The 72,089-nt window shown below is 40.7% G+C and overlaps 2 protein-coding genes across 7 annotated transcripts in view; both read left to right on the top strand.

Annotated features, from left to right (window-relative positions):
• Positions 1-1,969, top strand: part of LOC121869627 (STE20-related kinase adapter protein alpha-like) — a 10,976-nt gene extending 9,007 nt beyond the window's left edge. For all 6 annotated transcript variants that reach the window (XM_042371118.1, XM_042371114.1, XM_042371115.1 and 3 more), the window contains 2 exons: positions 10-258; positions 1,415-1,969. In XM_042371118.1, the coding sequence (XP_042227052.1) occupies positions 10-258; positions 1,415-1,491 (326 nt within the window). In that variant the 3' untranslated portion in view covers positions 1,492-1,969. The remainder of the gene's footprint in view (positions 1-9; positions 259-1,414) is intronic.
• A 23,098-nt stretch (positions 1,970-25,067) lies between these two features.
• LOC121869626 (period circadian protein-like) lies at positions 25,068-58,933 on the top strand. The gene is given in 29 exon segments (XM_042371111.1): positions 25,068-25,323; positions 28,961-29,066; positions 31,089-31,160; positions 31,613-31,785; positions 34,108-34,236; positions 34,459-34,544; positions 34,792-34,993; positions 35,113-35,328; positions 35,494-35,679; positions 36,793-36,947; positions 37,399-37,518; positions 37,950-38,075; positions 40,592-40,720; positions 40,723-40,808; positions 42,266-42,348; positions 43,369-43,510; positions 44,726-44,964; positions 45,279-45,423; positions 45,668-45,870; positions 48,807-48,875; positions 53,424-53,594; positions 53,597-53,649; positions 53,957-54,054; positions 54,056-54,155; positions 55,681-55,826; positions 56,299-56,401; positions 57,159-57,344; positions 57,860-57,991; positions 58,241-58,933. Coding segments are annotated over 29 exon segments (3,819 nt in total). The 5' UTR covers positions 25,068-25,301; the 3' UTR covers positions 58,382-58,933.
• Positions 58,934-72,089: the final 13,156 nt, after the last annotated feature.

The following is a 72,089-nucleotide window of genomic DNA, read 5'->3' as shown; positions in this document are numbered from 1 at the left end:
TGCCTGCAGGTATGGCGACAGACTCGGGCGTCGGTGGCAGCGTGGGGGATAACCTCACCAGTATGGCCATATCTCAGCGCCTCTTCTCGTCGGCGGCCCACACCTTCGTCGCCCAGGCTCTAGAGCGCATCGCAGAACACCGGCCGTCAGCGGATGACCTCCTCCACCACCAGTTCATCAGACAAACACGGAAGTTGAACGGGACCTTACCACAGTTTCTTCATCCTGTTGTTCCACTCTCACAACAGACTGAGATAGGTAAGAGAGAGAGATAGTTGAGAGGTCTTGTGCTGTGCTGTTGTGTACTTACTAGGAAAGGAGAGAGACAAAAGAGAGAGACTAGAATAACTGACCTCACCCTTTTCTGTCTCTAAACACTGTGCAATTCAATGTTGACATTTGCCCGAAAAAATAAAACACAAATTAAATACAGTGTAAACAATGCAAAATCAACGCTTGCATTAATAAGTCACGTAACCAAAGTAAGAGTGCGTCAATCTTACCGGGACCCTTAACCCTCCGAGTTGTTCCTTGAAGCATGACACAGTACCACCTGCTTTGAAGAGCGAGACTGGACCGCCATCTCTCGGATAATTATGAGAACTCAGATTATATATTTGTTGGATCTTCATATTGCTCCTGTGTCTTATAGTTTACTGTGGGACTTTGTACAGTGAAAGCATCTGGTCATATGAAATTATTTCCTCCGGGTATTTTGTACACTACACGTTATGAACCAGTTGTGTAGTCGAGATAGGGATTGGGGTCACGACCGAAACCATTGTAACTTTAGCGTTTGTGAATCAACTGAAGATTAGCCCTCCCTTGATAGTTCGAGGCTGGTTAAACTACTGCTGTTTCCTGCATGTATAGCCATAACTGCTTGCTGTTTCCTATATGTATCGCCAGAAATGTTTGCTGTTTCCTGCATGTATAGTCAGAACTGCTGCTATTTCCTGCATGTATAGCCTACAACAGGGATACAGTGCAGTGAGCTCACAACAATTGGTTGGGTGAGTCAGCCTTGAGGGATGAAGGATGACACCAGGATTGGGTGTTGATATTCTCACTCACCATAACACTTATTTTGTAAGCTTTAATTTACTATAGCAGTCAGCAGTGATCACTTCAAAATGATGTGCTGGAAAGTCTTATATTTTGGTTCACTGGCCATCAGCAGGCACCACTTGAAAGCATTAGGTTGGAAAGTCTTATATTTTGGTTCACTGGCCATCAGCAGGCACCACTTGAAAGCATTAGGTTGGAAAGTCTTATATTTTGGTTCACTGGCCATCAGCAGGCACCACTTGAAAGCATTAGGTTGGAAAGTCTTATATTTTAGTTTAGAAGTTACAGTACTGTGCTGTGTTAGATGGTCAGACGATGTACTAATCTACGTAACTCTTCCTTCCAGGGGACACTATTCCTGACCTGCTGGAGAGAACTTTAGAACAGACGAGTTTAAATGACGATGTAGCCTGGGACTTTTAATATACGCTACATAATATTGATTAATGTATATTTATAATGGTAGTACCGATGTATGATTTGATTTATATGATAGTAGTATTTTCTGAACTGCTCGTTGGCAAGGCTTTTTCACTTAATGAGTTTTCTAAATGAATAAATTGATGTTCCTTGCACATCTCGGGGATGAGTTGATTTTATACAGCTGTAGTGTATAAATTAGCAACAGTTATTAGAAGACAAACTACTAATTAATTATTCTCTAAAAAAAGTAATTTGAATCAGAGTTTGATATAAAGTTTGGTAATATTAAACCTTACTAATCTTAATACTATGATTTATACCACAGTGGCTGCCATATATGATGCCTTAACCCTTAAATGGTGGTCATCATCAGTGGGAGTTAGCTGTAGGGACGGTGGCCACCATCAGTGGGTGTTAGCTGTAGGGACAGTGGCCACCATCAGTGGGTGTTAGCTGTAGGGACGGTGGCCACCATCAGTGGGTGTTAGCTGTAGGGACGGTGGCCACCATCAGTGGGTGTTAGCTGTAGGGACGGTGGCCACCATCAGTGGGTGTTAGCTGTAGGGACGGTGGCCACCATCAGTGGAGGTTAGCTGTAGGGACGGTGGTCACCATCAGTGGGTGTCAGCTGTAGGGACGGTGGCCACCATCAGTGGAGGCTAGCTGTAGGGACGGTGGCCACCATCAGTGGGTGTTAGCTGTAGGGACGGTGGCCACCATCATTGGGTGTTAGGTGTAGGGACAGTGGCCACCATCAGTGGAGGTTAGCTGTAGGGACGGTGGCCACCATCAGTGGGTGTTAGCTGTAGGGACGGTGGCCACCATCAGTGGGTGTTAGCTGTAGGGACGGTGGCCACCATCAGTGGGTGTTAGCTGTAGGGACGGTGGCCACCATCAGTGGAGGTTAGCTGTAGGGACGGTGGTCACCATCAGTGGGTGTCAGCTGTAGGGACGGTGGCCACCATCAGTGGGTGTTAGCTGTAGGGACGGTGGCCACCATCAGTGGGTGTTAGCTGTAGGGACGGTGGCCACCATCAGTGGAGGTTAGCTGTAGGGACGGTGGTCACCATCAGTGGGTGTCAGCTGTAGGGACGGTGGCCACCATCAGTGGAGGCTAGCTGTAGGGACGGTGGCCACCATCAGTGGGTGTTAGTTGTAGGATCTGGCCACCATCATTGGGTGCATCAGTGGAGTTAGCTGTAGGACGGTGGTCACCATCAGGAAGTTTAGCCACCATCAGTGGAGTTAGGGGCAGGTGGTGTGCGCCATCAGTGGTGTTAGGCTGCAGCCATGGGGAAGTTAGCTGTAGGGATGGTGTAGGGATGGTGGCCATCATCAGTAGAGGTTAGCTGTAGGGACGGTGGCCATCATCAGTGGAAGTTAGCTGTAGGGATGGTGGCCACCATCAGTGGAGGTTAGCTGTAGGGACAGTGGCCATCGTCAGTGGAAGTTAGCTGTAGGGACGGTGGCCATCATCAGTGGAAGTTAGCTGTAGGGATGGTGGCCATCATCTGTGGAGGTTAGCTGTAGGGATGGTGGCCATCGTCAGTGGAAGTTAGCTGTAGGGACGGTGGTGGAAGTGTAGCTGTAGGGACGGTGGCCATCATCTGTAGAGGTTAGCTGTAGGGACTGTGGCCATCGTCAGTGGAAGTTAGCTGTAGGGATGGTGGCCATCGTCAGTGGAAGTTAGCTGTAGGGATGGTGGCCATCATCAGTGGAAGTTAGCTGTAGGGATGGTGACCATCATCAGTGGAAGTTAGCTGAGGGGATGGTGGCCATCATCAGTGGAAGTTAGCTGAGGGATGGCAGTTCCTTGCATTCCTTGGTCACCAGTTAAGGGCTAATGTGTCTAGTGGATGAAAGAAAGGCTTAAAGCTTAATATACTAGTCAGCTTTAGTAATATTAAGCTCAATAAACCTCAGTTTGAGTTTTAGTGGCATCATGTTTAGAAACTGTAGAGGGGGGGGGACTACAGAATAATATTATGGGGAAGTTCACATACAATATAATATATATATTTTTCCATATGTGTCATTAGATTCCTGTTTGTTTGTTTATTTATTTAGTTGTTCGGCTAATTTCAGAGATATTAGATGACATCATATTTTTTGTTTAAGATTAAGTTAACATTATACAGGGCTTGAAAAATCTATGAGACGTCAAATGTCCCAAAGGAAGGCATTGTTATGAAAAGGTCCTCATCCTGCAGGGCGATTCCTTGTACAACCACCGGTACAAATCATCCCATACAGTAAAACCCTCTCATTGCCAGACTAATGGGAGCGATTCCTTTTTTTCTCTGTGTATGCATAAAATTACACAATAAAAATTTGCATATATTTCCCGGCCATCATAATGCTATTTAATGGTACAATTGAGGGATATTGGCAGTGTCCCTTATTGAGAAGTTCTTTATTAACAATGTCCCTTATTGAGAGGGTTTATTGTACTGTATAGTTAAGGTTTATTATCTGTGTGAGGTATGGTGATAGTGGTGATAATAATGATGATGATCAGGTATGATTCATATCCTAATGAACTGTGACAAAAAACGCTCAAAGGATGATTCTTATATTCAGTTCATTTTGGTCTTGCAACTTTTTTTAATGTATAGTCAAAGTTGTGGTTGTTTTAGGTGGATGAGTATTGGGAGTATCTTTTTGTCTGCATAGATGAGTCACTTGCCCAGGTGGATGAACCACTTACCCACATGGATGAACCACTTACCCACATGGATGAACCACTTACCCACATGGATGAATCACTCACCCACATGGATGAACCACTTACCCACATGGATGAACCACTTACCCACATGGATGAACCACTTACCCACATGGATGAATCACTTACCCTGGTGGATGAAGACATGAGGAATAGTCACTCATCCATACAAACACCTCATCCACAAACAAACAGATGTGAAGTGGATTTTTTGAGTCCTGTCCAATAGACTCATATACAATACCATTAAGAAATAAAAAAAAATTTCATTCTTTCCAAACACTAAGTTAACGGAGAGTTTTGTCTTGGATGATGGTGTCTGATGCTGTGTTACCAGACCATGAAAGACTTTGGTACGAGTGGAAATATTTTCAATAAATGAATTTGTACCTGATTGATGAGAATGGGTTATTTTTTTGCCATTATTTACCTACTGCGATGTTGAGGCGGTGACGATGGTGGAGCGCCCTGATGTGATTGTGGTTATTGCCCTTTTGTGATTGGAGTACAGTACAGTAGTAGTCGTTGAGTTTAAGAAAATGAACGAGACAATTTGCAACATTAGCATCTATAGATAACCTGATAACTGTCCTCATGTGTTGATGTGTGAGGATAATGTTGCTGTTGTACTCCAAACATTCACACGCTCTCCACCACCATCTTTTAAGCCAGTGTGTATAAACATTTTTCTCAGATGACCGAGTTTTGTGTTGTCTATGATATGATAAATTAATTGATATAATAACAAATGAGCATCTCGGGCTTATGAAATACTAAGAGGAATATATATTACTTTATAATGGATATTCTGTATTATATAAAGGGCAAATGATTCTCTATATTGGGTGATGAGCTTGATACAGGTCTGACAGCCAATCTCCTCTCTCTGTAACATAGCCCATATTACAGTGTTTGTGTCCTGTAACATAAGGCCATATAATACAGTATGTGTATCCAGGACAATATATAGCAACAGTTGTTTACACACTTACTACAGTACACATTCGGCTCTGCGTACATGCAACACTTGGGCATACTCAGTGGTACACACACAGTTCTATATACATGTACAGGTGACATTTAACGAGGGACGTTTTCCTCTCATTAACCAACATGTGGACCAGATGAAATACTAAACAGGTAAGATAACACCAGGTAATGAACTGTGAAAGAAATGACTTTTTAGCTCATCGAGATAACGAGGATGTGGAAAGAAAAAATGAAGAGTTAAACATCTGTTATCTTCAGGTATTTGAGTTAATTTTTATGCCTTTATGATCAGAAGGGGGCATTATATGTTTGCCATGACTGTCTGTCCTTCCAGTTATTTTTCACCATCTGGTGTGGCTAATTAGGTGAAATAAGCTGATGGGGGGGTCATCTCGACTTTTTCCCCCGAGGTCGCCCGAGAATAATATGCTGGGAGATAACTTACACGTCACCACATTGGCCGAGTGAATATTGCCGGGCAATTTGTCAGAAAAAGTTGTAATTATACAATGGCTGGTGAAGTAGAACTACAGATGTTGACTGTGGTGAAGAAATTAACCTAATCTCACATAACCTAACTTAACCTAATCTAACCTCACCTAACCTAATTTAATCTAACCTTCCCAAATAGCATTAGGTCCTTGCAAATAATTAAACTGAGGTCACGAGGAAAAGTTTTAATTGAACACTTCACTTATGTATTATGCAAGTTGTGTTAAGTAAAGTTCTGTAATGTTTAGTGTTTTAGTAGTAATTGTAGTGGTAGTAGTTGTGGTAGTGATTGTAATAGAATGTATGGTAGCAGTAATATTGGTACTTGATGTGTTTGCTAGTAGTAATGATATTAGTACTATAAAAAGTAGTAGTAGTAGTAATGGTAGTAGAGTAATAGTAGTAGTAATAGTAGTGGTAGAAGTAGTAGTAGTCCGCTATCAGGTTACAGCCGCTCACATCCGCTCGCTAGCCCTGCGTGACCAAACTTTCAGCGGAACAGAAAAGTTAACAACATTGCGACCGGCAAGAGAGAACTTATCAAAGTAGGGCACATGTAGGTGTACCGATTAACTGCTAAGAACTGAGACACAAGACTACAGTAAATGATTGGTTCTTGTCCTGTGTCTATAGAAAAATGAGTCAGAAAAATTTTATTTGGGGGGAGATGAAACATGGGGAGGAGAGGGGTGTAGAAAGTGACAGTAAAGTGTTAAGACAGGTGTAGAAAGTGACAGTAAAGTGTTAAGACAGGTGTAGAAAGTGACAGTAAAGTGTTAAGTGTAGAAAGTGACAGTAAAGTGTTAAGTGTAGAAAGTGAGTAAAGTGCGAAGGCAAGTGTAGAAAGTGACGGTAAAGTGTTAAGACAATACACGATATTTTATTGTAATTTTTGCGGAACTTTGTCACGATCATTAAAACGTACAAAAAATATGTAAATTGTGTCTGTAAGTGATGCGAACAGTGAGCGAGGCTGAGTTGATGTGTTTAGCATATCATTGGTTGATGACGCACATCTCGCCCACACCACTAGCCAATCAAGGGCTCGCTGCTTATCTCTCTTACCCACTTATCGTTCTGTTTTATTATACAGTATATTTTCTTGTGGCCAGCGGGCACAAGCCTCTACCCACCATACACACTCTCCCCAGCTGCTGCTCGTCCCTCGTAATGATCTTCAAGAGGGAGGTGCTTCCTAGTTTGGTCCCCGAGATATGCCAAGAGACAATCAGGTGATTGAAAATGTGCAAAGGAGAGTCATCAGACTGGTGCCTGCACTACTGCACCTTAGTTATCCAGAGATTGGAATGCCTGCACTGCCTATCTTGTACAGTACTATAGACGGACAAGAGGTGACTTAATAGTAGTCTATAACATCTCAGAGGACATTATCTGGAGCTAGCGGGTGACCGCTCCTTAAGAGATCACAGCTTAAGGTTAAAGAAGCCACAAGTTAGTTTTCAGGAACAATCTGCCAGAGAGTTTTGTGACGGCTCCGAGTGTGAGCTTTCAAGACCAGACTTGACCAACATTGGAGCAGGTTCAGTTACATTTTGGAGTCAGTGCATGTCCAGTACTTGCCAACAGAGACGTGACCGACCACCTAATCAACTCTCAGTGGTGAAGAGGATAATGCAAAGTAACAAATGTGTACTACTATGGTGTCCTCCTTCAACAACAACACTGACCCTGTGTCTGTACTGCTGTATCAGACATGTTGTACCACCAATTACGAGTAAAATCATCATAGGAACACTTGAGAAAGGAAGCACAGTGTTAGGAAGTATTGGCACTGCTCAACTACTGTCTTAGACTGACCAATCGAATTACATATCCAAGGTGAGAGTTGATGTAATTGGAACATGCTGACGTCAGTACCGCTGTGGGGTGGAGCTTACCTGTTGACGTCAGCACTTTACAGATTCTAATTGGTGATTAATTTTTAGGTGAAGGAAGAGACAGGTGGACCATCTTAACTATCCTGCCTAACCTAACCCTAACCTAATAATGGGTTATATAGTAGGGGGGGAGGTATTTAACAAGTTTATCAGGGAAGAGCTATTTAGAGTTCCTAATCTACTGACCAATCACCAAGCCTTTTAACTGGTGACGTATTACACTGACCAATCACCAAGCTTTTTAACTGGTGACGTATTCCACTGGTCAATCACCAAGCCTCTTAATTGGTGGCGTATTCCATTGACCAATCACCAAGCTTCTTAACTGGTGACGTATTCCATTGACCAATCACCAAGCCTCTTAACTGGTGACGTATTCCACTGGTCAATCACCAAACCTCTTAACCGGTGACGTATTCCACTGGTCAATCACCAAGCCTCTTAACTGGTGACGTATTCCATTGACCAATCACCAAGCCTAGTACAACCTGGCTGCTCCAGTTCTTGTACGTGATTGATTTACACAGTGAGGGCGGTTAATCAACTTGATGGATGACGTCTGTTGGTTTCACTGCTGGGACGTGTGATAATTGGGTTATCCGTGGAGATGTGGGCGGGTTATGGGCGTGAGGGCGGGTGAGCGGCCTTGTTGTTACAGTGGTGGTGGGATGCATGATCTATGTGGTGATAGTAGTGGTAGCAGTGAAGGTGGTGGTGGCGGGAGTTGTGTATCGTTTTGACAGCTCCAACCTTCCACAACACTAACGTATGTATAGCTCGGCCTTAATACACGGAGGCGAAGATGGTGCGAGAAGGGGAGGAGAGGTGAGTGAAGGAGGGGGTTGGGGAGAGGAGAAGTAAAGGAAGGAGGTAAGAGGTGAGGGAAAAAGGGGAGAGATGAATCTGAAAAATATATAAAAAGAAATGTTAAAAAATACAAGAGCGAGAAAGAAATAGAGAAACAATGAGAATGAGAGGGAAGCAGAAAGAGGGTGTGAGAAAGACAATGAAAAAAGAGAGAGACGAAATGAAAAAGAGAAAAACGATAAAAGAAAGAGATAGACAGGTCAGCTTGTAACGGATTCTAACTCAGTATTGTCGTTATTTTCTTCAGAGTATATCAGTCCCCTCCAGAAGGCTAATTTGCATATCATTAAGGTGTGGAGGAGATCCCATAAACACTTGATTTATTTATGCTGTTTGTACAGTTTATTGTGGAAGGTTGGATAGTGGATGGATGGGTGGTGGGTGGATAGAGGTGGGTGAATATATAGATGATTGATGGTTGCATTAGTTAGGTGGGTAGATAGATAGATGGATAGATAGATACAGTAGATTAATGTTTGGTAGATGGATAGATACATAGACAGTACAGGTATACAAACAATATACATAGACAGTACAGGTATACAAACAATAGAAATAATGAAGGCTAAATATCACGGAACGCGTTAAAGGGAATGATCTATTTATAGGCTAAGAATTCGTCACGTTGGCTGCACGGTGCCAGCCAGACACTGCACTTGACAGCCCTCATATCAACAACTGTAGCTTAAGTGCTCAGTAAGAAATTAATTAAGAGTGAAATTAATTGAGATTTAGTTGTTTATATGCATAGATGTACACTTGTGGGCCAAATTACCTGGACACTCGACAATATATAAAGTTACTCTCATAGGATCTTTACTGGTAGAGATGTAGATGCTGGGGGGGGGGGGTCACACGTTCAGTAGATATGTAGATGTTGAGAGGGGGGGGGGGAGTCTGGCCTCCACTATACACGTGAGGCTCCTCGTGTTGTCAACTGAGTCTAAACTCGACAGTAAACACCTTTGTATGACGTCACGGGTCCCAGGTGTGATAAGCCCTCACCTGCCTCATGTACCCCAGTGGTGTTCGATATACACACAGGTGCTCATTTCCTATGTGTTGTACAAGATACCTAGGTGTATATGTGTCTTGTATAACGACCAGTGTGTATATTTATCTTTAAAGCAACTTTGTATGTGTATGAATGTTTGTGTTTAGTGCAGTGCCGGATTTAGACCTGTGGAGGCCCCCCTCATTATAACTACCCAAGAGGGTGGGGTGGCGAGTGAAGCGAGCCTAAACATCCGGGAGTTCCGGGGGGCGCTGTAAGCCCCCCGGGAAAATTTTGAAATTTGAACACTTCTTTGGAGAATTTTGAAGCCATATGCAGTTATATTAAAAATATGCGGTTCATAGGAAAACCAGGTATTCATGAATTTGAAGGAGTAGCTAGCCTAATTTCTATCACGCTTCTTGCTGAACATAGTTTTACGTGATGGAATAGATAAACATGAATTTTAAAGAATAAAATAAAAATAATCCAAATGAATAAACAAATAAATTAAATAATGTAATATGTGGAGGCCCCAGATTGTGGAGGCCCCTGGGCAGCTGGCCACTTTGCCCACTCCTGAACCCGGCCCTGGTTTAGTTATACAGATGGAATATAATGTGTATGAATCAAGTGAGGTGTTTGGGTACTGTGTGGGAGGGAGAGGCGTGAGTGAATGTGTGGGAGGGAAGGAAAGGGAGTAAGGGTGAGAGAACGATAGAACCAAGTCGATAGAGAGGGAGAGAGAGACGAATCAAGAGAGAGAGAAGTTGGGAGATCGATAGAGAGAGAGAAAGATATATAGAAGCAGAGAGAGAGAGAGAGAGAGAGACAGTTGCCAGAAGTCGTCACGTTTTGAACACAGGTCAAAACGTGCTTGGGAGTGTACATATGCGCACGTACACAAGTATTTACGCACACATGCATGCACAGTTAAGTATGCGAGCTGGTACACACACACACACATGTACTTGGAGGGTGTGCACATCTCTCGCCCTCACTCCTGCAGGCCGTTGGTTCGAGGCCGGGGACGTCCCTATACGACCCAAGTGTGAAGGGGTACCTATTCTTACGACCTGGTGAGCATTTGTTAATATTAGTTAGAGTGGTTAGCTTAGGGTTATGTTAGATTAGGTCAAGTTAGGGTTAGGTTAGGTTTTAGATAAGTTACGTAGATAAGTTGCGTTAGGTTAGGGTTATGTTAGGTTTAGGTTACATTACAAAGACGAGGAAACGCAGGAGGAGGAAAAAGAGAATTTGTCGAAGGAAATTTAGCAGAGGAGGAAAAAGTTAGGAGTGAGTGACGTAGTGAGCGAGTGGGTGGATGAGGTGGTGAGTGAGTGAGTGACTTAGTGAGCGAGTGGGTGGATGAGGTGGTGAGTGAGTGAGTGACTTAGTGAGTGGGTGGGTGGATGAGGTGGTGAGTGAGTGAGTGACGTAGTGAGTGGGTGGGTGGATGAGGTGGTGAGTGAGTGAGTGACGTGGTGAGTGGGTGGGTGGATGAGGTGGTGGTGAGTGGGTGAGTGAGTGGTAGTGAGTGGGTGGGTGGATGAGGTGGTGAGTGAGTGAGTGACGTAGTGAGTGGGTGGGTGGAGTGAGAGAGACAGGTATACTCGTTGGCACACCTCCCCTTCGACACAACAATAGCTGTCTGAAGTGATGCTGGTCGTCTCAGCTGACTCATATCAACACACACACACACACACACACTACATCTCCTTGTCTCCTAACTGGTGTATTAAGTGAAGGTATCTAGTTAAGGTCGAGTCTCCGTAGCTAGTTAAGGTAGAGTCTCCGTAGCTAGTTAAGGTAGAGTCTCAAGTGTTAATTTTCTCTCCTATAACTGGTATCACAAGACTTTGTAAACATTAAGTTATATAGGCTGAAAGAACACTTGATGGTCAAGTGTTGGTAACCTGTGTGTTACCCGACGGTGCTAGTGACGTACAGCCCCGCCCCTTCTCTTCCTTCCTGCCTCCTACCTCCTCCCTCTTCCCTCCTCCTGCCTCCTCTTCCCTCCTCTCATCCTTTTACAGTTAGAGAATGTTATGTCAGCTTTGGTTAGGTTAGGTTAAGCTTGAGTCGAGTGGGCTAGGTGAGATTAGATTAGATTAGGTTAGAATCAGATTAGGTTAGATTGGGTCAGGTTAAGAATAGGATGGAATAAGCTAGGTTGGGTTAAGTTAGGTCAGATTAGGTTAGGTTAAGCTAGATAAGGTTGCATCAGTTTAGGATAAAGAAGCCATCTCTCACCTGGTCCACAGCTGGAGAGACAAATAAACCGAACTAAGCGTCATAATCGTACGTCACAATCACGCTGATATACTCTCACCCCTAGACCAACCCCTCACCCCCTCCTACCCCTCCTCCATCCCTAGACCTCCCATCACCCCCACCCTCCCCTTTTTGTGTAGAGAAAGGAGGGATGAAAGAAGATTAGAGGTGAAGGAAGGAAGTTATAATTCGGAAATTGAAGAAGTTTAGGAGGAGGTAAGAGAGGGCGCTAACCGCCTTGCTGTAAGTTAGCTACAGGTAAGCTAATAGTGTGCTTGGGTTGTGTCGTGGGTTAGTTATTGTCTGCCGGTACATGCACTAGACATCCTACCCTGTCCCATATATGGGTGTTTAGAGGACCTTATATCATATTCCGCCGACCCTACTGGCGGATACCAGCCCCAGTCTTCCCCTCACCCCCTTCCAATCCGGCCTCACCCACCATCCTCCCCACCTCACACCCCCATACCTCTCCCCATCTCTCCCATTCATTCCCTTTATCATCTTCTTTCACCCAACATTGAGAAGCCTCACGACGGCATAAATTTTCGTAAAGCATTTTAAATCCCTTACGACATAATGATCTCGTTCCTGTGCTGCCTTAGCGTAATACTGTCACTATTTGTGTGTTTCACCAAGCATCGTCCAGTTCCTTATGTTTGAACACCCTGAATGGAAGGTTAATTGAGGAGGTCGTTATCTGAGGTGTTGGCTGCTAAAAGGCTTATGTGTGTGCCTGTGTGTGTGTGTACGCTGATCTGACAGTGGTACCAGGCTGTTTGACTCGTCAGTGTTGGCTTGGTATCGTGTAGGAGCAGGGAGTGAGGGTACCACCACTAAGTCTGTTGCCTCAAGGTGTACAGTATGTCTCTCAAGGACCCTCGATACATTACTCATGTTGTCTAACTTCCCAGAAAAGGTGCAACACAGAGCGACTAAGGTGATTTTCAGGACTATTTTATCTCGATTATCCAAGTCGACTGAGGGCCTTATGACTAACAACCCTTCAGACGAGGCACAGTAGGGCAGATCTCACTGAAACATTCAAAATCCTGAAAGTGATGGAAAACATGAACCTGTGACACTTCTTTGTGATGTCACGCACCACCAACACGAGGTGGCGGAGGCTGGTCCACCTGCCCTAGTCGGGAAATCAAGGACAGTACTGGGCCTTGAAATAGCTCTTACCAATATGATCAAGAACAATGTGGAGATCCTAAACAGAACACTGACCTACCCTACCCTAGTATCACCACTCCTTACTCTACCCTAGCACTACCACTCCCTACCCTACCGAGCAGATTAGATCCTATAGCCATTGCACACACATCCTCAGAGGAAACACACACACACAGCCATACATGCGGGGAGGGCGGTCACGGCTTTGTCTTGGTTGGCGATTTCGTTTTTGTAATCAGATAAACTGGGGTAGGTATTGTTTGACAGTTTCCCGCCTGTGTTAAGAAAGGGCTGCTGACGTAGAGAATACTGTTTTTTTTTCTTTTCTTCCCGGCTCACATCCAGGTGATATGAGAGGACGGATATCTACACACACAATACTAATACTACGACTAATAATAATAATGATGATAACAATAATAACTACAACTAAAATTCACAAGTATAACAACACAAATAATAACCACATAGCTCACAGGTGTTAATGAACCAGCACACTTCAATAACATCTTTCCTACTTGAGGTCTCGAGCGATCTGAAGTTATATACTGTATAGCACAGGTGTAAAGGAGAGGTTATTATATAGTATACTCTTTATGTATAGAGACAGACACGGAAACAGACACACAGACTAGACACAGACGAGACAGACGAGACATAGACACACAGACTAGACACAGACAGAGAGAGACCGACAGAAACAGAGACTAGACACAGACACAGAGACAGACGAGACATAGACACACAGACAGACAGACTAGACACAGACAGAGACACACAGACTAGACACAGAGACAGACAGACTAGACACAGACACAGAGACAGACAGACAGACTAGTCACAGACAGAGAGACACAGAGACAAGAGTAGAGACAGTTAGACAGAGGCTGAGACAAAGAGAAAGATAGACATAGAGACAGAGAATGACAGACAATCACCCACTTCTCCCCCACCAATCATACACAGTTAACTAATACTCTTCTGTATAGTGTGTTAAGGACCTTCTCTATTTCTTTACCTTGCCCTCACAATACCAGCCAGCCAAGGTCACCAGCTGCTATCCCCCAGCCACCTGTAGACCTGGAGAACACCTGTATGCTTGAAGAACGCTCCTGCACCGTTAGCACACCTGTATGTACACACCTGTGGCACACCTGTAGACTTGGAGAACATCTGTGTGCTTGAAGAACACTCCTGCACCTTTGGCACACCTGTATATACACACCTGTGGGACATCTCAGGGTCACATGTGAGGTTAGCGTCTTGTGTGGGACCCTCCATTGTGTCTTGGTAGAGTCTTGTTTGGAAGCTTCAGTGTTCTTCCACAGCTTGAACTGATGGACTGTTCTATAGATCTACCACCACCACCACAGCTTGAACTGGTGGACTGTTCTATAGATCTACCACCACCACCACAGCTTGAACTGATGAACTGTTCTATAGGTCTACCACCACCACCACAGCTTGAACTGATGAACTGTTCTATAGGTCTACCACCACCACCACCACAGCTTGAACTGATGGACTGTTCTGTAGATCTCTACCACCACCACCACAGCTTGAACTGATGAACTGTTCTATAGATTTACCACCATCACCACAGCTTGAACTGATGAACTGTTCTATAGTTACCACCACCAGCTTGAACTGATGAACTGTTCTAGATTTACCACCACCACCACCACAGCTGAACTGATGAACTGTTTCTATAGATGCCACCACCACCATAGCTTGAACTGATGAACTGTTCTGTAGGTCCTACCACCACCACGCTTGAACTGATGAACTGGTCTATAGGTCTACCACCACCACCACAGCTGACTGATGAACTGTTCTATAGGTCTACCACCACCACAGCTTGAACTGAGGAACTGTTCTATAGGTCTACCACCACCACCACAGCTTGAACTGATGAACTGTTCTATGGGTCTACCACCACCCAGCAGACTGATGACTGTTCTATGGTCTACACCACCACACAGCTTGAACTGATGAACTGTTCTATAGGACTACCACCACCGCGAACTGATGACTGTTCTAGATCTACCACCACCACCATAGCTGACTGATGAACTGTTCTATAGATTCCACCATCCACAGCTTGAACTGATGAACTGGTCTATAGATCTACCACCACCACCAGCCAGACGATGAAGACTGTTCTGTATAGATCCACCACCGCCAGTTGAACTGATGAACTGTTCTATGGGACTCACCACCACCACCACAGCAGACTACAGTGAACTGGTCTATAGATCTACCACCACCACCACAGCTTGAACTGATGAACTGTTCTGGGACCACCACCACCATAAGCCTAGACTGATGAACTGTTCTATAGATCTACCACCACCACCACAGCTTGAATTGATGGGAAATGGTCTATAGATCTACCACCACCACCACAGCTTAGACTGTGAACTGGTCTATAGATCTTACCACCACCACCACAGCTTGAACTGATGAACTGTTCTATAGATTTACCACCACCACCACAGCTTAGACTGATGAACTGTTCTAGATTTACCACCACCACCACCACAGCTTGAACTGATGAACTGTTCTATAGATCTACCACCACCACCATAGCTGAACGATGAACTGTTCTTGGGTCTACCACCACCACCACAGCCAGCTGTGAACTGGTCTATGGGTCTACCACCACCACCACAGCTTGAACTGATGAACTGTTCTATAGGTCTACCACCACCACACCAGCTTGAACTGATGAACTGTTCTTGGGTCTACCACCACCACCACAGCTTAGACAGTGAACTGTTCTATGGGTCTACCACCACCACCACCACAGCTTGGACTGATGAACTGTTCTATAGATCTACCACCACCACCATAGCTTGAACAGTGAACTGTTCTATAGATTTACCACCATCGACAGCTGAACTGATGAACAGTTCATAGATCTACCACCACCACACCCAGACTGATGAACTGGTCTATGGGTCTACACCACCACCACAGCTTGAACTGATGAACTGGGCTTCTATGGGTCCACCACCACCACCACAGCTTGAACTGATGAACTGTTCTATAGGTCTACCACCACCACAGCTTGGACTGATGAACTGTTCTATAGGTCTCACCACCACCACCACGGCAGACTGTGAACTGTTCTAGATCTACCACCACCACCATAGCAGAACTGATGAACTGTTCTATAAATTTACCACCATCACCACAGCTTGAACTGATGAGCGGTCTATGATTCTACCACCACCACCACACCTTGAACTGATGAACTGTTCTATAGATCTACCACCACCGCCACAGCTTGGACTGATGAACTGTTCTATGGGACTACCACCACCACCACAGCTTGAACTGATGAACTGGTCTATAGATCACCACCCACCACCACACTTGGCAGTGAACTGTTCTATGGGACTGCCACCACCACCATAAGCTTGAACTGATGAACTGTTCTATAGGACTACCACCACCACAAGCGAACTGATGAACTGGTCTATAGATCTACCACCACCACAGCTGAACTGATGAACTGGTCTATAGATCTACCACCACCACCTGGCTTAGACTGTGAACTGTTCTATAGATTTACCACCACCACCACAGCAGACTGATGAACTGTTCTATGGGACTACTACCACCACAGCTTGAACTGATAGACTGGTCTATAGATCTACCACCACCACAAAGCTTGAACTGATGAACTGTTCTATGGGACTACCACCACCACCACAGCTGACTGATGAACTGGTCTATAGATCTACCACCACCACCACAGCTTGACTGATGAACTGTTCTATAGGACTACCACCACCACCACAGCTTGAACTGATGGACTGGTCTATAGATCTACCACCACCACTACAGCTGAACTGATGAACTGGTCTATAGATCTGCGACCACCACCACAGCTGAACTGGCTGCCCCCTACTATCCTATCGTACAGAGCCTAGGTACCAGGTTGGGAAAGAAATCACCCGGTTGTCAGTGCGTCACCATGAGCCATACCCAACAACGACAGTGGCGCACTTGAGGGCAGTAAACAACACGGATGATTGGTTGGGTTGGGTGATGGATGACTAACAAGTATATTAGGTGATTTAAAGAAAATTAACTAACCTAACCTATCTGATTCTAACTTATCTAGTCAGTCCTTCTTAATTCAACCCTTAACCAAACTCATCGTAACCTAACTCAACCAAACCCAATTTAACCGCCTTAACCTAACCTACCCCATCTAACCTAATCTAATCTAACTCTCCCAACCAAGACCTAACGGCATTTCACCTGATGGCTACACCGGCATCGTTAGTGGAATGACAAGATAACCTGGAGGTTATGTTGTTATCTGAGCCCTGACAACAGTGGTCAGGTGATAACGAAAGTACAGGTAACAGAGCAACATTTGTCTCTGTTGACTCGTGTATCGTGTTTTGGGAGAACCATGTGTGTGTGTTATTGTGTGTGTGTGTGTGTGTGTATATACTTTCAACATTTTAAAATACATACTCTCCCCACCCCACCCCCTCTTGCTAAGTGAGTGTTGGTGGGAGTGTGTGAGTGGTGAGGTACTGCCACTAATTGGGGAGGCACTCTGGACCAACCCAACCAGGTGAGAAGTTTACCTGTATTTTGAGAGCATTACTTCCTTATATATTCATAGTAGAGACGAATTATTTTGATAGGTATCGTGCTGTTGGGTTTAATGGATCAGTATGTAAACTATTCAAGTCGCCTCCGCACTCTACCTTAACTAGATATCTCCACTGAACACACCAGTTAGGAGACAACATTAACACTGAGACTCTACCTTAACTGAATACCTTCACTTAACACACCAGTTAGGAGACAACATTAACACTGAGACTCTAACAACTAGATACCTTCACTTAACACACCAGTTAGGAGACAACATTAACACTGAGACTCTACCTTAACTAGATACCTTCACTTAACACACCAGTTAGGAGACAAATTAACACTGAGACTCTACATCAACTAGATACCTTCATTAACACCAGTTGAGAACAACATTAACACTGAGACTCTACAACTAGATGCCTTCACTTAACACACCAGTTAGGAGACAACATTAACACTGAGACTCTACCTTAACTAGATACCTTCATACTTACCAGTTAGGAGACAACATTAACACTGAGACTCTACATAACTAGATACCTTAAGCTAACACACCAGTTTGGAGACAACATTAACACTGAGACTCTGTAACTAGATACCTTCACACACACCAGTTAGGAACAACATTAACACTGAGACTCTACCTTAACTAGATACCTTCACTTAACACACCAGTTAGGGGAACCAAATTAACACTGGAGACTCTACCTTAACTAGATACCTTCACTTAACACACCAGTTGAGAACAACATTAACACTGAGACTCTGCCTTAACTAGATGCACTTCACGCAACACACCAGTTGGGAACAACATTAACACTGAGACTCTACCTAACTAGATGCCTTCACTTAACACACCCAGTTGGGAGACAACATTAACACTGAGACTCTACCTTAACTAGATTCAGCTAGCAACACCAGTTGGGAGACAACATTGCTGAGACTCTGCAGCCAACTAGATACCTTCACTTAACACACCAGTTGGGAACAACATTAACATTGAGACTCTACATTAACTAGATTCCTTCATAACACCAGTTAGGGAGACATTAACATTGAGACTCTACCTTAACCTGAGTTCCTTCGCTTAACACACCAGTTGAGGAACAACATTAACACTGAGACTCTACCTTAACTAGATGCCTTCAGCAACACACCAGTTAGGAACAACATTAACACTGAGACTCTACCTTAACTAGGTTCCTTTACTTAACACACAGTTAGGAACCAACATTAACACTGAGACTCTACCTTAACTAGATACCTTCGCTAACACACCAGTTAGAATAGCAATGCACTGAGACTCTACCTTAACTAGATACCTTCACTTAACACACCAGTTGGGAGACAACATTAACACTGAGACTCTACATTAACTAGATTCCTTCACTTAACACACCAGTTAGGAGACAACAGTAACATTGAGACTCTGCACGCAACTAGATTCCTTTCTTAACATCACCAGTTGGAGACAACATTAACACTGAGACTCTACCTTAACTGGATTCGCTTCTTAACTTACACCAGTTAGGAGACAACATTAACACTGAGACTCTACCTTAACTAGATACCTTCACTTAACACACCAGTTAGGAGACAACATTAACATTGAGACTCTACCTTAACTAGATTCCTTCACTTAACACACCAGTTAGGAGACAACATTAACACTGAGACTCTACCTTAACTAGATTCCTTTACTTAACCAGTTTGGGTGCATTATTAAGGTACATTAGCGAGACGGACCCTGCAGGAGTGTCCCGCTGGTACTCTTGTGGGTCAAGGATCTCCCCAAGGCCTGACGAGACACTACTGGCTTCACTCTTGTACATACCATCGCATTCTCACCAAACTCGTACGGCTTCTCTCGTCACCCTGGACCACAATATAAAAAAACATTGATTATGTGGTGGGTTAGGTAGGTTAGGTTAGATTGGGTAGGCTTGGATTTAGTTTGGTTAGGTTATGTACTGAAGTTTTCATATTTCCGGGGTTGATGATGACGTTCTTCACCTTAGGTGGACGATTGTGTCTGAGGAGCCGCTGGTTGTGTTAAGGAAGTTACACGTGGTGGGGAGAAGAATGTGCAGTATATAGGGAGGATTATTTTGTACGGTTCATCGGTTTACGGTGAGTCTGTGTTAGTGAAGATGCCAGGACTGTCACCAGGAGAGATACTTGGTCGGGCAGGTGTGTGACGTGGGAGGATGTGCAGGTGAGGCTGGCGCGTTAATGAGGGACATACTTTTAATGCCTAAGTGTGAGGAGTGTCCATGGGGGTTCCTGGGGGCAGAGTGTTGCGTGGCGTCTCTGGGTCCATGAGAAGAGACTCTTTGGGGATTAGATCCCAGGCTGGAGCAGGTGTGGTCGGTGGCGATGAATGGACAAATCGGGCACGTGGCGAGTGTGAAGGCAGGGCCCGCCAGGAGGGGGTCTGCATCATCATTGTTGGAATGCGTCACGCCATGGCAGCGGGGAGGGTGGGGAGGCATGACTCACACGGGAGGTGAACAACGAGAGTGGCGGCAAAGGTCGCCATAGTTTGTTGATGGCGGGAAGGAGGATGCTTAGTTAACATAAGAATGGAGGAAACTGCAGCGGGCCTGTGGCCCATACTGGGCAGTCCCGTTTACACCAACCCTATTGCTCAAATAAGCATCCAACCTATGTTTGAAGCTATTCAGCGTATTCGAGTTAATGATGATTTTGGTAACTTGTTCCATTCATCCACTAATCTGTTTCAAACCAATTTTACCTATTTCCCGCCTAAATCTAAATTTGTCTAATTTAAAACCATTGTTACGAGTTCGCTCCTGGTTGGATAGTTTGAGTACCTTTGTAATGTCCCTTTGTTTAGCCCCTGCCTTCCACTTATACACTCTATCAGGTCGCCCCTCGCTCTCATGTCTCTCGAGGAGTGCAAATTAAGATGCTTTAACCTGTCTCTATACTCAAGGTTTCTAATGCCTGATTAGTCTTGTCTTCTCCTCTGAATTCTTTCCAAGGATTCTTATATCCATTCTGTAATACGGGCTGTGAACTGAACTGCGTAATCCAGGTGTGGTCTCACAAGAGCAAGATACAGTTTTAGGATGACCTCGCTAGTCTTGTAACTAACACTCCTTTGTATGAACCCAAGTACGACGGGCTACTACTTTCCTCCATGAGTCCCTCGAGTTTATGGAGGAGGAACAGGACATCTCGTTGAGGCACGTGTACGGTACTGCCATCTTAGCTTGTCCGACTGAGGGCAGGTGTTCTTAGTGTGGCCCCAGTGGGCGGGGCGGGGTGGACGTCAACTTGAGGTGGACAGTCCCTCTTCCCCTGACTACCACGCTGGCTCGTGCGGTGTGTTGCCTCCCTCGGTGTAGGGTGATGGTGTTGGCGTTATGGTTACGTCTGCCACGACAGATGTGTGAGGGAGCACCAGGATCACCCTGACGAAACCCTCTGAGCGAAGGTGGCAGCCACCTGCTGTGTAGTGTAGGAGTTTAATGAACATTCTTGGTGTACAGTCGTGTGTTGACCCCAGCTTAAGGGATGGGAAACGAGGCGGCGCGGCCCGCAGTGTTTAGGGTAGCGTCTGGGGCTGGACCTGGGGAGGGGTGGGGTGTAGGTCTGGCAATGTAGACACTTCTGAGCCAAGGGTTGGTCCCTGACAACACTGTTACTAGGGTCATGGTGAAACAAGAGGTGGACCCTGACAACAATGTTGTCGCGGGGGGCCTGGCCTGGTGAGAGACACCACCTGCCTGTATAACAATAATAATAATAATAATAATAATAATAATAATAATAATAATAATAAACGGTTTATTAATAGAGTTGCAGCCGGTGGCTGAAAATATACAGACTTACATTTGATTTAGACATAATGATATAATATGCATTGAATACATTTACAGGGCTGTACAGTACATAAATCAGGAGTTGTTTATTATTTTAACATTAGATGGGATGGTGCTGTTCTTATATCTATCGGTGCGGGCTCTTATGGGCTGAATTTGTTGTAGTGGCGGACTGCGCGAGTTGGGTGGGGGCTGCAGGTGAGGAGGTGGCGATGGCGGTGCAATAGTCCACGGCAAACCTTTCCAGTGCTTGGTGGAGGTCACTGAGGATGGCATTTCAGGGTGGAGAGAGCATTGATGTAGCCGGAGTATTCTGCGCCGAGCATGATTCTGCAGGCCCTTTTCTGTACCTTCTCTAGCTGACGTTGTTGGGTGAGAGAAGACGACCAGGCTGGTGACGCATACGTTAGTTTGGGGAGAATAAAGGCGTTGTAGATGGTCCTCAGCTCTGGCGTGGGTGTCCCAAGTGACCTAAGTCTTCGTAGCATGTAGAGACGGTACAGCATCACTGACTGACTGTCATCCACATTTCTTTACCTGTGTATAGAGTCATGTTGGTGTTTGCTTATTTTTCGTTCTTCATAACACAAGGCAGCCCACACACCAGGGGGTGGCGATGGTCTGGATTATGGGCGTGTATGGACCCACACCGAGGACGCGTGTGGGTACAGTATGCTAGGCCCATCAACACTCACTATATACTACAGTATCCTTGAGCCTTAACACAGTTAACGCCACACCCATACAATACACAAGTTCTACCAACTATTGACTTGGTCGCAGGATTAATAAACGTTTTTAAAGGTCGAGATGATAAATATGAATTAAATTAACAGTGAAACATAAGACGTTTAATATAGCGACCAGAGACGTGACTACTATCCTCGTACAGTATACTGTATCTCAACACAACGAAAATAACCAAAGCATTTTAGACTGGCAGCACAGTAGGTGGCAGCACAGTAGGTGGTGGCACAGTAGGTGGTGGCACTGTAGGTGGTGGCACAGTAGTCTGTGCAGGTATACATTCAGCATGTATACATGTATATAGACAAGTAAAAGTGACTGACCTCCCAAGCAGCGAACAAACCAATAAGTGGCAAAGTGAATAAAAGTAAACAAGTTTCCTCTAATATATAGACAATACAGGTATACAGTTCAGCAGGTACAGGTATACAGTTCAGCAGGTACAGGTATACAGACAACATAACTAATTGAACCCTTGGCTCATCATGATCATATCTGATTACAATGGCCACAGGTAAATTGCAGGTAAATAGGTTTCACAAGCCTCCCCCCCCAAGCGCCCATAAACACACCGTCGGGGACACATGCTCTTCAATCGCCCAACCCTACGTCACGCATACACACACACCATAATCTTTAACATACTCAAATAACAACACTCCTACGCTTCCATTACTACTCTTAATTATACTCCAAGATTTATTGTGATTTATTTCTGAGGTAGATTATTAGTACTATAAAAGTTACACATGAGAAATAATGATAAAATTAAGAGGTCCTTATGTTATGGGGAGATTGAGCAGTCCCTAGAAGAGCACTCCTCACCTCACGTGTGCAAAAGCGTGAGTTCCCTAATACCTTATAATAAAGTTATAACCTATTTTACTCATGCGCAATATAATATAAATCACTATCCAGGCCACATTTTGTTCCCAAAGTACATATTAGGAGTCTGTGAGGGTGATATAATGAGTGTTATACCGTGATCACGTTGACTAGTGCGTGAGGCATTGCGCATATAAACAATGTTGGCGCTAGTGTACGATAACTGATTCCACGTACGGGGTCTGCCCTCTGGTGACACCTGTACTGGGCTCCTGATAGACACAGGTAGGTATATAGATTGATAGAGATAGAGATATATTGGTCTGTACTCACCCCTGAAGATGTGAATTACACGAAAGCGCTTGGGAACTTCGTGTTTTCTTCTTTCCTTGTGGTTATCAGCATATACCTAGATCACGCTCACTTACAGTGATTTTATTGCATATATATATATATATATATATATATATATATATATATATATATATATATATATATATATATATATATTTTTTTTTTTTTGTTTTATATATATAGGGTATACGTCCGTATTTTCCCGGACATGTCCTCCATTTAGGTCTCGAAATTTTAAAATTCTTTAAAGTCCGGAATTTCAGCTTCCATCATTTTCTCCACGGAAAAAAAACATGAAACTGTAATGACGAGAGAGAGGGGTGGAAACCGTAGAGATGTCGTCCAGTTTTCGTCAGCTGATAAGTCACGTGTACGCTTGTACGGTGTTGTCAACTTAGCTGCTAGCAATTTTGGGTAGCATGTAGTGCCATGTGCTGCTTTTCTTGTTCTTAGCGCGCATTATTAAATTTGTTTTTGTATTTAGCGCTATATGGCCATAAATGAAATGTTGAAAGTATATATATTTTTCTTATGGCTTTTACACTGTAGCCTTTTTTTTTCTTGTCCTGCATTTAAGGCATTTTAGCAATTTAACTATAATCTTGATGTTCGTAGGCACATCAAGTCACACACAGTGGAGGAAGAAGACTGCAGCTAAGGGAATGAAGATATTCAGCTAAGCAAGGTAATTTTTTAGTATAAGATTTCTTTTACCATGAATGTTGTATATTAGTTTACATTAAAAACACAATGCAATACAGTACACCGATACTGTATATATATATATATATATATATATATATATATATATATATATATATATATATATATATATATATATATATATATATATATATATATATATATATATATATATATATGTGATAACCACAAGGAAAGAAGAAAACATTAAGTTCTTCAAGCGCTGTGTAATTTACATCTTCAGGGTGAGTACAGACTAGAGAGAGTAATACAAATCAGGGTGTATATATACAGAGGAGGGTGAGACCAGGTCCACAATGGTCAGGTATTAGGTAATGACCTTACTAATCTTTAAATAGCACACAACGGTTGGTGGTCAGGTCAGATGGTCAAGTGACCCGGCCTTCTCACCTGATCACAAATCTTCTTAATTACAAAATTGTCCAGCTTGTACATGCCGTTACTCAAATTCATGTTGGATGCTTCGGTATGTTTAATAAGACTAGATTCTATGATGTTCCTACTATCAATTGAATTACATGGTAATATTGAGGAGGCATTATCCCAGTCATTAAATGTTTGTTATCCCCAAATGAACAAACAGAGTTGATTTGGTTCATCTCTAATACTAGAAGAAATGACCCTAGCTGCAAGGCAAAGATCTTGGTAAACTTAAATTAAACAACACAATACAGTGTTAGGACATACTAGAATGTTCAGATATGTATATCTCTATTTATATATATATATATATATATATATATATATATATATATATATATATATATATATATATATATATATATATATATATATATATATATATATAATATATATATATATAATATATATATATATAATATATATATATATTACCCAGACTTTCTGTATGTATCTCTATATATCTATTTCTATCTATATTATACATTGTCTATCTATCACGAGGTTTATATACAACACGTGCCGTCTGGTGTACGACAAGAGGCTGCGGTATAACAATAGCCGATGTGAGATATGAAGGCGCTGGCCAGCTGGTGGGAGAGGAGGACGACCACCATCAGAGATGAGAATGAGGATTCAGGAGACTGGCATCAGTAATAACCAAGAGTCAGTGGAGGGAAGGTGTACTGCTGCATTGTGCCAAGGATTACTATCAATGTCAAATAACGTGGATTTATTACTACATAAACTATTGAAGTGTTAAGAAGATAATCTCAAAGACAATGAAGAGTGATACGGAGAAAGGTTAAAGTGTTTCTTGTGATTTAAAGACGGGATAAAGTTAAAACATGGCGGAGACAGACAACCAGGGTAAGTCCGGGGGAAGGGGGTACCATAATAATAATATAAGTCACTAACACCGCTAATATTCCATGATCTTCGTTAAAGTGGCGAGAAGGTTAATATTCTCTGGATACCAACAGCCTTGAGTGGTAACATAGGCCTAACACGATGGTATGCCCGAAGATTTTGATACTATAGCGACTACGTGTGGGTGAGATTTAATTAAAATGTAATTTTAATAGTAAATTTTGTCATAAAGAGAAGCAGTAAGTAGTAGAAATAATAATAATAATAATAGTAGCACATAGCCTATTAACGTGTAGGTCTATAGATGACTAGTTCATTCCGCCCTGATGATGGCTGGTGTAGGCCGAAATTGTTTCACGTGGCACATAGGCCTATAAATGGGCTACATATCTTAGATTCTTATGTAATGTTCATTCATAGGCCGAAGGGCTCTATATACGGTTATTTTTTAGGAGTTAGAACTTTGCCTGAGTGAGGATTTAAAGATATTTCTGGGAATTCGTAATTGAGAACCCATACTTGACCTGACTTGACCTAACCTACACTAAACCCTAACGTAACTAATATATATATATATATATATATATATATATATATATATATATATATATATATATATATATATATATATATATATATGGTATATCATGTAGGTGGGCGTGGTCTAGGTATTTAAAGGAAAGAAAGAGATTCCTCTTTTTTGGTTTGTGTAGTGTCCTTTCTAGGTTGAGAAATAATTAGGAATTACAAATGACAATTTTTGTATTTAAGAGATTTGAGACCGGGTGAGAGTGTTGTGATTACCCTGCTATGATCTTGAAAGTTGGCATGCTTTAAAGGTTGTGGGGTCGTGGGTAATTGGTGGACATGTATCTCTGTTATACACTCTTGTTTTACTTCTTTAGTCTGTACACCCTGAAGATTGAATATTACAAAAAGGCTTTTGTAACTTCTTTGTTTTCTTTCCTTGTGATTAATAAATATATATATATATATATATATATATATTGCATGGTCATTGGGTTGGGATTTGTTCAGTTTGTGTTATCACCACGCAGTTACTCAAACCTAGCAAACACCTTTTATGGCAACCCTCACTCAAAGAGAGCTCAGGTTCTCAACTGGCTCAGCAATATGTTAGTATTGTTATTATTATCCACTCTGTATCTGTATTTTTCTGGCTAAATAAACTGTTACAATTCAATGTTACAATTCACTGCGGTAACCTTGTCATCTGTTTGGTGAATTTATGTCCTATTGATCAGGATAGGGAAGTCAGATAAGGTTAGATTAGGTTGTATTAGGGTGGTTAATCTTCAGGTAAAATAAGCTTGGGTGTCTGATCTTGATGTGATCTTAATAACGCGCAGTTACGGAGAGACGAATAGCTGCCTACCTACAGTACAGTGCAGTATATTGTTAGTAGGTCAGTGTTTGTCCTGAATGGCTCCGTTTTCTTTGTTGCTACACTGTTCCTTCCCACTCACGATATGAATGGCCATTTTCCTTTTTGGTGCTGAGGGGAACTATATTGTAGTTTTCATTAGGTCGATAGATATTCAGAAAAATCGTCAAACAAGCTTGCAGTTAGCCTAACATGTAGATAGAGAACACAAGTTGACAATTGTCGATTTTTTTTATACTCTCGCCCCCTGATGTTAAGTTAGTACAGTACCCCCTCCCTAAATAGTGCCAATCAGATTTAACCTAACCAAGTCTCATCAGATTTAACCTAACCAATTCTTATCAGTGTAGCCAATCAGATTTAACCTAACCCTTATATACAGTACAGTGTAGCCAATTACAACCAAATCAAATCATATTCATACTGTACTGTACCAAAGTTATGTAACCACTCAAACCTAACCTAACCTTACCCTGACCAGACAGAGAGACATTGGATCACCTGAAGATCCCCCCCCCAGCTTATTTCATCTAAAGATTAACCACCCTAACATAATTTAGGGAGATGAGGTTAAGATATATTAGGGTATTGTTATTGTTAGGTTGGTCAGTCTTCAGGTGCAATAAGCTTAGGGGGGGGGGGATGCTATCTTTAGGTGATCTGAGACATTTCTTTAAAGTTTTTCACTAACCTAACCATTATTACCATGTCCCTGTACTGTATTACGAAAGGAATCATATTATTTTGAAATGCTGTTACGTATACCTGTATAGAAATTCTGTTGAGTAGTGAAATGTTTATCCATATTAATATTCCTTTTATTTTCTAATTAATTTTAAAAGTCATTCGTCTTATCAATGTTTGACTTGTAGCTATGACGACTTTGTAACCTGTATTGATTAGGCCTATATGTATATGCTGAATCAATGTAAACTTTTATAATGATTTTGCTAAATATCTACTGTACCTGTATATAATCTGTGTATGTCTCTCTCTGCCCTTTAATATCTACAGTACTTGAAAGAGTGGATTCTAATCTATCTATCTACTGTATTTCTATATTATCTGTCTGTGGCTTTGATCAAGTTCTCCTGAGGTCCTATGAAGGCTTCTGGAAATATACTTTGCATAATATGTTTAATTGAGGCAAAATGACTAAAATATTGTATTGTACATTACTACCAGTATATTTGCCAGTAGTACAGCAAAGGGTCTGAGATACAGTACCCCTATAATACAGGATACAACAAAGGCTCTGAAATAGCATACACTTCTACATTAGCTAATACATCAATATACTGTATACAGTACCGTACGTGTGCTCCTCGGCAGCATGTTTACCCTCCAGTTTTTGTACTTTAAAAGAAACTCACATAGTATTTAAGTCCTCACCTGATGCATCCTCAGCTGGAGTGAATATTAATTGGTGTACCCTGTTGGCCACCAACTAGGATGCCAGCAACAATTAGATATGTACTGATATTGCTAGGATGGCAGGTGGTAGGTATTGTACTGTACTCTGTGCTGAATAAAGTTATGACTGTCACAACTACTGTAATGGCTTAGGCATCTATACACCTGTACAATACTGGACACTTTAGTTAGAATTTTATTTACAATTTAATTTTCAGAAACTAAGAGTTATAAAGGACGGTAAAATATGCAAAAGAAGGTTATTTGTTTGTGAAGATGTTGGAGAGAGTATCCAAGTAATGCCATCAGCTCCTGCAGGGTTCTGACATCTAAAACCTCCATCCACTCTGAGACACATTTCAGTGCGGTCACCGTTATAAATAGATTTTATCAGCTCATGGCCTCATGCACTCACTTGTTCCAGGGATGAACACAGTGCTTTGTACATGTAGTTTATTGTGGTGATTGTGGAGCAGTTTAGGAGCTGGACCATAGCCTTTTCAGTTCAAGTATTGATAGTGATGATGCCGCCTCTTTCATGTGAGATTTTGAAACAAATTAGGGAAAGTTTTTTCATTTAATATCTGATTAGTCTGTCTGTGTGTCGTGTTGGTCATAATACTACCAGCATTTCCTCTTGCAGTAACCAACCATGGGATATCTTACACCTTCAAGATTATTATTCCTTCTTATTCTCTTTCCATCCGAGTCCCTGCAGTATGATATAGAGAGCAGTGTGGGAGTGTCTGTCTTAATGTTTATGTGAAATATAACTTGTTTCTCAACTGTGGTGTTGATGTAAGTGTTGTGTGTTCTCAGGGGTGACCATGGAGGAGCAATCCATCGACGATGCTAAGAATCCTGGCCAACAGGAGTCAGCATATGGGTCGTTGGAGTCCAGTTCCCAGGGACCATCACAAAAAAGGTAAGAGAGATGAGAATGAAAGAGAGAGAGAGATGAGAATGAAAGAGAGAGAGAGATGAGAATGAAAGAATGAGAGAGATGAGAATGAAAGAGCGAGATATGAGAGAGTTTTATTGGATTAACACCCCTAACTTATTTAACCTTAAGGTTAACCATCCTGACCTGACTTAACCTAGTGCTAACTTAACCTAACTTAACCCTTTCCTCTCCCTTGGATTGTATTAGGGTGGGGCTAAACCTCAGGTGATGACAATGTTCCTCGGGTAGATATGTAATGTATTAATTCTATCATCATCTCTATGGTGCTGAGATAACAAGTGCTGGAGGTTGTTAAGGATTTACTGGTGTACTTGTGTCAGCGTGAAATACATGAATTGGTTATCACCCTGTTCTGTTATTATGATATACGTACTGTATTGTAAATTCATCCACTCTTGTTTTGTAGTTGTTTCACGTCTTTATTCTCCCTATTCTGTGTACCTCATTTATCAATATCTCATTTTCTCACAATTTCTCATTCATATACGTCTCGGGGACGGTTGATTGTGATGTTAAAATTTAAAGGTTGGCGGGTGATGGAAGGAATAGCTTCATCTCGCCACCCGCCTCACCACCTGTCCATGTGTGTGTGTGTCTTTTTACCTGGAAAGATGCAACAGCCTCACCTACTCTACTATCACCCTTCTCATAACCTCTCTTATCCTTACCCAGTACTGTATTAAGGTGTTGTGACTTGCATTATGAAAACTACAGAAATGACCCTCCCTCTCCTGGCGTTTTTCCAGGTTGCAACAGAAAAATCGCACGCACCTGCGTGGTCAGAACAATGGTAAATTTGTTAGCGGTACAAAAAAAGAAAAGCGACCGACTTACAGCATTTGTAAACACAAGTAGATGGAAACAATGGTGTGAGGTTGACAAAATCTTTTTGGCCATTATAGTACAATATGAGAGCTGCTGTTGTTGTTTACCTGGAGTTAGTGCAGTGTAAGAGTAAACAAGATGGCATTTTTAAGTACTTACTGTATGCGAACTTTGCCTTCCATCTCATCTCTTGTGTGAGTCGTTACGCTTTATGGCTTTAGCTGAATGACAAATGCAGGAGATCTGAAGCTACAGTATCCAGGGAGATAATATCACAAGGGCAGAGGTACTGGGGTGGCAATGGGCGGCCCATATTGCAAAAGCAAACCAACGGCAGACAAGAGAAACCGTTCACCTGAGACCTAGAGCCCGGCCCAGCACAGTACTCCAGGTGTGTTGGTGAGGACAAGTGTTGAGGTACACAATGGAGGTCGTCACCCACCTGCTGTGATTGATCCAGGTGATGATGGTAATGATGTGTCGGCCATAATCTTAAAAAGGCAGCCATCACTGGTAGAAGTTAGCTGTAGGGGCGGCAGCTATTGTCAGCATATACCTAGATCACGCGCAGTATATCACAGAAAGAAGCAACAGGTGCAGTGAGAGAAAGAGGTGGATGGAGGGGGAGAGAAAACTGTAATAAAGGAAGCAAATATAGGAATAAATAAGGAAACAGAAGAAACAGGAATTTGGTAACAACAAAAATAAAAGAGAACAACAAACAAAGAATAAGGAACAGACATATGGAGATGAACAAGGAGGAAGAGAAGAGAGAATCAGATAGAAAGGTGACCATGACTGCCTTAGGTCCTCTGACTACCGTTCTGAGAGAGAAGTGAAAGTTGGGTGAAGAGAAAAGGAAGAAAAATACATAAGTCAGAAATATTGTTAGAAAGTGAAAGGGCGACACAGAGAAATGGATAAAGGAGGTTATTGAGGGGAAATAAAAATAAATTCCTTTTTATTAGGTATTGTCTTATAAGTGTGATATTTGGGATGATTGAGAAGTCTTATAAAAATACTGGTAATACTTGAGATGATTGAGGCACAAGTAAATGATTTAAACAACCGTATTAACTTGTATTTGATGATTTATTATTAAGATAATTAAGAAAGACTTTAATGATGGTACTGTATATAACTTGTTCTCTCCTCCAGTTACAGTGGCAGCAAGAGCCTTAACAGCGGGTCCAGTCACAGCAGTGGTTTTGGCGACAATGCTGATTTTAGGTGAGTGTTGAGGGTGTGTTTTGTGCTCATTGAGTCAGGTTCATGGGTTTCTTCAGCAGTAGTGCTAGTATAGGTACAGTGATGCTTCCCCCCCCCTTGGGTAGCTGTGTCGTGATGTCCCAAGTGTGTGTGTGTGTGTTTACATTGTGTGTTTTGACATAGGTTTATATTAGAGTAGATACGTCCATCATGTCACGTTGTCTCTGTTTGGAATGAGTGTTAAAGCTGTCTTGGCTATGGGGATTAAAGTGTGTTAGTTGTTTATATATTTTGGATGTGCGGGATAATGGGAGGTGTGTTATGTTACCTCACTATTAGGGAATTCCTCTCTGGGTGTGTCAGGGAGGTGGGAAGAGACATGACAAAGCTCATTTATGTTCTCTATTCACTTGTCTCTGTGTTTACTGTTGTGTCTTCTATTAAAAGATGTCCTGTTGTTGACCCCATACCAGTGAAAACAGGTTAAAGGAGGTTAAACACAAAGACCACAAACGGAAGAAGTTGAAGGAGAAGACTGATAAACTACTGCTCAAGGAGAAGGCTGAGAAGTTTATCAAGGAGGAGAAGAAGGAGAAGGAGAGAACAGGAGAACATGACCCCAGACTGACCAGCGAAACAGCCAGCAGTAAGTACAGGGTGTGTGTGTGTGTGTGTGTGTGCGTGAGTGTGTGTGCGTGCGTGCGTGCGTTACTGTAGTTTAGTTGGGGAGATTCATACCAGTTGTACTGGATGCTTTAATCAGGGTCAGATGGTCATATCAGGCACATTTGATTTAAAACTCGAGTGAAATTGTTGCTAAATATACTGTACAGTAGGGGGCAGTGAAATTTTGCTCAAAGCTGCACTCTTCAGGCATTGTTCCTTATACATATCTAAGACTCCATGCCAAATTTGAAGCTGATATGTTGAGGTTTAGTCTGCCGCATTTTCTACTGAAATTTTTAAATTTACCTACAGTACTAGCCAAACAGCCGCTGTGGCGGTGCAATGTTCTGTTCAGTGTTTATCAACTTGATTAGTGATTATGCTGGAGCTGCCATTGCTACTGCCACCTTAACTGACTATGGCATTATCACAAAGGATGACAAGAGTCAGGTTATTGGACCACATAAGCTGCGGGATGCGAGACAAAAATACCGATTTAAGAGGCAAGAAATTGAGATGGCTAGTTTAGATAATTTGACGTCACTCTATTTTGATGGTAAGAAGACCGCCACTCGTGTGATGATAAAGAATGAGAAGACCGAGAAATGGAGTTCGAGGATGATGGTGAAAGATCATTATGTCATCATGGTTGAGCCTGGCAATGAATATCTCACACATGTGACTCCCAAGACTGGACACGGAAAGCAGATTGCCAAAACTATTCACGAGTTTCTGGTGGAGAAAAATCTAACCCAGCAGCCCATTGTGTGTGTTGGTTGTGATGGAACCAATGTAAATGTAGGATCAGAAAATGGAGTCATTCATCATCTTGAAATGTTACTTGGTCACCCGCTCCATTATTTCATATGTCAGCTTCACGGAAATGAGCTGCCTTTCCGCGCAGTTTTTTATCACTATGATGGTAAACCAAGTGGTCCTGAGCATTGGCGTGGTCCCATTGGAAAGCAGATCAAGGAGTCTTTGTCTGAGCTTCCAGTTGTCGCCTTCCAGCCAGTCAGTTTCCCTGATTTCCCTGTGTTTAATGATGAAGTGGAGAAAGATCTGTCCTGGGATCAGAAATACCTGTATAGGATTTGTAAAGGAGTTATCACAGGTGTTGTTGAAGATGACTTGGCTGCTATTGAGCCAGGTCCTCCCTGTGTGTCAAGGTGGAACACCTTATGGAGTAGAATCCTCAGGCTGTATGTAGCAACATCAAGACCCAGCCATGAGTTGAAAAGAATTGTCATTACAATAATAAAGTTCAGTGCTCCAATGTGGTTTTACATCAAGATACACCCTTACGTAACACACGGCTCAAGGAACGTATTCCAGTCCCTGCTATATATGAAACACCTGAATAGTGAGGAGGAGACGATAGTGAAGAAGGCTGTCCAGAGAAATGCATACTTCGCCCACACAGATCAACTTCTTCTTGGTATGTGTGCAGATGAGGACATGACTGTTAGAGAAAAAGCTGTCTCAATGATAAGAAAAATTAGAGAGGAGAATCAGCAAAAGGAAGAATGCACTGGCAGATCTGAAGAGGAGGAGGAAGATTCTGATGCTGCTGTTGACGAGAATTTGTTAAACTATACTGATGAGGAGGGTAAAGATGGAGATGGGAATGAGGATGTGCCTCCTGTAGTCAACATGAGAAAGGTGGTGACTCCGAAACTAAAGTGGCAAGCAAAAAACTATCATTCCATGATTAACTGGAGGAATGAACTCAAGACTGAGCCTCCTTACATTGCTTCTCTGTCAAATCTACAGGTTAATGACATTCTTGAGACACCATTAGTGGTGCCCAAGTGGCCAAACAGCACTCAGGCGGTCGAGAGAGGCATAAAAGTGATGACTGAAGCTTGCACTGAAGTGACGGGATACGAATCGAGAGATGGATATATTAGGCAAAGATTATTGTCTAGGAAAATGATGCCAAGGTTCCGCACAAAAAAGAATTTCAATATGAACTTGTAATGATTTTCTATACGGTGTACCTGTAAAATAACATGTGAATTAAATCGATGTCACCCATGTAAAATTTATCATTATCCTGGAAAACATTAAATGACACCTAATTTTTGGTATACACTAAAAGTTGACAAAAAGTCGTTCGCGATGCGGCAGGGTAAGTATGCATGAAATGGCATGAAATTTTGCACAGGTGTTTGTTACAGCCATACAAACGATGCCTGAAAAGTGCAGCCTGCAACTCAAATAAAAGTGTTTTTTCCCTGCCCCCTACTGTACAGGAACCAAACTGTGATCATAAAAGTTTAACAAGACTTAACTCCTCCAGGTATTGCAACGGGTGTTGAGGAGAGCGCGTCAACGTTCAATGGCGACGACCGCAATGACCAGCCCACCCTTGTGTATACTCAAGCTCTTAACTACATCAGGAAGATCAAGGAACGATCCGCTGAACAAGGTAACCTGGGATTATTGTAATGAGTTTTGGAATTACGTTGTTGGAACAGTTTTTAATTTTACTTTTGGTATTTTTGGTTTACAGTGTGTTAAATTTTAAGAATTTTTTTATATTGTTTTATGTTAGTTAAGTGCTGTATAAGTTGTTCTTTGATGATGATAAAATTGTATGATTGATGGATATTTTGCCTCAACATTTTTCTTTATCCATTTTTTACCCCAGGTGTCCCATTCGCCAGTCGAGAGCTGATACAGTTACCGCGGGACACTCACGATGCGGCCGCCTTTCTCAAGAGTTTCAAGAGCGCTGTAAGTACATGAGTCCCTTATATAAATACAGGTAACGCCCCCCCACCCTCGGCCCCCATTTAACACGAGTATGCACTACAAGTGATCCTTTTGACGAAATTTGGGCTGATACTGATATGGTTATTGAAGAGCTTGAGTGTAATTGGAAGGTAAAACATGCCATGAGTTTGAGTGTTGTATATATGGAAGGTAGGGAATGTAGTGTTTGGTTTGGTCGGGTGATCAGCCGTTACCTTGGTTGTTACAGCGCGGCTTCACGGTTGCCATCAGCGTTCAGGACGGTACAGTGCTCCAGGTCTCCCCAGCCATCACTGACGTCCTAGGCTTCCCTAAGGACATGCTCATCGGACAGTCCTTCATCGACTTTGTCTACCCGAAGGATTCTATCAACTTGTCGTCCAAAATCATCCACGGATTGAATATGCCGTTCAGAACGGAGTCGCTCAATGGTAAGACAAATGTGTGTGTTTTGTTGTCGGTTTGTGAAATAATTATGAGAAGTAAGTGAACAATTCTCATGTTTTTTATTTTTGTGTAGAAATTATTGGAAGCCAATGCCCTCCCGCAGATAACTACGGGACGTCGTTCTTCTGCCGTATGAGGGTGTACCATGGCCTCAACACTTCCGGCTTTGGAGTACGCAACAAACGCACCCATTATAAGCCCTGCAAGATGGTCTTAAAATTCCACGACGCTTCGTGTTCGGACGAGACGGCATCCACCTACGGACCCAACTCCTCTCTTCTGCTGGCAGAAGTCATCCCTATAGAAAGCATTTACGCAGGTTAGTGGCAGCTCGGGAGTGTTTTGTGTCATGTCATAATCTCACTGTATATACTGTACCATGTACTGTATCTGTTTGGCTTTTATATACTGTACTCTACTCTACTCTGTTATGAAACTTATAGGGATTAAAATTAATGTGGATATTATTTTTCCTCTTGTGTAGTACCTGAAGAGACACCAGCCATGGGCAGCTTTAGCATAAGACACTCTGCATCGTGCAACTTCTCCGAGTACGACCCAGAAGCCATCCCCTACCTGGGTCATCTGCCACAGGACCTCACTGGCAACTCTGTCTTTGACTGTTATCATCCTGAGGACCTGCCACTGCTCAAGGCTGTTTATGAAGGAAGTGAGTATCGTGTGTGTGTGTGTGTGTGTGTGTGTTTTAATATACCTGTACTGTAGTTTACTTCCTTCCGTGTATCTTTGTTTTAGATACAGTGGTCCCTCGGTTAACGAACACAATTGTTCCAGAAGGTCGTTCGTTAACTGAAACCATTGTTTCAATGGGATTTTGGGTAATTGGTTCCAGCTCACCGAAAATTACATACAAAGTAAAAATAAATGCAGTAAAGTACACTTACTTTGAGGTGTGTATGTAGAAGGCTCCTGGTTGATGGTGATGATGGGAATTAGAAGTGGGGGTGGAGGAGAAGGGAGAAGAGAAGGAAGTGGGGGTGGAAGAGAAATCACCCCATGCTTCATGCCGTCATTTCACCCATAAAATTTTAAGTTCATTAGGCGTAATTCAAGATTACTTTCTTTAAATCAACACTGCACTGCACTATATATTGTCAATATGTAAAATAAATTTCAGAATGACCAATAATTGTACTGTAAAAACGTAAAAATAGTTTATGTTCAAGAGAGCCACAAGCAAGATGTTACCCCCACTGACCAGAGATACAAACTGACGCCTTGCTGGGTGAGTCAAGTGGCTGTTGGGCGCACCAAAACTAGTTTCCTGTACTGCAATTATGTTAAATAAGTGTTAAAATTACTAAAAAAATTAATATAAAACTTGGAAAATTATTGAATAGTACAACCTTCTTGATATTTACTCAAATGGGAACGAATTTAAGCCCTAGAACCGATTACTGTATTGGCGGACTAATATGCCAGCTGGTGAGCAAGCGAAAACATGTTGACATGATTTCGTAAAAAATTCGTTAACCGAATTGAAGATACTTATGGAAGGTAATTCGTTAGCCGAAATTTCGTTAACCGAGGCGTTCGCTAACCGAGGGATCACTGTATAAGAAATACTTTAATTAGACGAGATCAGTTTTCTATCAGGGAACACATAAATTGACCACTTACACCTAGTGAGACCATATACCATAATACAAGATGTGAATTAATGATAAAATGGGTTAGAATGTTAGTTGTTGAGGTGAAGGACGAAAGAGAATGTTTAATGTTATATTGTGTTACTTTTCAAACATTTATCTCCTTGCTTTAGTGGTGAGAGAACAAGGGAAGCCCCACAGAAGTAAACCCTACAGGTTCCGCACCTTCAACGGCAGTTACGTCACTTTACAGACCGAATGGCTTTGTTTTGTTAACCCCTGGACCAAGAGAATAGACTCCATCATCGGCCAACACAGAGTACTCAAGGTAAGTACCGTACCGTATGAGTGGGAGTCTTAAAACATCTCTCTCATGGTTGCTGTTACCTCCTTAAGCAGTGAGTGGAAGTTAGCTGTAGGGACGGTCGACCAAAGACCCACTACTGTACACATTTTAGTCTCACACATACACACCTTTTTTCACAAACATACTACATGCAGATCCTTTACACACACACACACACACACACACACACTTGCACACATGTACACACACACACATACACACTCACACACACTGGCTCCAAGAACAAGTACCATACACCTTCTGAACTCCTGGAGTGATCTTTTAACATATAAACTAGAAGGAAAATACAAGTTTGTCACTAATATAACAAACCTGCTGTGAGTAGAAAGTTAATAAGATAAAAATCAGGTCAATGTTAAATAAAAACTTATCATAAACATCAATTTAATAAAAATACATGTTTTCTCCACAGGGTCCCAGTGACATCGCAATATTCTTAGACCCTGGAGATAAGATACAGTCTCCTCTACCCGAAGAAGTCATGAAGGAGGCAAAGAAAGCACAAAATGACATACTGGAGTTGTTGGCAAAGGTGAGTCTCAGGAATTGAAATTAATTTAAACCTTAACTACAAAAAATGCATCGATTTAACCATGTCTTTATCATCAATCACAAAGAAACTACAATTATTTCACCTTTTTATCACAAGCCTGAATTATTATGGTAAAAGGACAGTGTTTGATTTAATGGTCATGCTATGCAGGTTTTGGTTCCTGGCTTAGATCAGTAAGAGACCGTTCATCTTGGGGTAGGGAATGGCTTGGTAGTTAATATCTCAGTTTCCATAGGTTATGTTTTATTATTTAGTTAGAATTTTGTGTCGTTGACTTTATCTGTGAATGAGGGAGTGTATGTTGGTCTTCTTGAAATTATTAGCCATTGTGTCAAAGTTGTAGAAGACTTGATAGAGTGAAAATCTACTGTAGTATATCCATCATGATGTTGTTGTCTTCCTCCTCACAGCCAGTTGCTACGTACAAAGACCCAAGCAAAGAGCCGCAGGAGATGAGGAGGAGGACGCTGGCTCACATGATGAGTTCCATCGTGGACGAACTAGACAGCATGGAGAAGAAAGGGAACATTTAAGAAGTATATATACTGTCCCATGTTCATTCTCCATCCTGGATACATTGTGCATTTATGAGGCTTTCAAAATGTCACACCCGAGGAAGCCATTATTGTATGTTTTAACTTTTTTCTTGTGGAAGTTTAAATCCAGTAAAATATTCAAGGTCCTGTTGTATTTTTTGAAAGCCTTGGATTTGTGTACATGTGTGTGTGTCTTCAGCATGTGGGAAAAAGGGGAATGAAAAAATCCTGTTTGTCTCAGGTTAAGATTTTAAGTGTTGTTTGCCATTTTATTGTCTATTATGAACTTGTCTGGTTATTATTCCTTTAATGGCTCTTGTCTTGATGAGTTTCTTGCACTCTATCAAGTCCATGTGGCCAAATGATACTGATATATATATATATATATATATATATATATATATATATATATATATATATATATATATATATATATATATATATATATATATATATATATATATATATATATATATATATATATATATTGTATATATAAATATATATATTGTATATATAAATATATATATATATATATATTGTATATATATATATATATATATATATATATATATATATATATATATATATATATATATATATATATATATATATATATATATATATAGAATGCAGAAAATGTTAAGTTCTCTCAGTTTTCTTTCTTCCTAGGTTATCAAGTATTATACCTAGACCACGTATGACCATAGTGATTTATATATATATATATATATATATATATATATATATATATATATATATATATATATATATATATATATATATATATATATATATATATATATATTAATGGATGACTATTAACAATGATATATGACTGAGAAATACTGAACTGAGAAATGTAAATGAAATATTGGGTATTATAAATGACAGAAAACATAAGGAACAGGAGAAATGTGTTGAATAAAAGAAATGAAAGATGAGAAGTTTGTTTAACCCTTTGAGGATGAATGTTAATTTAATCATCGTCCTCAAAGGGTAAGTACATCATTCTCAAAGGGTTAAATCATTGTCCTTAGAGGGTTAACTCATTGTTCTCAAGGGCTTAAGGATGTTTTACAAATTTGGTACTTGAGAATTACAGAAAAAAAATTGAAACTAAAGCAGATTACCGACTGTATGTTGGAACTGTATTTTGGTTCTTGAATGTGTCTTTGTGTGGGATGTGTGGTACAGTGGGTGTGATGGTACAACAGCTACCTCTAGATTTATACGGTAGTCGCGTCATTGATACGGCCGTCCGAATAATTAGAAAACACGCGAATCTAACATTACGCTTTGATTCATTTCACGTAATTCGAGAGGCAGCTATATCGATCCACATGTGACAAGGTGAAGAAAATCTGGTTCTTGAATTGTATAAGGAACATGTGGAAGGGAAGGTTTACATGAATGTGAACGAATAACCCAAGAGAAGAGCGAATGAAATATAATGAGGTAATGCAGTGTGAGGAACTGAAGTGCATCTGGTCCTTTTAGTGAGGCTGTAAGGTGGACATTGTTGGACATATAATGTGACTGTGTGTGTGAGAGAGAGAGAGAGAGAGGAATAGTTTGAGATTGAATGAAAAATGGTATTGTGAAGAGTGAATTTTTTTTTTATGTATGCAGTACAAAAGTTGAGTGAGGTGGTAGATGTATTATTATTATTTTCAGGACAATATAAGTTAAATTTTGTTGCTTGTTGCTCCTCATCATGATAAACAATAACAAGTCACAGTTTAACACATTTGATTCATCTTGTGTTCAGTAGTTTGGACAACTCTTGGCTCTATACAGTGCAGTACACTACGTATATTGTCATGTGCATTTATTTTCCATTGATATAATATTCATTTCTTAATTGTTTCATGGCCTGTGTTATATTATCTATAAGTATTTTAATGTTAATGTGTTGGAATTTGTTGAAGTTGACCATAAACAGTTGTACTTGAGAGTGAATATTAGGGTCACACATGTGTCCGTCTACACCTGCATCAAATATCTTAAATTGCTGACTGTCGTTGGAGTCTGGGACACATTAACAATGGAACCACAGAATTTGTGTCCTAGAAAAGAGAGATTTGGTCTTACAGTATCCTTTTTGGTTTAATTTCAATGGTTTAGCATTTTGGACTTGCTTAACTCAGATGTTAATAATGTGAGAAGTGGTGGAGGCTGGCAACCTGGTGGTCTCATGTCATGGGATGTTGTAGAAATGTCTGACTTGGTCACAGTTTCCCACCAATCAGGACCAAGGCTCAGTCGTTATGGGGGAGATCTCCCCTCACCAAGACGACCGTTGTTATGAATCCAACCCCTCAACTTCCACCCCATCCAGCTACAGCAAGCTCAACTACACTGAAACTCTCCAGAGGTACTGTCAAAATATGATGGTGCAGCGAAGGACTTACTCTTCCATGTTTACAATATGCCAACACTTGCCTTATGGAGTTCAAACTGTATGAAATTATTTAAAAGCCGTTTAACTCTCTTAAAAAGTAATTGCTTTCAAGTCAAGTACGTGGATTGAGGGTCATGGCAATTTGGGACATCGACGTGCAAGTCCTTCCTGTCGCCGCTGTGATGTCTGTCAACGAATTTCGAGTGTGGTGTTTTAGGCTGATAGTGACCCCAACTCTTTTAGGTCCAGAAAGGTCAGGAGAGTGTCAATTCTTCATCTGAGTCCCCTTCCAGTTATGGCCAACTCAACTACTCAGAGACCATACATAGGTAAGATTCATCACAGTCTTGACGCTGGCTCATGGATGACATACCCAACGTGTGTAGCTAGCTGGCTCACTGTCCGTTGATAAGGCATGAGAGACTATTACGTTGTGTAGTTAACTGCACTTCCTTAGTAAGTTGGGGGGAGGGGAGATACATGGTACAGTAGTTAGTGTATGTGTGTGTCAGAGGAGGACAAATATGAGTAATATTCTACACCATTTTGCTTTTCCTCATTTTCCTCTTGAAGTTATTATTACTTTTTAAATTTTTTTCCTTTATCATCTGTTTTTCTTGTCTGTATGAGTGTTAAGAGAAGCTTCAGGTAGGGTTAGGATATACAGGAATTACAAGTAGCAATACACAGCAGAATACAACCTTATCACAATGTCTTGTGACCACACACACACACACACACACACACACACACACACACACACACACACACACAGGTGACAGAGGTGTACAGTAAGGGGTATGACATGGTGTGTTGCAGAGAGCCATTGAGGTAATATTTTTAGTTACAGAAGTGAGGAAGGTCATCAGATCATGTCATTTCCAGATTCATGTTAGATATTTAGTTTTTATCTTATTATTTACAATGTGGAGACTTGTCTTATTAAAAAAAAGGTTTGTAGTTATAGTATTTCATATATATTGTGTATTAGAACATTTCCTGTCCTCTCTCTATGGGTAAATAGATGACCATAACTTATCTGATCCATTTTAAAACTTAACATCAGAAACATTATAGATGCAACATGATGGTTTATAAGTTGTACTTCTTATCTTAGTAACTTAAACACAGCACTGTGTTCTGTCTGTAATGCTTCTGCTGGGGTTATTAGTTTTAAAATGTGTCCGGTAGTTTATGGATGCTGTGTATTATTAATTGGGTAGTGTATATATTGTGTATGTATGTATATATTGTGTATGTATGTAAGTATGTATGTATGTATGTATGTATACATTTCATGGGTGTCTTAGAAACTTGATCCTGATATATAGTCTCGTAGCTGAACTGACAAGTACAGTACAGTCAACAACACACAGTACAGTACTTACTTTAAAATGTTAAGTAATAGTATGTAAACATTTGGGCTAAGGGAACACACTTGTCCCCCTGTAGTGTACTGAGGAACTAACTAGAAAGGACTAATGCCTGTTTGTGTGTCTGTGGGTGCTCTCGAGTCCAACTAACCTTGAGGGAAATGTTTCAATACTATTTTGTGATTTAAAAATAATATTTGATAAAGTATTGCAGCCTGGAAATATGATGGATAGAGTGATGTTAAATGTATAGTTAGGGTGAGAGCTGTGAGTGAGTGAGGCTGAGAGGTGAGGGAGGGAGATGTCATTTGTAATGTGTGGGGCAGGATCTGTAATACTGCATGAGATAAAGTTAAAATACCAGGTTAATATATACAGTTATGTAATGGCCCAAATTTCTCCTTTATTTTTAGATTCTTCAGAAGTCACCCAAAGACAGCTTCTTCTGACGAGAGCGGTGACAGCAAGATGGAGGTGTCTCACTCGGGAAGCTTAGGTAAGGACATGGCAGGCATTATGTACTGAGGTCTATCTTGGAGAAAAGTGATTACTATGAAAGAAATGCCGCAACAGTTATTAATATATGTTTTACAGCCATGAACAAGTCTTTCTACATCCTTTACACATTGCTGGTATTGATATTACCTCCTGGACCAGTCATTGAGTGACTGGCTACAACACTTTGGTATAATAACTCTGTGAGATGTTAATAGTTTCAAACAAGAATGTAAAGGAATTTTGTTCATGATTGTACAGACTTAATAGAGGGAATAATATAATGTATTTAGAAAAGTACAAATACTTACTGTAGGGATTAATGTGGAGAGAAAAATGTAGTTTGAATTATCATTGGTTTGATTGATTGATTTATGGAATTTAGGCACAAAGTCCAACACTGGAGCCAATAGGCCAAATTATCAATGGGAACCCAGATTTTAGTTACTACAGATAGAGGACTTCACTATACAGTACACACACTGGAGTATTAATAGAGGACTTCACTATACAGTACACACACTGGAGTATTAATAGAGGACTTCACTATACAGTACACACACTGGAGTATTAATAGAGGACTTCACTATACAGTACACACACTGGGGTAGTAATAGAGGACTTCACTATACAGTACACACACTGGAGTAGTAATAGAGGACTTCACTATACAGTACACACACTGGAGTCTATTATTAAGATATTGTTAGTGAGGGAGACGTCAGTGGTGGCGGTCACAACTGATGCTCATTTCTTCCACTGGATGTATCTTTTTTCTCTGACATTCTTGACATTGTTGTGAATGTACTGTACAGTACAGTACAATACCTGGATATAAACTGTTCTATATTTTGAAGAATGTCTTGTATTTCATGCACACAACTTGCTCAGTAATGATATAAATATGAAGTCAAACCATTGGCCAAGGATTCCCATTGTGGTCTTGCATTTTTTCTTTTTCCCTATATGTCTATTTTGGGTTTTGCCTTCAAGGGCAGTGTTAATTTATCTTTTTCTGAAGATGGCAAGAGTAGCACCCATCCAGCCTTTTCTTTGTGTGGTGGTTCAGGGAATCACAAGCAGTCGCAGACGCTATCACACTCACAGACTCTCTCACAGTCCCAGTCTGGGTCGGGTTCTGGCGATAACTGTGACCACACCAGGTAAAGACGAATGATACTCATTTATTATTATTATTATATATATATATATATATATATATATATATATATATATATATATATATATATATATATATATATATATATATATATATATATATATATATATATATATATATATATATATATATATATATATATATATATATATACTGTAAGGGCGTAAGTAAATCACTGTAGGAAAGAAGAAATAATTACATCTTCAGGGTGAGACAGACCAGTCTGCACTCATCCCTGAAGATGTGAACACACGTAAAAGCGCTTGGGGAACTTCGTGTTTTCTTTCTTTCCTTGTGGAAATAGCATATATATATATATATATATATATATATATATATATATATATATATATATATATATATATATATATATATATATATATATATATATATATATATATATATATATATATATATATATATATATATATATATATATATATATATATATATATATATATATATATATATATATATATATATAATATATATATATATATATATATATATATATATATATATATATATATATATATATATATATATATATATATATATATATATATATATATATATATATATATATATATATATATATATATATATATATATATATACACATACATACATTGGAATGTCTGAATGTACGAGCTAAACGAAGTACTGTATGCCACCCTGTTGTCCCCGGTTCACCAATGAGGTGGTCTCTCCTTGACTGATTCATTCTTATATGACACAACAGACCCAACGATATTTATTGTTACCTAATTATCTTTCACCTTTATGATCTACCTTATGACATATAATTATTGTAGGCATGAGGGTGGCAGGTATAATTATCAGGGAGAGAGAGAGAGAGAGAGAGAGAGAGAGAGAGAGAGAGAGGAATAATTTAACAGTGCCAAGTGGTTGTGACGAATTACCTCATTGGAAGTCAACTCGTCAACCACTCGTGTAGCTTTGACTTGAGTGATTCCCTTTAATAGCGTTTATCAATGATTCCTCCCGTGTTGTGACTCGTGTGGATGACTGAGAACAGAAAAGTTACTCAGCTGTGAAATTTTTAGCTTTGTGATAATGTCTAATTATTACTGTGGGTGACTATAGATGTATACAGTAGTTGATATGTGAGGTTTGTGTGGTCTTTTTACTGTGGATTAATCCTAAGACAACTTCATTTGCCTCTCGTGAATATCAGAAAGTCAGAAAGCACAGGAAACGGGAGCGGCAGCGGGGAAACGGGCAGGACATCGAGCGCCGGACGTTCCTACTGCCACATCCAACTAACGGAGGAAGTACTGTCAAAGCACAACGCTGACATGCAGAAGATCTTCATGCAACGGCAGAAGACCGGAGGCAAGACTTACAAGGACAAGTGTAAAATGAAAACAAAGATGAAACAGATGAAGAAGCCTTTTGAACGGGTAGGTGACTCATGTTTCTCTCTTATATTTAACTTGATTAGGAAGTAGTGATATGTGTGTGTGTGTGTGTGTAACCAGATAACAAGTTGCCTGGTGGTGATGTTAGGGGAGAGAGGGACCTGGTGCTGTGGAGTGATGCTAGACTGTTTGAACTAACTGAGTTTAACCGGATCAGTGTGTTGGGAGAGGGAGGACACTGGGATGTTTGTTGTTCCTACATGGAAAGATTTTCTTCTTAAGATTGAAAAGTCTTGAAATAATATTACTTCATTCATGTTTACATACAATAAACTTTAATTTATATAAAATTAATTTCTACAATTAAAGATAAAAAAAATTAAATGTTAACACTGATGGTACACAAGCAACCGTTCCTTGCACCTTCTGCGGCCGATTCTGGTTCTACCCTCAAGCCTCCCTCGGCGGATGTGTGGATGCAGGTGGAGAACAAACCTCACATTCCCTCCTCAGGGTGAGTCAGATTGTTGCGTAAAGTTTCTAAGTCACGTTTTGTGTTTTGTTTACTGTCTCCGCTCCGTTGAAGTTGTCGGTTCATTCTCATTGGCTGATTCCCTGACATGTTAAAAAATGCATCTCTTAACAAAATTTCTTAACTACCAGGTGTTAGTGATGTTAGAGTCTTGATATTACTTTTGGATGATAAACTATAACAGTTTGTGGGGAGGAAATAATATGATTGTCTTTATCCCCAACAGATGTGGTGGAGCGCGTGTTGGGCCGAGTGCCGGTGGTAACTTAGCCACGCCATCCTACTCGGGCATCGTGCCAGGGTTTTACTTCCCCACCAGCACCCCCAGCATGTCTCCCTTACCTCGAGTCGACTCCATTAACGTGAATCGGGCGCCCGGACCAACGCTCGTCATGCCTCCGCAACAACCGGCCTTTATTCAACCTCAAGGTGCGTAGCGTACTCTAGTGACTGTACTGAGTAGTTGTCATAGAACCCATCTCTGCTTCACTAACAGTTGTACAGTTAAGCCTCTATTTAACTGACTATATGGAGAGGAAAGTCTATTATATCGAAGGTCCATTAGATATGAAACCTCCATCTAATGAGCTATAAAGAGATGAAACTTCGTTATATCGAGTGACCATTAGCTGTGCCCCCCCCCCCCAATGGATTATATGGAAAGAGAAGTTCGTTGTATGGAAGTTCACTGTAATATTAGAGGTTTAGTTAAAGTAGAAATTAAATCTTCATTAAAAATTGCCAAGTTTAGTCGGGTAGAAAGTTTGTCTCCATCATTAAGAACAGTTGTTTGACACTGGGGGGTTGGTTGTTAAGATAGAAACTACAGGTGTGGAAATTCACAAGGATGGCGACCTGTACTGTTGTGTCACGATAGTTCACAGTTGATGCTGTGAGAAGTGTTTCCATAGTGTGTTAAAGTTTGTCTCAATTAGGTTTGTTGATTGTTAAGACGTACAGTGAAGGAAAGGTGTAGCTGGTGCCAAGGTTCAGCCGGGGAGGAATTATGTTAGGAATGGTTTTTATAAGGGTAGTTAATGTATTTTGATAAAGTTAATGATTTTATAAAGGTAATTAAAGATATATTCTGTGATCAACTCCGTCCCTTACATTAGACTATCATACAAACCAATATGTAAATACTCACACTTAAATTTGTGTTTAAGTGATGTAGTGTGTGTGTGTGTGTGTGTGTGTGTGTGTTTGTGTGTGTGTGTGTACAGTAACACAAGTATTAATGTTGTTCATGATGGCACAATTAGTATTTTTCTCAAAGGTAAGACAGTGCAGTGTAGCACAATCACTTAGTTCTTTTACATTGTCATAATAAGGTGAGAAGCTGATTCCTGTTGGTGATATGAGTGAATTAATATTGTCATTAGATCATCACATTACAAAACTGTCTGAAAATCCCATCACAGGTTGTTGCTCTTGTTGGTGATGCTCAGTTTTGTTGGTTTAATCCACATTAGATGAGAGAGAGTTGTAGTGTGTGTATTTAATGATAGATTATTATTAGAGTTAGGTGGCAGGCTTTCTCCCTCACCATGGAATTATTCACAGGCTTATTATTACTGATTACTGCATCTATACTATATTGCTAATTGTGTAAAGCTTTTAGTTTTACGATTATGAATTGCAACAAGTAAGAGAGATTTTTAAATGAGCTTGGTGGAACTGTATTTAATGAGTAATCTTGGGTGACATTTGAGGTAATATATGTTGTATGAAATGTATATGTGTATCTGATGAACTTTTGAGTCTGTAAGGATTGTAAATGGTGTCTACTTGATGTTAAGGGGACTTTCTGTAGTGCATATAGGAGGAAGGTGAGATGGTATGATGGAAGAGGTTGACCATAGTGAGGTAGTTTAGGCCTGATGGGAGAATGACTAAGGCAAGGTGATTATCCCTTAAATGGTGGCCATCATCAGTGGATGTTAGCTGTAGGGACGGTGGCCATCATCAGTGGATGTTAGCTGTCGGGACGGTGGCCATCATCAGTGGATGTTAGCTGTAGGAACGGTGGCCATCATCAGTGGATGTTAGCTGTAGGGACGGTGGCCATCATCAGTGGATGTTAGCTGTCGGGACGGTGGCCATCATCAGTGGATGTTAGCTGTAGGAACGGTGGCCATCATCAGTGGATGTTAGCTGTAGGGATGGTGGCCATCATCAGTGGATGTCAGTTGTAGGGTCTGTGGCCATCATCAGTGGAAGTTAACTGTAGGGACGGTGGCCATCATCAGTGGAAGTTAACTGTAGGGACGGTGGCCATCATCAGTGGATGACAGTTGTAGGGTCTGCGTCATCATCAGTGGATGTTAGCTTAGGGACGGTGTGGGCCATCATCAGTGGATGTTAGGTTGTGGTCTGTAATATCATCAGTGGATGTCAGCTGTAGGTTCGGTGGGCCATCATCAGTGGATGTCAGTTGTAGGGTTCAGGTCATCATCAGTGGATGCTGAAGTTGTAGGGTCTGTGGCCATCACTGTGTGGATGCTGTTGTAGGTTCAGGCCATCACTGCGGATGCTCGCTGTGGTGGCTTATGGCCATCATCAGTGGATGTCAGTTGTAGGGACGGTGGCCATCATCAGTGGATGTTAGCTGTAGGGACGGTGGCCATCATCAGTGGATGTCAGTTGTAGGGTCGGTGGCCATCATCAGTGGATGTCAGTTGTAGGGTCGGTGGCCATCATCAGTGGATGTTAGCTGTAGGGTCTGTGGCCATCATCAGTGGATGTCAGTTGTAGGGTCTGTGGCCATCATCAGTGGATGTCAGTTGTAGGGACGGTGGCCATCATCAGTGGAATTTTCACATGCCTTGTATTCTTGGAGCCGGGTATCATTTGCCACTAGTAAAAGGTTAAAAGTGTTGGCAGAGGTATGTTGTGAGTGATGTGTGGAGGAAGGCTAAAGGAAGGGTTGATGAGTAGAGTGAGGAGTCTGTGTTGTGTGGGGGGACAGTTATAGATAAATAATAACAAAATGAAAAGAGACTTTGTTTACTGTAGTTGATTGGTGGTTGTTTGTTGAGTGATTTAATAAATAGAAAGAGAGAAGGGTTGGTTTATACACCAGCGCCACACACACACATATGTTTGTCTAGCTTATATTTTACTTTTGTACTGAAGGTCTTACCCTCACACACTCACTGCTGCTTACTGTTGATGCTCAATTGTCCTGAACCACTTTCCTCACTCACACGCATTGTCTTAGTCTTTCCCAGTGTATCTGTTGTCTTTACATGACCACACACACACACACGTTGTATTAGATTGATTGCACTGTCAGCCAGACTTTGCTTAAGTCGTACCCCATTTTGTGTGTCCTCATTATCACGTCAACTCTCCTGACCCCACAGCCCATTCTCAAGAAATCCATGTCAACTACATGCAAATGGGCGGTGTTCCTGTACATCCATGGACGAACTGTATGTATGAATAACTAAGACTAGTAATAAGTTAGTTGTCCTTTCCTGTGGCTTCCTTTCTCCTACTCACAGTTGATTTGTGTTTATGTATTCCTGCTGCTTCTCACACACACACACACACACACACACACACACACACACACACACACACACACACACACACACACACACACATCTGCTTTCACACACCCATCCTGCTGTTCCCACACACTCATCCTGCTTGTCTCACACACCCATCCTGGTTGTTCCCCACACACTCCATCCCCTGTTGTTCTCACACACACTCTATCCTGTTGTTCCCACACACTCCATCCTGCTGTTCCCCACACACCCATCCCCTGTTGTTCTCACACACACCCATCCTGCTGTTCCCACACACACCCATCCTGCTGTTCCCACACACCCATCCTGCTGTTCCCCACACCCCATCCTGTGTCCCCACACCCATCCTGTTCCCACACACCCATCCTGCTGTTCCCACACACCCCATCCTGCTGTTCCACACACCCATCCTGCTGTTCCCCACACACCCATCCCTGCTGTCTCACACACCCATCCTGCTGTTCCCACACACCCATCCTGTTGTTCCCACACACCCATCCTGCTGTCTCAACACTATCCTGCTGTCCCCACACACCCATCCTGTGTCCCCCCACTCTATCCTGTTGTTCCTCACACACCCATCCTGTTGTCCCCACACACTCCCATCCTGCTGTTCTCACACCCATCCTCTGTTGTTCCCCACACCTCCATCCTGTTGTTCCTCACACACCCCATCTCTGCTGTTCCTCACACACCCCATCCTGCTGTTCCCCACACACCCATCTCTGTTGTTCTCACACACCCCATCTCTGTTGTTCCCACACACTCATCTCTGTTGTTCTCACACACTCTATCTCTGTTGTTCCCCACACCCATCCCTGTTGTTCCCACACCCCATCCTGCTGTTCCCCACACACCCATCCTGTTGTCCCCACACACACCTATCCTGCTGTTCCCCACACACCTATCTCTGTTGTTCCCCACACACCCCCATCCCTGTTGTTCCCACACACCCATCCTGTTGTTCCCCACACACCCATCTCTGTTGTTCACCAACACTCCATCTCTGCTGTTCCCACACACCCATCCCTGCTGTTCCTCACACACCCATCCTGCTGTCTCCACACACCCATCCTGCTGTTCCCCACACACCTATCCTGCTTGTCCCCACACACTCCATCTCTGCTTGTTCCCCACACACTTATCTCTGTTGTTCCCCACACACTCTATCCTGTTGTTCCCCACACACTCCCATCTCTGTTGTCTCACACACTCTATCTCTGTTGTTCCCCACACACCCATCCTGCTGTTCCACACACCCCATCCTGTTGTTCCTCACACACCATCCTGTTGTTCTCACACACTCATCTCTGCTGTTCCCACACACCCCATCCTGTTGTCTCACACACCCATCTCTGTTGTTCTCACACACTCCATCTCTGCTGTCTCACACACACCTATCTCTGTTGTTCCCACACACCCCATCTCTGTTGTTCTCACACACCAACTTCTGTTGTTCCTCACACCTATCCTGTTGTTCTCACACACACCCCATCCTGTTCCTCACACACCCATCCTGTTGTTCCCACACCTATCCTGTTGTTCTCACACACACTCCATCCTCTGTTGTTCCTCACACACTCTATCCTCTGTTGTTCCTCACACACTCCATCCTGTTGTTCCACACACCCCATCCTGTTGTTCCCACACACCCTATCTCTGTTGTTCCCACACACCTATCCTGTTGTTCCCCACACCCCATCTCGTTGTTCCCACACACTCTATTCTGTTGTCTCACACACCCCATCTCTGCTGTCCCACACACCTCATCCTGCTTGTTCCCACACACCCCATCTCTGTTGTTCCCCACACACCCCATCCTGTTGTTCCCACACACCCATCCTGTTGTTCCCCACACACTCTATCCCTGTTGTTCCTCACACACCCATCTCTGCTGTTCCCCACACACTCCATCTCTGGTTCTCACACACACTCCATCTCTGTTGTTCCTCACACACCCATCTCCGTTGTTCCCACACACTCCCCATCTCTGTTGTTCCTCAACACTCATCTCTGTTGTTCCTCACCACTCCATCTCTGTTGTTCTCACACACCTATCCTTGTTGTTCTCACACACTCCATCTCTGTTGTTCTCACACACACTCTATCTCTGTTGTTCTCACACACTCTATCTCTGTTGTTCTCACACACCATCTCTGTTGTTCTCCACACACTCTATCTCTGTTGTTCCCACACACTCTATCTCTGTTGTTCCCACACACTCTATCTCTGTTGTTCTCACACACTCTATCTCTGTTGTTCCTACACTCTATCTCTGTTGTTCCACACACTCTATCTCTGTTGTTCCCACACACTCTATCTCTGTTGTTCTCACACACTCTATCTCTGTTGTTCTCACACTGTACAGTACTGTATTACAAACTTTGGCCTGATTTTGGTCACTACTGTACTCACTTTTGAATCATTCTTCCGGTGTTTTATATCTCGTGTGTTTTCAGCTGTTGTGTTGGGAAGATATAACAGAAAGCACACTTTGCTATGGTACGACTCGCGTTAAAGACTTTGGTATTTTATTCCATTATTGAGTACAGTATATTTGAAGCTCGTGGTTGTATGTGGAAGATCAGTGATAATAATAATAATAATAATGATAATAATAATAATAATAATAATAATAATAATAATAATACAGTAATAATAATAGGTATTTATTCAGTAAAATAATCATGCAGGTTTACAACAGGTTCAGTTTGTATATAGACAACACAAGTATTTAGATCATGCTGATATGCAAATTCCAATGTACATAGACAGTGTAGGTATACAGACAATGGTAAAGAGTAAGGCACTCAACCAAGGTTAAAGCCACCAGATGATTATTTCCTGTAGAGTGATTGTGATTTATGTACAGCACATAATACAGGGGCTGGGCGGGGATGACTCGTGCTGAGTTATACACAATCTTGACCCTTTTATTTCAGGTTTTCTCACAAACATGTCCACCTATCTTAACAACCTAACCTAACCTGCCAATTTCGATGCCAAATACATTATCATATTAGCCCGATCCCCCAAAAAAAAAACTACTAAGATATCATAATTAGTGGACAGTTGCACAAAAACTCTCCGGGTTAAATGACATGATAATGTTAAGGTTTTGTGGGTGACCAACTTGGCATTTCTTATTTTTATTCTCTTTAAGTTTGATCTTCCTTCCAGAAACATTTTTTTTTTTTAGTTTTGAAATTGTCTAGTAGTTGTGTAAGTACTGGGGGATTTAATTGCCGTTAACCGTGATTTTTTGTAATTTAGAGAAAGGAGGAGGGGTAAAGGAGAGGACAGAGATGCTTGAGAATATAACATGAGAAACTTTACTAATAATACACAAAACATTAATACTTTAAGTGTATCTTAAATAATGGATGTACAGTGACCCCTCGGTTAACGAACTCAATCCGTTCCAGAAGGTCGTTCGTTAACCGAAAAGTTAGTTAACCGAAACCATTGTTTTAATGGGTTTTTGGGTAATTGGTTCCAGCTCACCGAAAATTTCCGAAATTCAACAAAAATGGTAGAAAAGTTCACTTACTTTGAGGTGTGTATGTAGAAGGCTCCTGGATGATGATGATGATGATGGATTTAGAATGGGGGTGAAGGAGAAGGAAGAAGAGAAGGCATTGGGGTGGAAGAGAAGTCACCCATGGTGCCATTTCACCCATAAAATTTTAGTTCTCTTGGTGTAATTCAAGATTATTTTCATTAAATCAACACTGCACTGCATTATATATTGTCAATATGTAAAATATATTTAAAATGACCATTTTGAAACACAGAAAAAGCATTTAGTTGAAGAGAGTCTCAAGCAAGATGTTACCTCCAGTGAAACAGAGAGAGACTAACGCCTGTTTGCTGTGTTAAGAGGCTGGATGCCGCATTAAACTAGTCATTTACCAATTATGTTCAATAATTGTTAAAATGACTAAAAAGTTAATATTAAACTTTTAAAATTATTGAATAGTATAAACTTCTTGATATTTACTAAAATAGTAAGGAATTTAAGCCTAGAACCGATTAATGTATTGGCGGACTGATACTAAAGCTGGTTGCCCGGTCAGTGCAAGCGAAAACATGTTGAGGTCGGTTCGTAAGAAATTCGTTAACCGAATTTTTGTTCGTTAACCGAATTGAAGATCCTTATGGAAGGCAGTTCGTTAACCGAAATTTCGTTAACCGAGGCGTTCGTTAAACGAGGGGTCACTGTATTAACAGTACTCAGGGTCCACCAGCTGCGTGTTTATAGTGTTGTTGTACAGTCTGTCTTTGAAGGGTTATTTAAGTGTTAGTTCTGCCCTACGTTAAAGGGAAGTTAATGCATCTTTTTCCCTCTTTGTATATAAAGTTAGGTGAGGTTCTTCAAAGGACCTTAAAAAAGAAAGAGACGCTTTTGTAGAACGTTGCATTATATATTTTAATTTATACTCCCAGCAGGCGTAGCAGTGCCTCTCCAGTACATGAGTGCCATTCCTGGGGTGATGTACCAGACGGTGGCACCCCCACTCTTCAACGCTCCCCCACTTATGTTTAATGTAGTTTACCAGCACACGGCAGTTCAGTCGCCTCTGGGCCAAATACCAATTTTAGTTTCTGATGGAGAGAAGCTAGAGCCGACAGTGAACATGAACTGCTAGATCCTAACGCCCACTCCCTGAGGGTAAGTCATCGGTGTACTGTACTTAGTGATGTAGAGACACTTTTGATACTGGGTCATGTATTACAATCAGGTGCCTTATTTGGTTCATTTTATCTACTATATATAATTTTGATACTTTGACTATAATGCCATAAGAGTAATTTACATGTTGTGATGCTTAACCCACTGGTGGCAGACCTTGGCTGTTGGTCATCATCATCAGTGAAATTTTCTTATTCCTTGCATTTCAGTTTTGTACATATAAAGGGGGGGGGGACCCTTAACTGCTGATTAAAAATTAAACACTTAATAATTTTGTCACCAACAGAACTGCAACATCAAACGTTCCACCACTAACCTGCGCTCACCAGACTCCCAGGCTACGTCAGTTAAAGCAGAACCAGGATCGGCGCGAGGCAGCACCACTCGCCTCAGGCAAGATCATCAGCTCACACTCGCACATCGATGAAAGTATACGCTCCTACGTCGAAGACACGACCATGCTGTCACCAGGATGTGTGCCAAAGGTAAGAGGTTTTGCTTTGAGTGTTGTATAAGTACATAAGTTGTACAGTTGGTCCTCACATTACGCGGTTAATGTAACCCGGAGGGTCCCGCGGAAAGTGAGGAACGCGTAAAGTGAACAACATAACATATGGGATTAATTGAAATGGAGTCCAGGCCGATCCCCAAACTCCACTTTTTGACGACACACAACTATGTTATAGTAAAAATATTATCTTAACTTTATGATGGCATGCACACACAATTAATAATTAAGAGAAATATCAATAATATTAGGTTTTTTAACACTTACATTAGTAGAAAAGATGGCTGGGCACACGGGGATGGGGGGTTGGTTCCGAGGCAGAGGGCCTCACCTGTATCACTGGTATCAATTGTATCACTATCCACCACAGAGGCTTGCAGGGCCTCTTTGTTAAACCCCTCAAAGTCCATATAAGTCCATATCCTCACTATAATTATCACTATCACTGACTTGGGCCGGTTGTGGTGGGTGGCGGGTAAAGAACTCGGTAATGTTTTGATGACTGGGCGACCTTGTGCGCACCATTTTCGCGCCTCTTACACAACATGGCGGATGGCGGGAGGTTTGGATCCAAAAATGGCGCGGCTTGCCAGCCGCTCTCCGCGTAATGGCGTTCGCGACCGCGGAATGTAAGAATGTTAGGTTCTGGCAAGGCACCGCGTTAACGGTGAAACGCGGAATGCGGGACCGCTTAATGTGAGGACCAACTGTACATATACAGCATATAAAGGAAAGATGGATTTGAGTGATTGATTATTATGAGGCATTTGTTTGGGAAAGATAGAGAGAGACTCGAATGATTGATACATTTGTAGCTCATCTACTTGAAGGAGAGGAGAGATGATTTACTCAGTGTCATGGTGGAAGCAGTCATAAAAGTGAGCTTGTGGTTCTTGTGTGACATACTTAGGTTAATATTTGCTCTGCCAGACGTCCACAATATCTATCTGTCACTCTCATCATCCCAGTTCACAATTATTACTTCAACCTTTTGCCTTTTAGCCTTTCAAGAACAGCTCTCCCATGGGTAGATTCCACAGGGGTAGTTTATGCTTGCTTTACTTACTCTTGAATTTCTTGTGGATGTAAATGATTTTTGCTTCACCTGTATGGGAGTTTAGACGGAAAAGTGTAATTTTATCCCACGTGTTTAAAGAATTTATGTGTTAATTACATAAATAGCTGAGAGAAATTATGAAATGGATTGTGGCAAAATTTGTAGTTTGTGAAAAAAAAATTTCTTCAGAGGAACTTGTGTGTGAACAGGATGTGATTGAGAAAATTTGTGTAATGTGATCATTTTATTAATATTGTACATTATTATTATTTATTTATTTGACAGTTAAGTGTACATTAGTTTGTTTAAGTAATCTTTTAGTATTCAGTAAAACATGGGAGCTTTGTCAGTAACTCCCCAGTGCTTCAATATTGATGTCCTACTCAAGTGGGCAACTCACTTAACATCTGGACTACTAGTTTAAGTTGATTCTGCTAACCCGCAGGATTCTGAGATGAACCGTGACTCATCACAGGTATCGCAGTTTTCCCAGTCAACTAGTGTCCGGGCAGAAGCCGAGAGCATAGGTTCACCGGGCAAGCAGGACAGACTGGCGGCTGATGACCGTGAACAACATCACGAAAATTCGAGGTAATGTATATGTGTGTTACTGATCAGTGGGGTAATGTTAAAGTGTATTTATATTGAATATTACTTGTTATTGTTCTTTATATTAAGCTGTTCAGAAATGATGGGTTGACTCTTGCCTGTACTGTAATTGTCATTTAAATCACTATAGAAGATTTTAACTTGATGGAACAGATACAGTACTTGTAGTCTTTTCTGTTGTGTTAAATGAATTTAAAATATTGTTGAATGTATTTTAGTTTTCTTCTCCAACTTTTTTCAAATGTAAGTCCTATCAGTCCTCCATCCTAGCCGTGAACCCTGAAACTCACGAACCCGTGAATCTCAAACGTGATACAGTGTGCATCATCTATGGGCCCAGAGATGTGTCATGTATCATATTCACCGGTTCATGTATGGGACAGTTGACTGATATTGTAGCGGAATTGTGATGTGTTTTGTGGTGTTGTAATTAATACAGTTTTTATCTTATCAGTGATATGGTGCTGTCTGGAACAAGCTCACCGTCTTCACTAAGGGAATACAAGTCTACTGATGATAGCATGCAAAATATATCTGAAAATTCAGAAAACAGTGAGGTAATGATCAGATATTTGAGGTTTCTTTTACCTCTTGTTATTTAAGGTCTGGGTGTGTGTGTGTGTGTGTGTGTCTGTCTGTCTGTCTGTCTGTCTGTCTCTCTCTTTTACCTTCATTTATAAAACACTGTCTTTCATTCCACTTGCAGTTCTACACACACACTCACACCCAGGTTGGTTGAGTACAGCAGTTTGATATTGGTCTGGTCAAAACTATATAGTTGTGAAATGAAGTGACTATTGCATGCTATTGGCTTGAGGAGCTTACTGCTACCCCTCAGGTTGGTGAGGCAGACTTAGAGCAGGAACTAATCATGAACCACCCCATGTTTACACTATTATCTGAGAGTGTCTGTATCATCCTAATTTACGTCATAGAATTTACACTTTATAAAATGTCTCCTTTTTAGGGTTTTAGCATTAGTTAGGTACAGACTCTTATAGTACAGGTGTGTATGGGTGGTGAGGAGAGGGGATGTGAGAATTAGCTGACACAACAGTCTCAGTGCAGTATAAACAATGTGTGTTCCTCCACATGTATGTATATAGAGAGTACAGTATTAGTATACTGTACCTGTAAATAATACATAGAGGTGAATTAAATTAGAAATTAATAATAATTTTAAGGAGAAGGTAAATTGGAGATGAATGAATTAGCTTTGTGAATAAGTGGCTCATAATTTATAGGGATTAGAGTTTAAATTAAAAAAAAATTTCTTGGGGGAATTTCACACCATCTTGTTAATCCCATACACAGGCCACCACGTCTGGGATGAAGTGGAACACGCCTAGGTCCAAGTGTCAGCGTCCTGTGCTAAATGACCCACCTTGGCTAGAGGACGTGAAGGTTACCCCAGAACTCCTGTACAAGTATCAGATGGAGACCAAGGAACTTGTTGATGTTCTCAGACAAGATATGGACATGCTCAAGAGATTACGACAGGTGAGAGATATATTGTGCATTCTTATGTCTCGTGTTGTGGAGAGGTGACATATATTGACCCTTATACCATTGAGAGGTGAGAAATATTGTGAATCTTTATGTTTCATGCCATTGAAAGATGAGTCAGGGACTTAGTTATTGAAAATCTAGGAAATTGTTGGTGAAGGTGTCTTGGGGAATAACCATAGAGAAGTACACATATGAAGGGAAAGATTTGTTTAAGAGTAAAATGGCGAACCCTTTTGTCAGATACAAATGGATTTTATTTTCCAGTGGGAATCGATGGGATTGGGATGGTGTATATTTGTGTTGATAATTGTCTGAGGCAACACATATCGCAGATCATATTCCCAGGAAGGTTTTATTGGGAATAAATATTTCTGTATACAGGATGACACACAGTTGTGTGTTGAAGGTTCTGGCTTGGTTAACATATAGTTCATTCATTAGTAACAATGTATAAGACTAATCGAGTTATATTTTTCACACATATAATAAGTTTTATCTTTTGGTAGCCTGCCTGGGTAGATGACCAACTGTCTTCACTCTACAATGAGCTCGAGTTGGAAGGGTCCAGCACAGACTTGCACCTAGAGGAAGGCATCACATCTTCCTCAGGAGAAGATCAGGCTAGAACTTCCTTCCAGGTAAGACAGCATCATGAAAAATGTTTGATATAGCTTTCTTATTTATTGAATATCTCACCAGTGGGTGAGTGGTTACAATACTTGTTGCTGGCTCCCCTCCAGCTAAGCCAGCTGTAAAGGGTTACTTTACTTTATTATTGGGGAAGATAAGCTGGAGTACAGTACCAGCCACACTGCCTCCTTGTTTACCAAAGTTGTGTTGTATATACTGTTTTTTACACTAGACTTTAATGAGTTTATTTTGGACAGACTTCTCCAAGAAAAAAGAAGTCATCTACCTACTTCAGCAAGATGGCAATGCTCCATGAAGAAGATGCCCCAATGCCTCCCTCAGACCTGTGGACTGAGAGACAACACCAAGCACATGACACCTCCAGCTCTTCATCATAGGTGCTGTAAACTTCAGCAAGTAGGTCAGGAAGTGAAGCCTTTTAAGATTAACTGAATGGTTGCCACTCAAGATGTATTGTTGGAGTTGAGATAATCAGGTAAGTGCTCAATCTAGTTTATATCTTTTAACTACATACGGCAATAGGTGGCTGAAGGATTTGGGAGAAAGTTGCAGATAAAGTTTAAAAGACAAATTATCTTTTATGTTTATGTATATAAACATTTAGGTGTAGAAGAAAAGATGAGAAATAATGTAAGGGTGCCAACTACACACCCACACTCAGTCAGTCAGATCTCATTGTGACAAGAATAATGATTTCTGCCCTTTTGAAGTTCTCATCAATACCTGTCATTATTTTAATAACTTGGCAACTAGTTCATGGTTCTCTTTGTCTGTTTTCCAAAACTGCTTGACTTGCCTTTATAACTTACAAAGTAATTGGGAACTTTGTATCTTTGCTTACAGTAAAAACTCTTAAATAGGATTAAAATGTACATCTGAAAATGTCTTCTGCCTTATGTCAGATTCAAAAATAAATCTTTTTGATTGTATCTTGATGTTTTCTCAGTTTGGCTTAAGATTAAATATTCCATTGGATTACCGAGATGCCTCAGATCTATTTAACTAAGGGTTTATGGAAGAGGAAAAATGGATAACTTGCAAATGCTCTATCTTTCTCTCATTCTGTGGGAGAGAATAATGCTATTGTGGCATTATAGGATGGAAGAAATGTCTGTAATGGAGTGACTTGTCTGTTCTAGTCAAAACCATCTTGTACCTCCTTTAAGTTCTCACAAGTCAGGTCTTCACCACAAAAATGATCAGTGAGGAAGATAAGGAAAAGTGATGAGTGCATTTCTTGCTAACTGGTATGAGATTTCTTTTAACAGGGATTAGCCCACCCGGGCACAGGTCACTGACCCACATCGTGGCCTGGGGGCCAAAAATTTAATAATAATTCAGATACGTTATATTTATAATAATATACAAACATATAAGTAATAAAATAATAATGATAACAATAATAATAAGAATAATAATACTGCAATAATAATAATAATAATAATAATAATAATAATAAAGAACCATAAAAGATTAAGAGTGAGAAACAATATATGTACAGTATGTTGTGTTGTCAAAGTAAGAGAAACAATTGAGACCCTGCAATTGTGTGTAAATGAGGCAGAAAGTCAGATCAGCAACCTGGGACTTGGTCACAATTTTTGTGATGCCATATGGCAGCAGGGTCTACCATTAGCCAATACATTTTGCTTTCAATATCTTGCCAGGTGGTATTACCTCCCTGTTTGGTAGCTTCCTACTATCTAACATACTAGATACAGGTGTGTTATACTGTCTCTGAAATATGGGTAACAATATACTGTAAGGTTGAGTCAGGTCATAGATGAGAAGTATTTCCTGTAGTAGTAGTGATGAAGTAGATTATGTACTGTCAGACATAACCTGAACCAGTGGTGGAGAGAAATAAAAGTGAGTGACTCGGTATAAACACCTCATTCTTAACCACTTCCCTCCCATTTCTTCACTGCCTCTACCTCGTTGCTACACCTCACAACACACCCGGTACAAACGTAGGAGGCTGTACCATTAGCCATTTTGTATGTGAGCAGAAAGTGGAGTTACAATGAATTAAGATTTGAGAACTGAGTAACTTAAAGGGTGAGACTGAAGTGTTGTGAGTGGTTTAGTGTTCTCTGATGTTAGGAGGAACATCATCTGGGCCTCTGCTGGTAAATTTGATGAAATATTTGGATAGAATTTTTGTACATGTTTTCCACTGTATAGTATTTGTTCATGTTTTATGGCTGGTAAGTTAGGACTAGTTGAACTCAGTTCATGCAAGATGGGTTTTTTTTCACTTACATTAAACTCCCGATATAACAGATTAATCGAGAGAACGGCTGGTCTGTTAAAGCCAAAAATCTGTTATATTTGGTTGAGAATAATAACGGAGTCGATCCATTATATAATAACTTATTCCAAAGTGACCACATGGGTCACTTTTCACCATCACCAACACACTCCACCATCACCAACACTCCCCACCAATACTAACACTCACCACCACTAACAATCACCATCAACACTTCCTACCACCACCAACTCTCATCACCACCACCAACACTTCCATTACAAACGGTGTTCATTTTATTGAGGGTTTCCTGTATTTCTTTGCATTTTTGTTTCACTTATCTATGGTTTTTATTTTAGAGCTTTCATTCATTGCTCCCTTGTGCAGTTGGTTGCTGAGGTAACGTTTATCACTTGCAATTATTTACACATTTGGTTCTGCTTCAAGTTACACAAGTAGAGTATTTGGTATAAGATTGTTCAAGTAACCATCCCTCAAGTTCTAGAATGAACATTTTATCAGAGAAACAAAGATTCAAGGGCTAATAATATTATAATGTAAAGTGAACAACTTGTACTTTAATTATTAGTTTGTGCATCATCATCATCTGGGGTTATGTTGTCATTCCCTTCTCAGGAAACTATGTATTAAACTAATTTGTACATAAATGTAAAAACTGAAAAAAGAATATACCATAATTATTAAGAATAACTTACCACTGTCCATTTTGTTCTTCAAGTTGTATGACTTGAGACATGTTTTGGAAAGGTTGACAATTATGAGAGTATAATACACCGTTCACAGTTGGTTGTGATTCTTGGGTTTATACGATTCTACACTTCCTCATAAATGTGTCTAAAGATTATATATTTTCCATAAATAAAAGATGAAAAACATCTTAAACCATTTTTTTTAATGCGCTTTCAAATAAATGTTTTGTGCAATTGTTCCTGTAATTTGAGTACCCATTTTACAATCTGCTGCAGGCAGTCAGGTTTACTTCCCTACCATTTTGTGTTGTAGAAATGTGACAAGTTTTTCAATACCTGTATATATACTTGACCACATTAATAAAGAAATGTTTGATTAAAACGTGTATATTTATCTACCCAAATTAATTAAAATTTTTGAAATGTCATTTGGACAATTATTCAAATATGAAACTGTGGACGACAGATCCTTAAGGTACCTACGCTCATTATAGTCAAACTTCCATTAACTGACTATATGGAGAGGATAGTCCATTAGATGTGAAACCTCAATTTTGTAGGTTAAGTGACAACCTTATTTAGCATAGTGGGACTTCCTTAACCCAAGACAATGGCTATACAAGGCAACCCTGTGTTGCCATCAGTAAAGCAGCGATTCAACGAGTTCACCAACAGCATTGTGCACGTGTAAACTGTGTGGAGCTGATGACCTTCCCCACCATCATTGCCAACAAGCTTCTGGATGTGCTGCTTAAAGGTAACATAACCTTTTTAATATTTTTGCTCTGATTCTAATTTAGTACTCTGTACTTGTTGAATTATTACCTTCAATACCTGACATTTGTCTAGTATTGCTTACATGATGGAGTTTGTCTCCCATGACTCTCATACTTAATACAAATGATCTTTACAGAAGTACAATACAGGACACTTTGATAACATATTTGTTTACTTACAGGAAGTAATAATGATGTAACTGTTTACAGAACACATCGGAAAGCAACAGTGGCACTGCATCTGTCATTACCTGCAACACTAACAGTGGCACTACCTGCAACACTTACAGTGGCACTACCAGCAACACAGTGGCACTACCAGCAACACTAACAGTGGCACTACATCTGGCACTACCAGCAACACTACCAGTGGCACTTCCTCTGGCACTACCAGCAACACTTAAGTGGCACTACCAGCAACACTTACAGTGGCACTGCATCTGGCACTACCTGCAACACTTACAGTGGCACTACCAGCAACACAGTGGCACTACCAGCAACACTACCAGTGGCACTACCTCTGGCACTACCAGCAACACTTACAGTGGCACTACATCTGGCACTACCAGCAACACTTACAGTGGCACGACATCTGGCACTACCGGCAGCAGCAGTAACACTACCCGCGGTAACAGCAGCAACAGCGCCTTAGAAGCAATAACAGTCTTGTCATTCTCCTCTCAATTCTTTCTAGGTACAGTAGTTGATATTCATTCTACCCTAACCTAAATTCTCCTACTGTAACCTAACCTAACCCCAGAGCCCACCTTCTGAGTTATACAGTGCTTGGCGACCTCGTGGTGAAGCGAGTACGGCAGGAGAGAGACCACGACGTCGACGCCCTTCACCAAGTCTGCCAGAAGGTCAGGACGCTCGACTACATCAAGCAGAACAGACTCAACGTTGGCGTGTTTAGCCGACAGTGCATCTACCTCGTCTTGCAGTCCCGATGCTGTGTTTAATATTATTAGGTTAGGGCAATTACAGTACTTTAGGTTAGGGTAGTTACAGTACTTTAGGTTAGGGTAGTTACAGTACTTTAGGTTAGGGTAGCTAGAACATAAGAACATAAGAAAATAAGGAGTCTACAACAAGCTGGTTGGCCTGTGCATGGCAACTCCTGTCAAGAGTTACTACCACTCTCTATCATCCATGAATCTATCTAGCCTCCTTTTGAAACTTTCCAGCATTCCAGCACTTACTACAAAGTTGCTAAGCTTGTTCCAGTACTTTAGGTTAGGGTAGTTACAGTACTTTTGTATTAAGATAGGTAATGTGTGGAGAAGGTTAGGTAACAATAATGATAACAATAATAAAAGCTGGTCTATAGTTTCTCAAAAGCACCAGTTCTTCTAAATATCTGCTGTATTTCACAAGCACTCAAAACACTACTAAGACTTAAAAATAAAGAGACGTACAGTACAGTACAGTACAGTACAGTACAGTACAGTACAGAACAGAACAGAACAGAACAGAACAGTACAGTACTACATTATAAGACCACAAAGAGTGACAGCTTGACTTGTATCATTCATATACCGTGCCGCTAAGTTTTAATACGGGCCCCCAAAATTCGCAGAGCTTAGGATCTCAAAATAGCCGTGAATTGCCAAATCTGCAAATAGTATTTGCGGATGGGGAGGGGGGGGGGATACATTTTAACTTGAATACAAAGAAACGTAGATTCCCTTTATGTGTTTGCCCTTAGGACAATTATTTCTTTTACCTGTATTGTATATATGTGTGTGTGTGTAGACACACACACACACATATATACAATACTGTACAGCTAAAGTAAATTACTGTCTCTAGAATGAATGGCTCCCTGTCCCAGCTGTGAAAATGCCGGCAACTTTAAAACTACCCACATACATTCTTGGGTACATCCAGAGTGTCATCCACGAATTATAGACGATCGCGAAACAATAATCCGTGAATTTGGGGAGGTCCTGTGGTCCATAAACCATGTACAGAACCCTGTTGATGACCATAAGTATAAGAACAAGATAGGTCTTAACACTGTTGGTTAGGTTAAGTCACCAGGGAGTACAACAAACACTTAAAGACTCTTTCCATAATAAGTGTCTGGTTGGTTGAGAAAATGACAAAATCCAATCAAGAGAAATAATATAATTTATGATGTTTCTCTAAAGTGTCTTCCTCCTGTAGGGTACAGCAGTGGACAGCTTCCTCCTGTAGGGTACAGCAGTGGATTATTTTAGTATGATTCAAGATGCACTAAACCACACTGATGCTGTACCCAACACTAACACCATATGGTCCTACCTTATTGCACTACATACTCACCCACAGTGATGCCAGTGTTGGTGTTCCTTGAGAGGTATTCCACCAGAGGGGCTGACACGTACCCAGCACCCAGCACTAACACCTTATGCTCCTTACTGGCCATGTCAACAGCAGACTTGCTGGTAGCTCTGGTTACAATGAGAGACGATAGTCTTAATGTGTGTTAGGTGAAGCGCACTGTACCGTTAAGATCGGCACTGTTGGATGTACAGTCCCCTTCACTGGTGCGTTTACAGGGGCTCGCTCACCATAAAAACATTCTACATTGAGATATTTGTTTAACTTTGAGTCCATGGTATGTTTACTAATGCAAATTTCCTTCTGTTGAATGTAAACAAACAGAAGGCTGCACAGAACCTGGTGAACCCCTGTAAATGACTGGTAAACTTAACTCACACAATGACACCAAACTTCATCTATACAGTTAGTACTTAACACAATTTTAAGCCTTCCTACCCTACAGTGCAGTACATATATCAGCACTTTTTACAAGCTCCATGGTCATATTATCTTGGTCAAAATTTCATAAATTGTTAATTTTGGTCCTAGATAGTACTAGTTGTCACTGTGCTGTGCTGTGCAAGTGTCATACATTGTGTTTCATTATGTCAGCAAACACTAAACATAAAACTAATGCTAATCAACTATGTTAAATGCAACTAGAGTAATTCTAAGTAAAATATTGTACAAGTGACTCTATGTACAACACCAATAGTGTAAGTAGGTCTTAAAATACTGTACTGTACAACAAGGGGTAATGACTGAAGGAAATAAAACAGTCTAGTCTAAGGTCTACTACACAAACAGGGCCATCTATACTACACAACTATGGTCCAGTAAAGGAACCTGGCCAATTATAAGGTCCAATAAAGAAACCTGGCCATCTGTAAGGGCCAATAAATAAACATATATGATAAAAAATACTTGAGTTAAGATGTCCCTACGTCATGTGATCAGGAGAAGTACTGTACAGTTTGTTGGGTCATTACCTTCTGTAAGAGACACAAAATACACAACATTATTGAACAACAACAGACGACCCAAATAACATATTATGATGCCCGGCGCAAACCTCGCTAGTTAATGGGGGCGGGGGCTCATGCACACACGCATTACAACGGAGATCACGTCGGTGTTTTTGTTGTGACGGCAGCATTTTCCTCACTGGTTGACGAGTGAAGTTTGCCACAAGTTAGGACATAACATAAGAGCTACAGTACTGTCCAACTTACACTATATTTAAACCTTCCCTGTCTGCTGATAGTTGGTAAGAAGTTCCGCTATATTTCCGAACCAATGTTCACCTATCTCGGACCTAAATCTATATTTGTCTAATTTAAAACCATCGTTACGAGTTTGCTACTGATCTGTAATAAAAATATTTATTATTATTTTATTTATTAATTCTTATTTCTCTTAATTTCTAATTGTCTTTACTAGTGAGAGAGAGAGAGAGAGAGAGAGAGAGGGAGGTTGTTGTGGTCAGGTCACCCTCACACCAAGGGAGGGAGAGAGGTAATAGGCCAGTTGAGACACTAGGGACAGTTATGTTATTACTCACTCTACACCAAAGAAATGTATCATGAATATTTTACTGTTTATTGATGACTTAACCTTGGGAGTATTGTATCTGGCCATGTTAGAACATTTACACTTTACCAAATTAAACAAAAGCCAGGCTGTAGAATGCCACACAGGCTCTCCCTATTGGTTCAGGTTCAGGTTCAAGGCCCTCAATGTCATTGGTCAGTTTGATCGGAAACACTTGGACAGTTCCCCGTTTCTCGGTCAAATTTTGATACATAATTTTCTCTAAAAATTATGACAGATGGTTTTATACCTTGAAGGAAGCACAAACAGTCTCTCCAAGGTGATCTGGCCAGACACTCATCAAGAGGTTGGCCACACTCAACAGGTTGGCCACACTCAACAACAGGCTGGCCACACTCATCAACAGGTTGGCCACAATATAATGCATCAGACACATACCGTATATACTCGTGTATAGTTCGAGTTTTTAAGACCAAATTTTTAGGCAAAAAATTTGGGGTCGACCTCTACATAGGTAATAGTTTTGTTAGGTTGAACCCGTGCATGATGGGAAGGGCGAGGAGCAACTTTTAGCTTCAGACATGAAAAATATTTACCATTTACTGCCAGTAACAATGGAAACATAAAATATGTACCAATTAGTAATGAAAAGTTGTGCAGTTCCTTCAGTAAATGAAGCTCACCAACTTACAATAGACTAAATTACCTTACAACGAGCGTTTAGTAGTCTATGTTGAAGTTCTTAGCACAGGCTAACTTATCATATACGGTATCACAGTTCTCATTGATCTACAAAAAATACCGGTAATAAAAACCTTTTTGATATTTCACACTTAATGTAATACCCAGTCATCTACTTCAACCTCCTATTGTTTACAACGATGCATCACTCACCACCATCATCTCACGTCCAGAAAATGCCTCAAATTTCACCATATCATAGTAAGTTCTTTCTGTTTAATATTCTGGGGAAGTTAGGTAAGGTTAGACATCGTACCAGGTGGGCGGGGAGTCCAGGGGGATGGCTGCTTCCCGAGCTTCTCTCTGTTTGCGGCGAATTTGGGTCCTAAGCTGTAAAAGTGTTCGAGGAACAACGTAGTCAGGTGTGGCCTTGTTGCAGCCAGTCTTGGCAAGGCCATCTGCTGCCTCATTCCCCATGATACCGACATGATCTTAACACGTTATCAGGATTCGAAACGACAGCCATAAGCTACACAGATGAAAGGGTCAGATTAACTCTAGGATTACGTAAAATACCGACTAATTCTCGACTAAACTGGGGGATTAGAGATGCATTTACTGGCCAAGTAAACACGTAAGATAAAGTATATCTTGGTACTATTTCCCGTGCTTTAATTTAGCGGTTGAGTAATACAGGTAGCTAAGAGGGTAAAAGTATAGGGCCAAGACATGTAACAAGAGGCAGTTCAGAGTTTAACACCTTTGTGGGTAAAATTAGTCAGAGCTTATATGTTAATAAATATTATTGATTTTAACATCGTCAACTTGTTTATCGGGTTAAAATAACAAGGTGTCAAAATGATCTTGTTTTACTGAAATATCACAAAGAAACACACAGCTAGATATGATTGGCTCGTGTACATCATCGCAAGTCAATGTCACTATCACTTTTCAAGATAGAATGTGTAAAATCCCGACGTTCAAGAGCTATCACGTCCACCGCAAGATTATTATCGGCCAAGTTGACCATGATGACGCGCGCGAATTTATAAATACAGGTACCTGTATCTCTTGAAGACAAAGATAAAACGTAGATATATAAATTTTTTTACGGGGATTAAGGAAAATATAGATAGATAGATAGATAGATAGATCATCTGAAAATTAGCCCCCAGCTTATTTTATGTGAAGATTAAGCACCCTAATAATACCTGCTGTGGGGGAGGGAGGGGCTAGGATAGAATAAGTTTGGGTATTTAATCAACTGGTGAAATAAGCTGGGGGATAATTAAAAAACCCCCAGGTAATAGTAACCCCGCGCACAGGTATAATACATAAGGCTACACATTCTCTCGGCGAAACTTCATATGTACAAATGGGAGATGAAAATCACAAGGATTCATATTGTTTTCTATTGTACACAGCCTAGTTATGGTAGCAGCACATGGAGGCTACAATCAATAATTTTATGTATCTTATCATTACATAATCAGGATCCCATGAAGATTAGGAAGTGAGGTCAGGGTGTTTAGTGCAGTATCCCCTCAACTGAGTACGATGGCGCGAGAGATTAGATCCACATGGGAGCGAAAATGATGTATGTGTGGAAAGAGTTTATTTAATTTTTCTCTTCTAGTAATTTAAATGAAGGATCAACAAAGACTCATTCTCATATGATGAACGTTACCAAATATCTGTTCAAAATTTTTTCTTTGACTGAGCAAGGTTAAAAACAAAACAAAAAGAAAACTAGGAGTGTCAGGGTCAACTCAAGTATTTTTATTATCCCAAACTTCAAAGGAATACTATAGTTCAAGTTCTATTGTAGGATAACCTTATACTAAACAATGAAGGTCATATACAAAGGGATCTGCTCATTCTCTTGAACCTTAAAGACAATTAATTAACCTAATTACGCTAATTATTTGTATTCTGGACGAAGGTGATCTTGGTAGAGGTCGGTGTGTCCACTGTCTAATTCATGCATACATTTGCGAGGTAATAATTGAGCATCGGTGCCATCAACATTAACCTTCCGAACGGCTACTAAGGTGTAAAGTGGTGAAATAATAACTCAGCATATACAGTGTTGGTGTAAAAAAGAATACATGTGCTATTGTGACCATGACATATGCACTGAGCGTATAGTGACATTCGTACCGGATGAGGAATATTGAATATAGTGAGCAAATTCAGGAATACCAACAGTGCACGGGAAGGACACAGAGGACATGAAATCACAAAACATAACTCGGGCTCTGTTACTGGATATATCTAATCAGCCCAGTGCAGTGCCGGATTTAGACCTGTGGAGGCCCATGGGCAGCCTCTTTGTGGAGGCCCCCCTCATTATAACTACCCAAGAGGGTGGGGTGGCGAGTGAAGCGAGCCTAAACATCTGGGAGTTCCGGGGGGCGCTGTAAGCCCCCCGGGAAAATTTTGAAATTTGAACACTTCTTTGGAGAATTTTGAAGCCATATGCAGTTATATTGAGGAAACTGGAACATTGAGACAATTTTAATTAACTGTATATTTATTGATAGCGTACAAATTCCCAACACACACACACACAAAAGTGAGACATGACATATTGTAATATGTGGAGGTCCTCAGATTGTGGAGGCCCCTGGGCAGCTGCCCACTTTGCCCACTCCTGAATTCGTCCCTGGCCCAGTGATTATTTGGTCATCTCTCGAAGGTCGTCATGTTTGTAGACTGACCAACTTGTTAAGGTTCCAGTGAATTTATCAAAACAACTTTGAATGGCTTTCTTGGGTTAAACTTTTGCGCTGTCTATTGTACCCTCCATTTTCTCTTTATTTTTGTGTGTGAATAACAAGTGTACATCCGGATAATTTTTTAAGTGATAATATCAGAGTAATTGGCCTTTTGACCGTCTGAGTTCATACTGAAGCGGGGAACATAAGATATTTCAGCTTATTTGTGGTCTATAGATAAGTAATGTGTGTAAAGGTGAACGGGGGAGTTGTTACTGTACCTCTGAATAAGCGTTTTTATCTTCCTGTGTTTCTCTCTTGTTCTTGGGTAATTATCTGAGTAATTGTTCTTTTGTCTGTATTGTTTGGAGGTAGACTAAGAAATATATGTTCAAGGAAACTAGCTAGAATTGTAGGGCAAGTGTATATATTTTGACCGTGAAGCAGTGTTGCTCCCTAGGGCATTTTCAAACAATTGACAGTCTCTAGCATATTTCGGGGACCAGCCGGGGTGACTGTAGTCACTACTCCAACCTTAGCTCTCTATCATTTCCTTTGTTTTTCCTGCAAACAACACAACGGTGGCCGATGTTTAGAGCCATATGTTTTTATGTACCGGTCTCCTTGGCCAACTTTCGCTGATACACCCTCAAAAATTCCCTTTTGGTTAATTCAACAAGTTATTGGCAAGATTGCAAGAGAGGGAGGGTCGGTGTACGAGTGCTGACTAACACAAACTTGAATCATCAACGAAATATTTTGGTACTCTTTCCAATTGCCCTTTTGATAAATTTTCATTTCCTCCCCCCTTTCCTTGTAAGGGTATTTTTTCCCTAAAAAGGGAAAGTTCCCTGTACCTGGCAACACTGCCTTGGAGTTTTTATGAGATAATTCGTAATTTTGACACTACATGATATAACACGTAATTCCGTAGATTCAGATAATAAAACAGTTTAAATTAATTTAAAATTGTTAATGAATACTGTATTACAATCGCCCTTCGGCCTATTGCAGCTTAAAGTTGGAGGTAATAGATGTGGATTTTTAATATTTGTAAATTATTCTACTATACACAACATGCAAATTTATATAAGTATCGATTTCAGTTATTTTTGTGATGATAAATTGAAATATTAGAAGGTATAAATATATTTCAAAGAGATAAGTCAAAATATGGATAATTTAGGTTTTCAATTGACAATGGCTTGGCGCGACAATATAGTGTACTGCATCATGTCGCCGGTCGGTCATCTATGGTGTTATTCCTCAATATGGTGATGTGTTAAGTGCTTTATTTTAGTGGCTGTGATATCAAGAACATATAGTCGTCAAGTTATGACTGAAATCTCGACTCAATAAGGGTAAGTAACATCATTTGTCAGGGAAGTCTTAATATGGCGTTTCTATCACTAGGCAATCATGTACTATTTTCTGCAAGACGACCGAGAGAGCTCACGTGATCTGTTATATACTGTTCTTATTGTTCTTCGCTTGTAGTGTTAGATCATTTATTAGCTCACGTGATCTCTGTTATATACTGTTCTTATTGTTCTTCGTCTGTAGTGTTAGATCATTTATTAGCTCACGTGATCTCTGTTATATACTGTTCTTATTGTTCTTCGCCTGTAGGTGTTAGATCATTTATTAGCTCACGTGATCTCTGTTATATACTGTTCTTATTGTTCTTCGTCTGTAGTGTTAGATCATTTATTAGCTCACGTGATCTCTGTTATATACTGTTCTTATTGTTCTTCGCTTGTAGTGTTAGATCATTTATTAGCTCACGTGATCTCTGTTATATACTGTTCTTATTGTTCTTCGCCTGTAGGTGTTAGATCATTTATTAGCTCACGTGATCTCTGTTATATACTGTTCTTATTGTTCTTCGTCCATTTATTACTCACGTATCTCTGTTATATACTGTTCTTATTGTTCTTCGCCTGTAGTGTTAGATCATTTATTAGCTCACGTGATCTCTGTTATATACTGTTCTTATTGTTCTTCGCTTGTAGTGTTAGATCATTTATTAGCTCACGTGATCTCTGTTATATACTGTTCTTATTGTTCTTCGCCTGTAGGTGTTAGATCATTTATTAGCTCACGTGATCTCTGTTATATACTGTTCTTATTGTTCTTCGCCTGTAGTGTTAGATCATTTATTAGCTCTCAAGTTAGTTGGTCCCGTGTGTGATAACGAAACGCAACGTGAGGTATATTGACCAGGGAATATTGATAACTTGGGGGGAAGTATTGATTACTCTGAGGAATATTGATAATTTAGGGATGAATTTGAAGTTAATACTGATTATATTCCGGATTATTTATAATTTGGGAGGAAATATTGGGAATATTTATATTTTGATATTGATGTTTGAGGGAATATTATTTATTTTACTGAATATTGATAATTTAGAAATATTTATTATTTTACGGAAAGTGATAATTTGAGGAATTGATAATAACAATATTGGAAATTTGAAATTATTTAACCAATTTTGGATATACTGATTATATTCCGGATTATTTATAATTTGGGAGGAAATACGGATTAGGGAATAATAACAATTGGGGGAAATAATTCTTTGCATTGATTTGGGGGAAAATTATCAACTTTTTATAGCATTAAAGTCGACGTTTCTCTTGTAGGTCGTGCATGGGCGCCTCTCGCAGACTCTTTAGGTACAATATAATACAATACATACATCTGGGAAAGAGAGATTAATTTTGCATCTGATATTGCCTTGTTTTACAGGGTGAGAAGTCATTACGGAACAGTCAAGAATTAACAAGAGGCCACGACGTATCAAGAAAGGGTTAAGGTAAATGCAAGTTTACCGTTTAGATGCTTAACTGATTAAAACATTACAGTGTATTGCCTTTTCAAAATCTGCACATTCAAATTTTAAGACAATTAAATGTTTTGATTGATATTTTATTCATTTGTAATTTATATACAGTATTGCAGGTCCATAAACCACATATTTGTGATTTGTTGACCAGTGAGCCTTGATGTGTCAGGGGAGGATACTGCCTGCCATACTGTACTTACTAACACCTGCCCCGCCACTACTGGAAACGTATAACGGTGCCAT

This window comes from Homarus americanus, unplaced genomic scaffold (genome assembly GCF_018991925.1).
Source record: "Homarus americanus isolate GMGI-L3 unplaced genomic scaffold, GMGI_Hamer_2.0 scaffold23578, whole genome shotgun sequence".
Taxonomy (NCBI): domain Eukaryota; kingdom Metazoa; phylum Arthropoda; class Malacostraca; order Decapoda; family Nephropidae; genus Homarus; species Homarus americanus.
This window is presented reverse-complemented; position numbering and strand designations above follow the sequence as displayed.